The 71920-nt window shown below is 37.2% G+C and overlaps 6 protein-coding genes and 1 long non-coding RNA gene across 9 annotated transcripts; 5 read left to right on the forward strand and 2 right to left on the reverse strand.

The window, feature by feature from the left end:
* Window positions 1-12835: 12835 nt before the first annotated feature.
* Window positions 12836-16166, forward strand: LOC111902251 (serine--tRNA ligase). The gene is made up of 10 exons (XM_023898100.3): window positions 12836-13020; window positions 13920-14075; window positions 14167-14237; window positions 14330-14491; window positions 14577-14682; window positions 14782-14975; window positions 15039-15142; window positions 15244-15427; window positions 15504-15683; window positions 15759-16166. Exons 2-10 carry the CDS (start codon window positions 13943-13945, stop codon window positions 15969-15971), a joined length of 1347 nt encoding a protein of 448 aa, XP_023753868.1. The 5' UTR covers window positions 12836-13020; window positions 13920-13942; the 3' UTR covers window positions 15972-16166.
* Window positions 16167-17593: 1427 nt separating this feature from the next.
* LOC111902250 (uncharacterized) lies at window positions 17594-21725 on the reverse strand. Its single transcript, XM_023898099.3, has 7 exons — window positions 21478-21725; window positions 20584-20752; window positions 20119-20461; window positions 19947-20031; window positions 19777-19863; window positions 18557-18793; window positions 17594-17828 (listed from the first exon to the last, which is right to left on the reverse strand). Exons 2-7 carry the CDS (start codon window positions 20742-20744, stop codon window positions 17752-17754), a joined length of 990 nt encoding a protein of 329 aa, XP_023753867.1. The 5' UTR covers window positions 20745-20752; window positions 21478-21725; the 3' UTR covers window positions 17594-17751.
* Window positions 21726-32985: 11260 nt separating this feature from the next.
* LOC111902246 (uncharacterized) lies at window positions 32986-37490 on the forward strand. Of its 2 annotated transcripts, none has more exons than XM_023898096.3 (5): window positions 32986-34161; window positions 34547-34716; window positions 34781-35536; window positions 36425-36635; window positions 36733-37490. In XM_023898096.3, exons 1-5 carry the CDS (start codon window positions 33879-33881, stop codon window positions 37110-37112), a joined length of 1800 nt encoding a protein of 599 aa, XP_023753864.1. In that variant the 5' UTR covers window positions 32986-33878; the 3' UTR covers window positions 37113-37490. The 2 variants fall into 2 exon arrangements, with proteins under 2 accessions (XP_023753864.1, XP_023753863.1); XM_023898095.3 differs by having other exon boundaries at window positions 32990-34173.
* A 3403-nt stretch (window positions 37491-40893) lies between these two features.
* On the forward strand, window positions 40894-42202 carry LOC111902248 (serine acetyltransferase 1, chloroplastic). Its single transcript, XM_023898098.3, has one exon. It carries the CDS (start codon window positions 40989-40991, stop codon window positions 42060-42062), a length of 1074 nt encoding a protein of 357 aa, XP_023753866.1. The 5' UTR covers window positions 40894-40988; the 3' UTR covers window positions 42063-42202.
* A 153-nt stretch (window positions 42203-42355) lies between these two features.
* Window positions 42356-44312, forward strand: LOC111902247 (cytochrome P450 71D11). The gene is made up of 2 exons (XM_023898097.2): window positions 42356-43468; window positions 43572-44312. Exons 1-2 carry the CDS (start codon window positions 42509-42511, stop codon window positions 44193-44195), a joined length of 1584 nt encoding a protein of 527 aa, XP_023753865.1. The 5' UTR covers window positions 42356-42508; the 3' UTR covers window positions 44196-44312.
* Window positions 44313-44836: 524 nt separating this feature from the next.
* Window positions 44837-47815, reverse strand: LOC122198195 (uncharacterized). Of its 2 annotated transcripts, none has more exons than XR_006192096.2 (6): window positions 47475-47815; window positions 46905-47027; window positions 46463-46663; window positions 46325-46390; window positions 46048-46119; window positions 44837-45954 (listed from the first exon to the last, which is right to left on the reverse strand). It is a non-coding gene; the product is annotated as an uncharacterized LOC122198195 (long non-coding RNA). The 2 variants fall into 2 exon arrangements; XR_006192095.2 differs by having other exon boundaries at window positions 44837-45957.
* LOC111902257 (desmethyl-deoxy-podophyllotoxin synthase) lies at window positions 45114-46698 on the forward strand. The gene is made up of 2 exons (XM_023898108.3): window positions 45114-45983; window positions 46057-46698. Exons 1-2 carry the CDS (start codon window positions 45114-45116, stop codon window positions 46681-46683), a joined length of 1497 nt encoding a protein of 498 aa, XP_023753876.1. The 3' UTR covers window positions 46684-46698.
* Window positions 47816-71920: the final 24105 nt, after the last annotated feature.

The raw sequence follows: 71920 nt of genomic DNA on the forward strand, positions 1-71920 counted from the left end.
GAGGAAAGCAAACATGAAATGGGGAGTGTTCTTGAGGAAGGCGGACACGAAACGTCTCCATCATTCCTAATACATATAAATCATTCTACATGATTCAATTTCAGATACATACACACTATATTAATTTTGGCTTTTTCTATAATTATAATGGTTCCAAAGAGCTATTCCATGAGCCCCCAGGTGACATTCTTGCTCCTCATGAGAGTATAATTGCAACAGGTAAAACATTTGGCAAACTTAATATTTTTTGGTAAACAAGGTGAAACTTCTGTTGGATCATAGTAATTCTTGTTATTTGTGTTTCTTCTATTCTCTTCTTTTAGGTTTTCGAATTATGATGATGTAATCATGGAATTCACTTTTTTTAGGTGGACAAAGCTATTAAGATGGAACGCTTATTTAAGATCAAATAAACATAACCATGGAGTGAGTGATCTTAATACAAAATTCCAATAAAACACTATGGGACAGTACTACTTGCGTAATATCCTATTTTTTTATAGTGTGAGTTTTATAGGATCCTACTTGGAAATGGAGAAGTTGTTGTTTTGGTATAGATGATAAAGGTACAAAAACCTTTTTAAATCTATAGTGTCCTACATTTTTTTCATGAGTTTTATTCCACAGTTAAATTTCCATGATTTTTGGTCATCAGCAAGTATCTAATAGTGTAGTCAATAGATTTGAAAGCTGAACTAGAGGACCTATCTATTAAAAAAGGGAAAACAAGGACAACAAGATTTGAACATGGCAATAACCGATCCAGTTTCTATCAATCAACAATAAGCTCAAATAATGAAATTTGGGTTGATTCTAAGACCGCTAGAACTTCGGATCCAATGATGCTAACTTGAAACAGAACGAGAGAGATATCCAACATCAAGCCCACTCCCCCCCCCCCCCCCATACACACACACACACACACTTACTTCACTAGAAAAAATGTCGAAATCCGAAAATCTAAATAAAAATAAAATTATGACATTGTACTTTCAAAGTTTATGCTATACATCAGCTTATGATAAAAATTATTATAAATCATTTTATTCATAAATATGTGATAACATATACTTGTGGGTATTAAATGCATTATGGTTATTTGTGCAGGTGGGATTTAATCGATTCGGGTGGGTATGTTTATGGATATGGTTTGTCTTGTTGAACTGGAAACGAAACTGACAAATGTACCCAGCGGGGTAATTTACATGTGTCAATAAAAATAAAAATAAAATAGGGTGTAATTGTCTTAATAAGATCAAAAGAATGTGTGTAGTTTGTTTGCAGGAGATGGCGTGATGATAGGGTAAAGGGTAATTTGGTCCTTATACCATTAAAGTGAAGATAGAGAATGTCAGGGGTGAACAACATGGTCAGAGTATTAAGACTATTATCAAAAGCATTGTTCTTCTGTGATGTTGCAAGATTATAATGGAAAAATAAACGAATAGTATTTTTGGAATATTGTTTTAGGATTATATGATTCAGTGGAAAAGAAAGGGGAATTGAATGTTTTGTAAAATCTCTAAAAATTCTTCTTTTTTGCTTTTATCATTTTTTTTCGAGATGTGGATAAGTTGAAAATTGGTGAGTACACATAGCAAGATGTAATGCATTGGAGTTGTGTCTTTTGTTGTATTAATTTAATTGAGAATTGGAAATTCAGGAAAAAGGAATGGAAAGAAAAAGAAAGTGATTGGTGCCTTTTTTATACATGGTAAAGCTCTTCTAATTGTACTATATGCGTGTTTTCTACCACAAGATCTCAATTTTAAGAAACAAGTATTGGAAAACTGGAAAAGTTTACAGGGATCGTGTGCAAGTGAATTCTGTTGACTTTTAAGTAATTATAGGTCATTTCATTTGTTGATTTATGGTTTTCGTTTTAACATTGTTGCAATTAATATACATAAGCAAAAGAAATTGATCACAACAAAAGTTATTGGAATATAAATATTAATGATTAATAACAAAAAATAAACAAATTTATTTTTTTCAAAACTTAAACAATCTAATTTTCAATTCTAATAAGCATTAACAAAAAACTTAAAGTTATTTATACTTATTTTTATAATAAATAAATAATCGATAAATTTTATTAATCATAATTTTGTTTTAAACAAAAAAAAACAACACTTTTAAAAGAACAAACTATTTTTAACACAAAAATAGCAACATATTTTTACATTAAACCAAAAACATTGATGCAAAATTTTTTAACAAAAACGATTAGTTTACTATATTTTGAAACCATACGTAAATAGAGTTATGATGGTAACCCAAAACAACAATTTTGTTTTTGGGCCATTTACATTGGTTCATGACCCACTTTCATCCATATTTGCACGTGAATAAGTCCAATGCCACCTGGACAAGTCCGGATAAGGGAAGGTTTTCCTTCCAGGTCATCGGTGATGACTCTTGCCAGGTTATATGTTTATTAAACATGCATTAACCCTATGTCCTAAACCAAAACCATTATCCGTAAACCATAAGGGCCCGTACTTGTGCATACTAAGCATTTTTTTCCTTTGCATTGCAAGTGTTACAACTATTCGTTGCCACAATGACCGATAACAATATGTATCTACATTTTGTTTCTTGAAATATAAAATATTTCAGAATAAAACTAATTGTCAAAATAAACTATTTGTCGCCCGCCGCTTTGCGCGGGTACACCACTAGTATGTATGTATATATATATATATATATATATATATATATATATATATATATATATATATATAATTAAAAAAATGGTCCCTATGATATTCATTTTTTCTGAGGTTTAGTCTAAACCTCAACATTTTTGGTTTCATGGTCATTTTGGCCTAGTTTGTGATAGGTTTTAGGTAAAACTAATAAATTAGAAAACAATTCTGTAACACCCAAAAATTTACACCAAATTTAAGCTTTTAATACTAACAAAAGAGTCAAATAGTAATTGTTTTTACAAAACATTTCCAATCCGTTTATCATCAGAGTGTCCCAAAATAGATCATAAGGATGAGGAGCGGTACGGTCACGCCTTCGCCTTCCCTCGCTCTCCTGAAGTACCCGAAACAATAAACTGAAACTGTAAGCCCGAGGGCTTAGTGAGCTACCCCCAAAATACCAGTACCATACTGACTAAAGCTACAGCCAAAACGATCACTCAAACAACGTACATATTGGGCCATTGGCCGGACTGGTCCGCCCTACTGGACCTACAGTCTATCTGAATCTATCCCGAGTCTTCGACATGACTGGTCCGCCGTGTGGGCCTACAGTCTCCCCGGGCCGCTCAGAGGGTGTGTTGGCCTTCAGCACAAAGCAGGACCGCCTCAACCCAACCAACAAGCAACTAACCATGTACGTATACAATCATATACTGGCATATACACATAGCAACATATCTATCTCATCGACCATCAATCATAGAGTTTCACTCGTAACTAGAGTATCGACCTACAGGTCACTAACATACCGATCCTTACGGATCATAAAGCATACCCTACTATCTATCCTGATTCCGATCTAACAGATCTGAATCATATGTAGCATACCATAACAATCGATCTAACCGATCTCTAGTATAGCAACCATCCTAAACAGGATGAATTCTAACAAAGCAATAACATAACACCCATCCTAAACCAGGATGAAATCTAGCATGGCAATAACAAGCAATCATCCTAAACCAGGATGTAATCATAAAGGGTCGGCCTTGGTGCCGTAGACCCTATCAATATAGTGAGGATAACTCACCTCTCAGATGTCGATTGAAATGCAAACTCCAACTATCGGATCACTTGACACTGGCACCATCACTTATAACCATGGCACAATATACTCACAAGTTCTTATTCTTATGAGACATCCCAAAACCCCTTAGAAATCCCTGAATAAGATCAGAGTCCTCAGTCAAGGTCAACAGTCCATGTTGACCTCAACTCGCCGAGTGCACTCGGCCACTTGCCGAGTCCGTGGAGCACATTCCAACTCGCCGAGTTCCTTCGAATCCCGATAAATCCTTAAGGGCCACCCGTCGAGTTTCCTCCTTGCAACTCGACGGGTACACACACATGCCTATCCAAGGGAAAATCCATCCGACTCGCCGAGTTGTTCTTCAACTCGTCGAGTTTTATGGTGATCTTCATCGGACTCGCCGAGTTGTTCATCCAACTCGCCAAGTTCAATGACCATCTTCATGTGACTAGCCGAGTCCATCCAGTCCTCTATCCATACAGACTTGTTTTGAGCCATGCAGCGGCTCCAAATCACAGATCCAAGCTTCTAGAGCATACTTACCACGTAAAGTTGCAAACTTTACGTGCATGCATGGTTATTAGGGCTCCAAATGTCTATTTTAAGTTCTTAATGGAGCTTCTACTCCAAGAGGGACTCCAACCACAGCCAATACAACAACTTTATGACTCTAGCATCCAAGGAGGGTCCAGATCTGAAGTTACAACTTCATATCTAGCCCATAGCTCAACATCCCAACTTGAAGTCCATAAAAATCCCTATAATCAACCAAAGGGAAGAAAAGGGAAGTAAGAATGGTACTTTGATACCTTCAAACATTGCTAGCTGAGGCAAAACCCGTTTCCCACTCCTTTCTTGCTTCAATTTCCTTTGCACTCTTAGCTTCCTTCCTCCAAGATCCTCTTTTCCAAGCTTCAAACCCACACCAAGGCACACACACGAATTAGGGTTTCAAGGGTTCTCAAAGACTGTAAGGAGTCCCAAAGGAGGCTGAGGCTCCTTTAAATAGGGGTGCAAACCCCGGGATTTAGGGTTTCCACTGCCAGCTCCTACTCGCCAAGTCCCAATAGTGGACTCGTCGAGTAGGTCACTAACCACGCGTTCTCACCCCGTTGCTACTCGACGAGTAGGTCAACCAACTCGTCGAGTAGAACTTTATCCAGAAATTCTTAATTAATTAATACCTGAGGATCGGGGCGTTACAAATTCCTGCGTTCACATGCAACCTACTTTGGATCTATGTTTTAACTATTAAACATATAAATTTGAATTGCAAAATAAGAACCCTAAAGGAGGAGGCTAATTTTGAAAATTACAAATTGGGGTTTAGTATTAATACCTTTCAATTGTTATAGTAAACAATTGGTAATCCTTGAACTTGTTCTTCTTGGAAGCTTAACACCAAAAATGTAATGCCTCTAATGGAATCACACCCAAGAGCTAGCAAGAAGGAAACTTATGAGGAGAGAGGCTAGGGTATGTAATTTTCGGCCTAGGGTTTCTTTAAGAGTAGGATTGGCCGAATTTGAGAGCTAGAGGGCTCTTTACATAGCTGAGGTTGCTAGGGTTTAGGGAAAACCCTAATGTTCCTTTGCTTAGGGCCTAAGCTTATCCAAAAGCCTTATTCAAGGCCCTTGGACGAAATCATTAGGGTCTCCCCTATAGATTTCGTCCACCCACTTCTAAGGAGGTTCTGGAACCTTCCATTTTTCTATTTGATAATTGCAAACTAGTCTATATACTTTATAATTAATACAATTAACCTCAAAATCAATTCCAATTAATTTATGGCTAACTATTAATTAAACATTATGATTTCTAATTAATATATTACTTTAATAACATATTAATAAATCATTTATATTAATTTATTAATCTTAAAATAAATTAATCTCTCTCCTTTCATAATTTCCTTGTCCAGTTGCTAGGTTTGAGACAACCCAAAATGACTGTGCTGCTATCAATTCAAGTACATATCAATTATAGTTATGGGCTTAGACACCTAACCCAACAGTCTCCCACTTAGATAAGTCTATAACTATAATTGCTAGTATGACTTCTAAGTTGACAAACAAATTGTAGCTTCCAAAAGTTGTTGTCGAACTCTGACCCAGTCAGTTACATGTCCTAAGATAAGTGACCATATAATCCTTCATTCTACAAGATACCCCCAAACATAAGACATGGAATGCAATCAATCTTTTTGTCTAGAATCTATGTTTCCTGATTTCTGATTTGTGATGATAAAGGACTTCAATTGAACACATCACTTTAGCCCTGGCTGGGCCCAACACATATGTCAACACCAAATCATCGAAGGGACCACATATATCATTTTTCCCGTTAAGTCAAAAGGAACAAATAAACATTGACTCATATGCTTGTATCTTTTACTTATCAAATTATACATGACAATACGTTTTATAACACCAAGTTACTGATGCGTTTACGTATCACCAATGTGTGCTTGTAAATTACAACTCATATTTATCCGTTTTAAGATCATAACATATTATCGTCTCAGTATTACTCGTGATGAATTACATGAAGTAATACTCTGAGCGAGGGTTTATCCAACACTCAAATCTCCATTTCTAAGTACTCATGAACATTGCAACAATTCTATTGTTATGTCTAACTCTCTTAGACAATTTGCAATCCAATTCATGACAGTCTTAATTCACTACTTACTTCCAAAAGTACGAACGACTGTGGAGTTTGAATAATCATATTATTCGGTAAGTAAAAACATGTAAAATATGAAGCACACTAATAAACAACTCACAGAAGTCAATAGACAAAGTCATAAATAATACTTTATTATTTAATCACCAAAAATCAATTACATTTAATTTGTTATAAGTTTCAAAATAAAACTAATCTAACTGCTAAAACTAATATCATCTCTCAGTCCAATGCTCCGAGCCTGCTGAATATGCCTAACCCTACTCAGACCTTTTGTGAGGGGGTCTGTTGGGTTATCCTCAGATGAGACCCTCTTTACGACAAGATGGTCTTCTTCTACACTATGTCTGATGAAATGATACTTTCTGTCGATATGTTTGGTTTTACCATGAACTCTGGGTTCCTTTGTTAAGGCAACCGCTCCTTTATTATCACATAATTGTTCCATAGGCTTTCAACGTTCCTTATATCCCTGAAATCCTTGTTACGACTACCTCAACTTTCTTTAAAGATATTGGGTCTATCTATTATTTTATTTTTGACGCATATTTTTATTATTATTTTATTATATCATTATAAGCACATATAATGCACATAAATCACATAATACTCAAATAATTCTTCTTTATTACTTCAAAATAGGTTACAATTGTTAACTGAACAAAATAGTTCTGTAAAATGTCGTGTGTATTCATGAAGACTGAAAACACTATATATAGTACAATCTTTGGGACCTAGGAATGGAAAGAAATCATCTACACTAATTACTATACATATATACAACATCAGATCATTTCCAAAGATAAATCAATCAGCTAGGAATCAGGGAATTAATTAGCTGGAAATCAATTCTGTGATCTGGTATTCTGGTGAATTTATTGTTGTTCTGTCAACAGCTTGAGTTGTCAACACCCCCCCTCCCTTCAAGCTGTTGAATGGATGTTTTCCATTCCTAATTTGTTAGTGATGCCTTGAAACAAAGAATAAGGGAGTCCTTTTGTTAGAACGTCTGCCAGTTGTTGGTTGCTAGGAATGTAAGGAGTGCATATGAGTCCACTATCTATTTTTTCTTTGATGAAATGGCGATCAATCTCCACATGTTTGGTGCGATCATGTTGTACAGGATTGTGAGCAATGTTGATAGCAGATTTGTTGTCGCAATAGAGCTTCATAACACCTTCATACTTAATACCAAGGTCCCTTAGGATGATTCGTATCCAAAGAAGCTCACATATGCCTTAAGCCATTGCTCGGAACTCAGCTTCAGCACTTGATCTAGAGACGACCGATTGATTTTTACTTCTCCATGTGATCAGGTTACCTCCAAGAAAGGTGTAATATCCTGAGGTGGATCGGAAATCAAGAGGGGATCCAACCCAATCTGCGTCTGTATATGCTGCTAAGTCTAGTCTCCCATTTCTTCTAAATAGAATTCCTTTTCCTGGAGTACCCTTGAGATATTGAAGAACCTTGTATGCGGCTGTTAAGTGTACCTCTCGAGGAGTGTGCATGTATTAGCTGAGTACACTTACTGCATAGGCTATATCCGGTCATGTATGTGCTAAATAAATGAACTTCCCAATCAATCTTTGGTAGCGTCCCTTATCAACTTCCTGTCCATCCAGTCCTTTCCCAAGTTTGCACTGATAATCCATAGGAATTTCTAAAGGTTTGCAACCCATCATTCCTGTTTCTTTAAGAAGGTCCAGAATATATTTTTGTTGGGAAATAAAAATTCCAGCCTTAAAGTGTGCAACTTCAATTCCTAGGAAGTACTTGAGTCTTCCTAGGTCCTTGATCTCAAATTCCTTTGATAATTGCAATTTCAACATCTTTATCTCTTCCACGTCATCTCCTGTGACGATTATATCATCCACATAGACGATTAATGCAGTAGTCTTCCCGTCTTTTGATCTTTTGACAAATAAACTATGATCTCCCAGACTTTGTTCAAACTTCATTCTTTTCATGGCTTTGGTAAATCTCCCGAACCATGCCCTTGGTGATTGTTTGAGACCGTATAAAGCTTTCTTTAACCTGCAAACCTGGTTAGTACCAAACTTTTGATTGAATCCGGGTGGTGGCTCCATATATGCTTCTTCTTCCAAGTCTCCATGTAGAAATGCGTTTTTCACATCAAATTGTTGTAGACTCCAATTGAGATTTGCTGCCAATGACAATAAAAGTCTAACAGTGTTTAGTTAGCCACAGGAGTAAACGTTTCATGGTAATCTATCCCATGTTTGAGTGTAGCCTTTTGCAACAAGCCTAGCCTTATATCTCTCCAATGACCCATCCGCTTGATACTTAAGAGTATATACCCATTTACAACCAATCACCTTTTTTCCTTTCGGTAGTTCAACAATTTCCCATGTTTTATTTTTTTCAAGCGCCCTCATTTCTTCAATCATGGCCTTTTTCCACTCACTATCCCCAAGTGCTTCTTGATCATTTTTTGGAATTGAGATGGAATTTAACTCGGTAAGGAAGGCTCTATGTGATGGAGACAGGTTTGAATACGAGAGAAAATTGGCTATCGGATGTTCTGTGCACTTTCTAGTCCCTTTTCTGAATGCAATTGGAAGGTGATATTTAGGTGGTAAGGAATCAGTTTTTTTACCTGTATTTTGAGTGTGATCTTGTACCGGGTCTAATGATTAAGCTGCTAGCTCAGGATTTCGTCTTCTTCGCGAGTACACTTGTAGTGGTGGTTCAGAACAATCATTTTCTGTAAGAGGTGGAGTTGAAATAGACTCATCTTGGGTTGTTTTTTCTTGTTCAAAATTTGTTTCAGATGATTTTTCTTGTTCAGAATCAGTTTCGGTTGATTTGGTGGGATGATGATCAGGTGGACTTGAGATGGATTCAGGCTGGGATTGCGTTTCTTTTAAGTTTACTGGTTGGGTTTCGGGTGTTTGAGTTGGAGTTGGCTGATTTGGAGTAGATAAATCAAAAGAAAGAAATTCTAGAGCATTGTCATTTATGCTAGACTCTCTTGGAACACAAACTTGATCATAGAACCCTTGGTTTTCAAGAAATGTGACATCTTTGGAGACATAGGTTTTTCGAGAACTTGGATGATAACACTTGTACCCCTTTTGTGTAGAAGAATATCCAAGAAAAATGGTTTTTAAGGCTCTCGGATGAAGTTTACTCAATTGGTCTTTTCGTTGAATGTGAACATAAGAAACACACCCAAATGTTTTTAATGGAAGGGATGAGTGTTTAAGGTCTGGAAAATGTTCAGAAAGAACATCAATAGGGGATCGACCTTGAAGGACTCTACTGGGTAATCGATTGATCAAATACGCAGTTGTGCAAACTGCTTCTCCCCAATAAAATTTAGGAACCTTTTTCCGAATAGAAGGGCTCGAGTTATTTCTAAAAGATGACGATTTTTTCTCTCTGCAATCCCATTTTGTTGCGGGGTTGCAATACAAGAGGATTCATGAATGATACCCTTTGTAGTGAGGAATGGAGACATAACTTGATTAAAATATTCGGTACCGTTTTCGGATCGAATATGTTTAATGCATACGCCAAACTGAGTGAAAATCATCTGATGAAATTGGGGAAAATAATACTAACATCAGATTTATTTTTCATCAGATAAATCCAAGTAATTCTTGAATAATCGTCGATAAATGACACAAACCATCGGGTTCCATTGATATTAGGGATCTTCGAGGGGCCCCAAACATCTGTATGAACTAAGGAAAAAGGCTTAGAAGATCTTGAAGTGCTGATTGGAAAGGGGACTCTATGGTGTTTGGCCATATGACACACTTCACTATTGAATTCATTGACATTCAGATTTTTAAACAAGAAAGGAAACATTGTTTTTATTAATGCAAAAGATGGATGACCCATCTAAACATGGTGAAGCCAAATTTGAGCCTTATTGGCATAATGAGTTAAAGACAAATAAGCTTTAGAAAGGAAACTACTTCTAAGACCACCACTATTTGTGTCCAGGTAATAAACCCCATCCTCCTCCTTAGCATGCCCAATCATCTTCCCCGTTTTCAGATCCTGAAAATGACAGTAGGTTGGATAAAATGTCACTTTACAATTCAATTGAGATGTAACCTGCTTAATAGAAAGTAAACTGACTGATAATTTTGGGACATGTAAAACCGAATGAAGGGTCATGGTTGGAGTGGGTTTGACGGTTCCTTTTCCAGCAATAGAAATTAAAGTTCCGTCGGCAATTTTTATTTTTTTGTTTCCTGGACATGGGGTGTATGTTGAAAGATTATGAGAGGAGTTTGTCATATGATCAGTTGCACCCGAGTCTACCACCCAAATTCCATTCGATACAGTCGAAGAGCCATTTAAAGGACAGTTTGTAGAGTACTTACCTGACTGAGCCATAGAGCATGAACCTACTGGTTTATCAATTGTCGTGAGGAAGCTGCGAAGTTTCTCAATCTCTTCTCTATTTAACCTGCTGATTTCTTGAATCTCAACAGCAGTTGTGACATCCTTCTGTTGTCCTTGGACAACATTAACTTGATGATTTCCAGGTTGAGACTGCATTTGGTGGTTGTTCCTCGGTTGCCCCTTTCCTCGTAGCCTCCAACAATTTTCTTTTGTGTGTCCCAATTTCTTGCAATGGTTGCAATAGAGGCTTTCTTTGCTGCCCGAAGATCTAAAATTGGTATTGGTTAACCAATTTGGGTTTTTTTGTATCACTGGCTGGGCAATTCTGGTTGTAGCATTACTTGGAGCATGTTGGTTTGAGGCAAGTAAGGCAAAACCATTAGTTGATGGGTTCTCAAGCATGACGCCTCTTCTTCCTTCTTCTCCCCGGATGGTTGAGAAAACCTCATTTAGACTTGGCAAGGTGTCCTTGTCAAGGATTTGGATGCGGACTTGGTCATATTTGACATTAAGTCCTGCTAGATATTCATAGACTCGTTCTCCTTCAACAAACTTTAGCATCATTGCAACATCATCACTGCATTTCATCTTTATGTTATGGTGGTAGTCGAGCTCAAGCCACAAATTCTTCATTTTGTTGTAATAATCTGTAACAGAGAGAGTACCTTGTTTGGTTGAGTGAATTTTGGTTTTGATCTCATATACTAAGGCAGCATCATGAACTTTGGAATACATCTGTTTGATGGTATCCCAAATGTCTTTGGTTGTTGTCAGGAACATGCAAGTACCACTAATCTCAGGTTGCATTAAGTTCCACAACCACGACATGATTGATGAGTCTTCAACATCCCAAGCAGCAAATGAGGGGTCATCTTCCCTCGGTATAGGACCAGTCAGGTGGCTAAGTTTTCCTTTTCCTTTCAGAAAGGTTCGGACAATTTGAGACCAAACTATGTAGTTGCGGCCATTGAGTTTGAATGATGGCTGTAAATTCTGATACTCTCTGATTTGGGTTGGTGGGATAGGGTTTGAACTTGATTCATTAGACATGGTGGATTCGGAGATGATAGACATTTTAAGACACAATTTTCTGGAGAGGAATGTTTATAGAGTTGTTATGGCTCTGATACCATGAACAAAATAGTTCTGTAAAATGTCGTGTGTATTCATGAATACTGAAAAACACTATATATAGTACAATCTTTGGGACCTAGGAATGGAAAGAAATCATCTACACTAATTACTATACATATATACAACATCAGATCATTTCCAAAGATAACTCAATCAGCTAGGAATCAGGGAATTAATTAGCTGGAAATCAATTTTATGATCTGGTATTCTGGTGAATTTATTGATGTTCTGTCAACAGCTTGAGTTGTCAACATTAACCCTAAATATTACATCATTACATTAATGCTTAACAAAAAACATGAGCATTACAATATACACTTATGTCCTCGTCGTTCATAACAGAAAAAAAAAAAAACCTACGTGTGTTCTCGTTGTTTCAAAATCGACCATCTTCTCAACTATTTCCAAACTTGAAATCATTTCTATCGATCCTTCCTCTTATTTCAGACTTTCAAAAATCGACCCTTCCTATTGTCCCTAAGAATTCACGAATTCTTACTTTGTCTAGTTATAAAAAATTAGGCTCCAACTCAAGAACTCAAGTAATAAATTAATTCTCATTATGTTAATTTTCTATATAAATGCTACTCTTTCAATGTGCTATTATGTTATATTAGTCTTTGAATGTTTTACGTTGATGTATAAAAGTACATTATTATTCTATTATTTGGGTTATAGAATCATAATACGGTTTATTCGGTTATATTAGATCCTTAATCATATTGTCCATCTTATTCGGATAATAACTGAATCGAACCGATTAATATCCGAATCGAACCCGTATTAATTAATCGGTTCAAACAATTAGCAATTACCTTTATTCGCTTTCGGGTCGGACCGATCCAAATAACATCCCTCCATGGTTAACAGAGACAATTTAGGGTTCGGACTTCGGCGTTGACTTAGGTCAAAGAAAATACCGCCTACACGATTCACTCTCAATCGACCCTCAATTTCTTTACCTCTTCTGCATCCACTCACCTCTGGTGCTTCCTCCACGCCGTCGACCGCTGACCTCCGGCGTTCCATCACACCTTCCTCATCTGATTCTGAGTTAAAATCTCTGCTTCTAAGGTTTTTCCTTTTCGTTTTCAGATGCTCTTTACTCTATCTTTCTGATTTCTGCATTTCTAAGCTTCTATGATATGTATACATGTTTTATTGATCATGTTTCATGTAAATGCTTTCACTATTTCTCACTCTTATATTTATGATTATTATATTTTTCTAAGCTTCTCTGATTCACTCTTATATTTGATCAAACTGATCATTTGAACTCTTGAAGTACTTGCAAGTATGCCATTGTCACACATATTAACTTCCAATTGATTATTTAATGTTATTTTCAGTTTTTTTTCTAAATTTTTTCTTGTAATTTCCCTACTGAAAGTAACCGAAAATTGACTCAATTGAGCAAGTATGAGTTTCATTGATTGTATAAGTATGAATTGATTCAATTGATCATTGTAAGTTATAAGTTTTAACTGAAGTTCATTCCATTGATCATAGTTTGCATCAAAACATGTCCTTAAAACTAAAATGATCAAGTATTTTAGCTAGTATCATGGTTTGTTTGCTTATTTATTGATTATGATTTAAACTTAGTATTTATTATTATTATTTTTTTTATGCCCACCACTAAATACAAAATAGTGGGTGCTATTTCATCTCTATGTAGCGTATATATTCACCGCTATTCTCTATCTACAAATAAAAAACATTCCAGAACTATATGTTTGTTATGCAAGTGATAGAATTATATAGGTTGAATGTCATGTGCCTAATTTTACTTGTTGGCCTTATATTGGTTGATGCACTTTAGACTTTGGAGTACAAAAATATTCTTATATAGGTAATTCCTTCCATGGAAAGATGCAGTAAGCAACTAAGCATCATGCTAGAAGATTGTTCGATTATCTACCAAATTTCAGTTTATTTTTTTAACTCTTAAACCATGTGAACCTTTATAACAGAAAGCAAGAAAGAAGGAGAAAACATGTTGGACATAAATCTATTTAGGGAGGAAAAGGGCAACAACCCAGAAATTATACGTGAGTCTCAACGCCGCAGGTTTGCAAATGTAGAGATTGTTGATGAAATTATTCATCTTGACAAGGAGTGGCGACAACGTAAGCTTCATTTTGCATTTGATTGATTCATCTTTGTGTTTATATATTACATAACTCAGGAACCATTTGGTGTTTTCATTTTGATTTACAGGTCAGTTTGAGCTTGAACAGCTGCGCAAAGACTTTAACAGGATTAACAAAGAAGTGGCTAAACTTAGAATTGTAAGTCTTTCTATCTTTGAAAATCTTGCCTTTCATTAGCATATGCCATATGATGAACTTACAGTATTTATTAACACTAAATTCATCTGAAGGCTGGGGAAGATGCCAGTTCCATGATAAAAAATACAGAGGAAAACAAGGACTCAACTGCAAAAAAAGATGCAGAGGTTCAGGAAGCCCGTGCAGCATTATATTCAAAATTGGAGGTGGTTGGGAATCTTGTGCATGATTCTGTTCCTGTTAGCAATGATGAGGTGGATATTTTTTTTTCTTTTCTTGTTTCTTTAAATAATAAATATGTGTGTATCTCTTTTCCATAATGCATTTTGTACATGGTAGGCAAATAATGCTGTTGTCCGCACTTGGGGGGAGAAAAGAACGGAGCCAAAACTAAAAAATCATGTTGAGCTTGTGGAACTTCTTGGAATTGCAGATCTGAAAAGAGGTTTTATATTACAATTTATTTGATTCACTTGTGTTGGGTTCTTTCAACATGTCTTCTAGGCAAATTGAAATCTTTTTTTTTTTTTTTTGTTATATTCAGGTGCTAATGTAGCTGGTGGTAGAGGATTTTATTTGAAAGGAGATGGTGTGCGTCTAAATCAAGCTCTTATAAACTTTGGTCTTGATTTTCTGGAGAAAAGGGGCTTCACATCATTGCAAACTCCATTCTTTATGAGGAAAGATATAATGGGAAAGTGTGCTCAATTAGCCCAATTCGATGAAGAACTTTACAAGGTATAAATAACTAGATACTTGTGGAAAATATTCAAGATTAAAAGTCATGAATTTGTTTGATAGGTAACAGGTGAGGGAGATGACAAGTATCTGATTGCTACTGCTGAACAACCACTTTGTGCTTATCACATAGATGACTGGATTCATCCAACACAGCTACCACTAAGGTAATAATAATACCCTTTAATTTGCAGATTTTTTTTTTTTACTGTCTTAATTTTTTAAGTAAAGAAAAAGATATCCTCTTTTTGGTTGGAAAAATGATCAGATATGCTGGATATTCATCTTGCTTCCGGAAAGAAGCTGGATCACATGGTCGTGACACTCTTGGAATCTTCCGTGTTCATCAGTTTGAGAAAGTTGAACAGTTTTGTATCACCAGTCCAAATGGCAATGACTCATGGGACATGCATGAGGAGATGATAAAAAACTCTGAGGAGTTTTACCAAATGGTAATATTACTAATTATTATTTTTTTCACCATTAATTTTTTAAAAATATGTGATATATTTTAATTTTGAAGTGCAGTTGAAATTGCCGTATCATATAGTCTCTATAGTCTCTGGTGCATTAAACGATGCTGCAGCAAAGAAGTATGACTTGGAAGCATGGTTTCCTGCATCCAGCACTTACAGAGAACTTGTGTCTTGTTCAAATTGCACTGATTACCAGTCGAGAAAGTTGGAGATCAGATTTGGGCAGAAAAAGGTTTAGGGTTTATTTCTCTACAATCGTACTATTTGTTTTTATTTCATTATTAAGTGGTGATTCTGGGATGTGCAGAGCAATGAACAAACAAAACAATACTGCCATTTATTGAATTCCACACTCACAGCAACAGAGAGGACTATGTGTTGCATTCTTGAGAATTACCAGAGGGAAGATGGTGTTGAAGTCCCTCAAGTGCTACAGCCATTCATGGGTGGGAAGACGTTCATCCCTTTCCAAGCTCCTCCTGCTGCTAAAGAAACCAAAGGGAAAAAATCAAAACCATAGTTGCTGCTTCAACAAATACTTAAGTTATCAACAGCTTAATCAATTTTAACAGTGAAGACTTTGTTTTCTTTATTTATAGTTTCTTATTGTCTATTATAATTGATTTTTTTCATCTTGATTAACCTCATTTATTTTTCAATCATTATGGTACAATCAGGTGTTAATGTTCACCTTATACAAAAGACAGTTAAACAATTGGTGGTTCCCGTAAATAAGTTGATGAAAAAACTCTCATACGAATTGGTGGCTCCATAAATAAGCTGATATCATATACAGTAGTTTTCTTGGAGCTTTTTTAAATTGATGAGTTGGTGCTTATATGTATTGAAAAAGTTTAAGAAAACAAGCTCTACTAATACTATTATGGAGGATCTAATATGTTGGAGTTGAATTACACTTGCACTAAAAGTAATACTATTTTGGTGTAAAAATGGTATAATTGTTTGGTGAATGTTACTTAAATTACAGTAGTTCTCAAAAGCTTTGCTACCTGTTCTGACTTGACTTGATGCTATTAATTTTGAAAAACGTTTTCCTACATAAACGAAATGTTACATCAATATGCAAAGGCAGCTTTGTAACATATACTCAAATATGCATACCAATAGTTGCTTCAACAAAACTTCCGACTACCTTTCTTAAACTTTATCTTTACCTTTACATTTGAAGATCGTGGAGGCAGCCCAACACCCGAATCACTGTGGGCATGCATCCATCTTTTCATAAAATCAACATGTTCATAGTTCATACATAAAATATTTAGATATAATGGGTTGTTGGTTGTTTGTTTAACTATAATTAATTTAATATTTATGTGAATGTATTAGTTGTTCATTTGATCACAGCATGGTTGTATTGTATGGTTTGGATGGGAGTGGTTCCATTTTCTTTTTCAGGATCCTGGCCTAGGAGGATCAATCTCAGTGAATGTCAAATGTGACAGAGAGGATCTCTTAAAAAATCTTAAGGGGACCAAGCTATTTTGGTGCTGTCTTGCAACATCTCAAACGGATACACACATAATTAAAGTTTAAATATTTTTTATGAGTCGGTGGGATAAAAATCAAAACTCCTTAATCCAAACCAACGACACCAGATGTGGTGTCATGTATTGTTATTGTCAGTCCATGTTCAAAATCATGTGTTGTTATTGTCACTCCATATTCATTTTGAAGGTCGTATGAGCTATTTTAAATAATAATATTTAATAAGAATTTAAAAACATGTAACATGAAATTCATGGTTAACATCATTTAAGTAAAACAATTTGTAGAAAAAGTCATAAACTTAACATTTAAAATGTTTAAAGTGCCAATGCATACAAGAATACAACACAATAACCATGAGACAAAGCTAAATAGAAATTATCTCATACAACTTTATCCAAAATAGCATCTTATAAATGTCCACGTTAATTATTATAGAAAATGAGTTTAAAAAAAAAAAGGAACGTACCCTGTTTTTGACCATTGCCAAAAAAAAGTGAAGCAGGGATCCAAACAATAATAGTAAATCAAATTTTATCAGTTTGTAAGAAATTCAAAGAGCACATCTTATTTTGAAGGTCGCACCCCTTCTGGAAAAAAAAAATAAAATAAAATATATATTATTCGTTACAATGGTTGGTTGCTAATAGCAAATAGCAATGCTCACAAAGATACCGATACATCTCCCAATATTGTTTTACAAATAAAACCTTTGTTTTAAGATTCATTCATCCAAGTTCAACCTCTCTCAAAAGTAAAGCTTCAATCAGCTGTTGACAAAAAACAAATAGCGTCTAAACTTCCAACGGAGAACCGTTGCCTAAACAAAACGATACAATGATAGGCCCTGCCAAGTCCCCAATCAAACACCCTGTAAAACAAACAACGCAGCAATGTCACTCAACAACCCCAACTCCAAAAACAATTTTTTTTTTTTAAATTATGCATGACAATAGACAAGTGGTGTGTGTTGTAGTGGCTGAATGCAAGAAATAGCAATGTACTTTCATCAATTCTATATTTATTATAGGCAGCATCTTACTTTTGTTTCCTTTTGTCATGTTACAACATACTTTTTTTTTCCTTAGCAAGACACAATTTGAAACAAGTAACCTACCAAACTGTAAGGAAGTTATACTTTATAAAATCTATCCATTCCAACTATAACATTATACTTTTTTTTTCTTATAAGCACATTATACTTGACATAATCTTTTAAATTGTGAAAGATAGCGATGTACTTTACTCATTTTACCAATTTAGAGAATGATGTACCCATAATAGGCAATGTAGTTACGTTTCTTTACCGATGAATGATAGAGCATCATGCTTAGATTTTTTATTGATAGTAGCAATGTGTACCCATACTTGAATTCTTTACACATATTAGCAAGCGCGTACAATTCATTACCGATAATAGCAACCTACTTAACAAAAACATGTAGCACTAGCATAGAAAGTACATTTTACTCGTAGTGGTAGCAAAATGTACCTATGTTGTTATTATGGGTTGAAACATAAAGATAAAGTAAAAAAAAAAAAAAAAAAAAAGTAGTAGATTTTTGAGAATACAATGTTGTAATGAAGGTTGGTACTTACCAACTGATTGGCCGGTTGATGGGCGGAAAAGGGTGGCACCGATCCCAGCTCCTATGGATGCAAAAAGTAGCGACGCACCACATCGAACTGTCACACCATACACCTTCTTCCCAAGACCTTTCACTTGTTCTTCCCGCTCAACACCATCATCATCAGATTTTGAAATGTCACGCACAAACCGGTAACTTTCTATTCCAACTTGAACAACCCATGATGCTGCAACTCCTAGGAAATGACCTACTCACACTCGCACACATCAATCAATGTGTTATTATTGACTAGCTACCAAAAAATCAACCATCAAAAACTTAAAAACAAAGCCAATGGTGCACATAAATTCCTAAAATTTCAGCAACCAAGTTTTCTGATCATCATGTTATAGTTTTGTTGCAAACTAACCATTAAATTGCTAAAAATGTGTAAAAAGGGCTAAAGTATACCAAAAGGAGCAATACGAACCATCCTATCAATAGTTCATAGCACAATAAAACAATAAAAAAGTGCTTAATATCTCTTGCTTAAAGATAACTTGGTTTGTTTTTTGTGTGTCAAAGCAAGCATATAAGCATAATGGCAGTTTGCATCAAAATGATATCTATGATGGATAGAATAGTAATTTGATAAGCCCCAGACTTTATTGATTAATAGCTGGATGGCAAAATGGGTGACATTTTCCTGGTTGTGCTGGACAGAAAATGGTCCCAGGGGTATTTCAGTCTTTTATCTGTTTATTTTCCTATTAGTGGGAACAACACCTGATTATGTTGGCTGATTATTCCCTTTTGTCTTGTCTCTAGTGGTAGTAAATATAGTCCTTTTGTTTTAGAGAGTCGGTAGCTAAAAAATTAATTTGTAAGAGAACATTGTTCTTCTTTGGAGAGACTCTCACCTCTAGAATTGTGAGAAAAATATCTTTATGAATATTATCAAGTATTTCTGTTAGTTTGAGTGTTAGAATGTTTGAGATATATGATAGATTCAACAAAGGTCAATCATAATTTCATCTGATACTACTGATTTTTAAGTTGAATTAAGCTTTTCTACAGAAGCAATCTGTAGGTTACAAAGCACAAGAAGATTTAATAGAATCAACATAGAGCAGAAGTTAAAAACTACATGCTGAATTTTTTTTATGAAAACGTGCACAGACCATATCTATAGCAATATATACAATTATAATGTTATATAGCAAAAAAAAAATAACGAAGTTAAAAACTGACCTCTAAATGTGGTTCTACTTACACAAAAAAAGTAAGTATAAAATGGCATCCCCCTGTTAGCTTTGCGAACAGCAGACTTGGGAACATCTAAGCATGGAAAGAAAAACAATCAGCAACTGAATTGGATGAAAAGAGAAGAGTTATGGGGACATTGATTTGATTGATTGTACCTTTAAGAAGCTTCCATGCTGCTCGCTGTGAGAAACGATGAACAGCGAGTCGTTCCAGAACCCGTCTAGTAGTAACAACACTAGTCTGTGATGATGAAAATATAAAATATCAACTTATTTATTGTTTCTAAATATAAAAAATAGCGAAAATCATCAATTTTCATATGCTTACTTCACGAAGGATCTGCTTTACTGATTTCTTGAAGGGTACAACCAAGTCCACATGATGCTCGTCCGAAGAACCCGGTAAGAAATCATCATCATCTTCAACATTAGGCGCCAAAAGTGGCAAATAAAAAAGTAAGAAAGACCTCAATGATGTTAACGCGAGTGATCTCGCCTGAAAAGCGGACCACAATGGTTTTAGCTCGATGTAATACTCTTTGGTTCTGTAGTTTAAAGTATCGTGTCGAAAGATGGTTTCAGATGCTGTTCTTAAACTGGTAAGGTAATCTTCAGTCAGAAGAGGAGAAGTAGCACCAGCATCACAATAAGCAACTCTTCTTCCACCAAACCTGTTTCACTCACATCAACAATCATCATTAACAAACTAACTGAATCACTGGAATTACTAGTGAATTTCTTGAAATTCCATATATACACTACTGGAAAAACAGAACTAGATTAGGTCGTGTACCCGAATATAGCCCTAGATGCAAAGGGGGTGGTGGCGGCGGCATAAGCGGCGGCGGAGGAGGCAGCAAGCGTGGCTGAGTATAAACCGGTGGAATGTAGGGTTTGACCATTCACGTTTGGATTTTTCCTCACTAGATCCATAAGCAAAGCTATTCCCGCCATCCTTGTAACTGAAAAATCTTTATGTTATTGTTGGAATAATAATTTAAATGTTTAAAAGAGGGCAAAGCTCATTTAAAATGATAACTACTTTTTTAACTTATAGTCTATAGCTTATTAGCTTACAAAACGGAGTTTTTTAAAAACTATTTGGATTAGCTATCCGATGTCAAAAAGCTATAACTTGATAAGCACTTTTTAGTGTCTAAATTACATTCAAAGAAAGATATAATCATATCTTAACAGCAGCATTCGAAAACACCTAACAGAAAACATGCATCTATTGTTCCTTCCCAAGTTACCAACATCAAAATTCAAAAGTTAAACATTAAAACATGTATATTACAACTGATAAGTTAAAACACGCATATTAAGAAAGTATTATCCCTCTCAGGCATTTGATCAAACAGCTTGCCTCCAAATACATTCCCTTTTTTATAGAACACTGGACACATCAGATTTCATGATCATATATGAACAACAAACAAGTAGCAAATCAGTAACAGAAAACAAGTGGCAAATCAATAATGAACCAATGTAAGAAATCACCTAACAGAATTCCAAAGAAAAACTTGAACTTGCCGATTGATATTAAAAAATAAATACTACAGAAATTTCGTATTAAGTGAAGAAGGAAATCACAGTAAAAGAAAACCTTTTGGATAAAAAGAAATCAACCAACATCAATTGGCGATTTCAAAAAGACGCAGAAAAAAAAAGGAAAAAAAAATGAAACCTGGGGTTGGGTGCGACGGTGTAGCTGTGGCTATTGAAGGTCTCAGGCCGATGGTTTCACAGGGGAGGCAACCACGAGCAGGGGAGAGTCGTCGTGAGGAGCAGATAACGTGAGGGATGTGGGTCGGGAGTAAACGGATCGACGGAGTTAGAGAAGAAAACTGTTTCGCTTCGCTTTCCGGGTCCTGAATCCGGTTGAGAAGGGCATCTCCGATCGATGTACAATGTTAACCTTTAAAAGAAAAAAGAAACTGTTACGTCATATTTTTTAAAATTATAGTATAACATATTAATTGTGGTCACGTCTTAGAAGATCGGTATGGGTTTGAGATTGCTTGTTATCGTTGTGGACATGTCATAACGGCGTTGTAACGGGAAACGCGGCCGTCTTGCCCTTTCTTCTGGTTTGTTTTCATTAAGAGCATACGGTACAGACAACGGGAAATGTTATTATATGTTATTATTGCTGATGTGGCACCTCATAACCTAGTCATAACAAGATGAACATCGCCCATCCTTGTTAAGAGGGTGTTATGACATATCTCGTTGTGATGAAGACAAGTTGCAACGGAAAGTTTAATTGGTTGTTATATTTATCAACCAATCAAATCATTTTCTTTCTTTCTCTCTACCTCTTAACATGTTATAACATGTGCAACACCATTTATTTCTTTATGTTATGGTGGTGTTATGGTTGAGATGTCATATGAATTTGGTGTTATAACGTGACCCATACCTAATGCTCTAAGGCAATTCTCGTGCCCGTTACAACGTATTGAAACGCGAAAAAGTATATGTTGGAGTAATGACAGTTGCAAACGGTTTTATTTAAATTTTTTTAAAAAATTATCCTTTTAACTTTATATAAATACTCATTTTAATTCAATTTTTTTTTACCTTTCTCTCATTCTCTCTATATTTTATACTTCCTTAATAAAAAAAATAGAGCAAAACTCAAACACCACCCCTCCATCATCAAACCCAAACATACAACCAAACACAACATCACCTCTCGGATTTGCGGGTTACGAAAATTATTTCAACATTTTATCGTCTCAAAGATCACCACAAATCTCATACAAAGTCGCCGCTTTCAATCCCGCTTCACCACAACTGCAATTTCCGAACTCACCTTACCTTCAACAAAATCTATTTGGTCAAAACTCAAATTTACAACAAAATATTTTCCCTACTTTTGCTTCGATGCAACAAACAGCCACCCAACCACCACCTCCAACACAACCATCGGTTGAAGTGGAAGCGAGATGTAGTAGGAGAGGGAAAGAGAAAGGAAAAAACGAACGGGAATCGATAGCGGTTGAAACGGAAAATACAGACGTTGCACAATGGTGGACACCAGAGGAGGAATATGTTTTGACGACGGCATGGTGTACTACTTCAAAAGACGAACTCCGCATAAATGGAATGAAGAAAGGTGCTTATTGGGGGCGGTGCACGAAAAATTCCATGCTATGTTGAAGAAAAACATGTATCGCAATAATGACATGTTAAGCAGCAAATGGAGTTAAATAACTAAGCGGCGCAACAAATTCAACGACATTTACAATCGACCTTAGGCGCAACAACAAAGTGGAACCAACGACTCCGATTTGTTCAAATCTGCAAAAGAACAATATCTAGTCGAAATGAGACATGTTTTCGAGTTTGAGAAATCATGGGAGCTGTTGAGAGCGGATCCAAAGTGGAATAAAACTCCTACATCGTTAGAGGTTCAATCCAAAAGGTCTCGCAATTCGAGCTCGGTCGACGTATCGGACGCACTGACTCGCATCGACCTAAACGCCGACACCGATGACATCCCAGATGATATCAATGAGATATCTCCACCACGACAACCGCCCGGACGCGACAAAGCGAGGCGCTCTGCAAGGCATGCAGAGGAGGTTAAGGCGAAAGCAAAAGATGCGACGGAAATGAGAGCGAAATTCGATGAGCACAATTTATTAATAAAAGAAAAATGACTTGAAACGTCGTCACTTGAAGTTTCTAGAAAGGCAAACACGGGAAAAGCAGGAGCAGAGAGAGAGAGAGAGAGAGAGAGAGAGAGAGAGAGAGAGAGAAAGAAAGAGAAAGAGAAAGAAAGAAAGAACTAATGACACATCGGTTGTCATTTATTTGTACTAGCGAGGAAAGTTTGGGGCCTAAAGATCTAGCGGTGCTACAAGCAATGAATGATCAAATTAGGAAGAAGTATTTTGGTTAATTAAGATTAGTAGTAAAATGTTATGGTTTTAGGTTTAATTTAAATGTTATTGGGTTAGTTATGACTTGGAAAAAATGTGATCATTTGAAATTATGTCTTTTTTTATTGTAATCTTAATTTTAGTTTTTAAATATTATGTCTTTTTTTGTTTTTTAAATATTATATTTTATAAAAATGTATTTCTTTTATTAATTTAAAAAAAAGGCAAACAAAAAAAAACAAACTTGAAAAAAAAAAATACAAATATATATATATATATATGTATGTATGTATATGTATGTATGACATCCCCAATTTCACGACCAGAAAAGACCGATTTGTTTATGCTTGTTTTTAAAATCAGAGTGATCGTTTAAAGAAAATTGTTGCGGAATTTGTTTCCAAAACAAAATATGATAAGAATTTATCAAAACGTTTCTCAAAGAGAATGTATTTTCATTATATAACAAAATCTCGAGATGTCATGTTTCGATACAGATACATAAGCATAAACAGAACTTACATTTATTTACACTAATGATTTACATTTTCTTTAATCTCTCAGTGAAATATGTCTTCGTATTGATACATGTGATACAAAGAAAACTGTGTGGGTCAGGCTTGGGAGTCTGGTGAGCATATAGGGTTTTCAACCCACAATAATACATTTATTATATTCAATCATCAAACAATCAACCCAAATACCCATCCTCATTATCTCCTTTATTTCTTAAGGTTTTACCCTAAGAACCAATTATCCTTCATTCATTCGTTCATTCGTTCCTAAGGATTTACCTAAGGAATTGACACGAAGTCCATTGCTGCCAAAAATTTATCCATCAGATACTAAATCCATAGCTATCCGGCGCTAACTCCATAGTCACCAAGGTTTACTCAGCAGGCACGAAATCACATCGTCACCAAGGTTCATCAAATAGGCACGAAGTCACATCGTCACCAAGGTTTTACTCAATAGGCACGAAATCGCATCGTCGCCAAGGCTTACTCAATAGGCACGAAGTCGCATCGTCACCAAGGCTTTACTCAATAGGCACAAAGTCGCATCGTCACCAACTATTCCATCTACCCATGTTCTACCCAACATTTTTGTAGATATAAATACAAACACAGTTTAAATCATTTAACACCCGTATAAAAACATCAACTCCAATCTCATCTCAAATAGACAAATAATATATAACACATAGCATGTATTTCATAGCTAATACTTTATATTTATGTGTTAGAAGAAAGTAATTATACACTCATTTGATCAGAAGATGATCAGACAGCACTACGACTTGTAGAAATAGTATTATTCGGTGAAACCGGGAGATCTTCACAAAAATCGGGCTTCTCGCAGGTAGAGCTTCGGAATGGAAATTTCACTTCTCGGAATCTTCAGGGCTTCGGGATTTGATTCAGGGATCGGGAATGATACCGGGGATTCGGGATATTTCTTGCACGAAAATCGAGGCAAAACGGGAGAGAGAGAAAAGAGAAAATGAGCAAATGTATCGGCTGCCCTCGCATTCTATTTATAGGGTGTTGAATCTGGGATTACACTGGGCATAAATCTAGGTACGTTGGGCGTATGCGACGTCATTGCATGTGTATGTACTCGAGTGACGTCATTGCATGCATAGCTGAGGCAGTTCCGGGTACGCTGGGCGTACTCTAAAATTACGCTAGGCGTACTCGATTAAGCAGACTTCAAACTTGCGTAGCCTGGCAGCAGCAACGGCTGCAGTGGCCGCAACAACAACAACATCAGTAAGAGCGGTGTACCGCTCGTCAAAAGTCTCAATCAAAGTGGTCTTGATAGACCCAAACATCTTCGGTATCTCAGCTCGGATGGCCGCAACCACCTCCTCATGAATCAACCTGCGGATCTCCTCATCGCTGACAATGCTGCTCTCAGGCGTGTGGCGTGTCCCAACCATGATGTCTCTGAAATGCAACATAAAAATTTCAGAAACTCTCCCGAGCATACTCGCACTCGATAACTCAACCATACTTGCTCTTCAGTACCCTAAGGATTATTAATTGGACTGCGCACTGATCTGGTGTTTCCAATAGTACGGGCCATTATACTACCGTCCACACCGCATCAGTATTCACCTAAGCCCTCCTCCTAGGATCCCAGATCACAAGTACTCCAACCTCGCCACGCATAGGCTACTCTCCAGCAGACCTCTCATACGCTCCTCGCTGCTACCTATTCACTGTCAAGCATCTCATAGCAGCAGTAATCTCCTAGGCTAAGGCATCACAAATCAGGCCACTATAGTCCCAATATGAATACATATCCTACTCTAACATGCATAACATATCATATCACGTCACATAACACCTAATGTAAGGGTATTTTGGGAAATCATCGTTCGGGCGTTGGCTGATCGTACACACTGCTTCTTTCCGCTTTTCTCAAATTCTTTTACTTTTAGAAAAATTATTTCTTTTGTGAAAAACTTCCTCAAATCCTCAGTTTAAGTTCAGATACTCCCAAAGGTACATCTGAATCCCTCTAACCAAGGCTTTGATACCAACTTGTAACAGCGTAAATTTTCAAAACAATTTTTATTTTACTTCCATTCATAAAATATCACAAAAATCCATTGTATCACATGGTGTCAAAATAAAACAAATCCCAAGATCTCAAATACATAAAATCTCCCAGTGTGTACGGATCATGTCGGCGCCTTCCCACGGTCCTCGCTAGTACCTGAATCACATAACACACAACACTATAAGCATAAATGCTTAGTGAGTTCACCAAAATACCACATACAACACATATTAGTCACCCGAGGCTATAACTCTGTATGACCCTCTGGTCAAAGTGTCTCAGTGGGACCCTCCAATCCCATAACTCTGTGGACCCTCTGGCCCTAACTTTGTGGACCTTCCGGTCCTAACTCTGTAAACTCTGAATCACACAGAGTACAAAATCACATAGATATCACATCATATAATAGCATACAACATACTCTGTCATATAACTCTAATTACCACTCTAGGTAAAGTATAGTGAGAAGACTCACCTCGAGTAACTCGGTAAATCTCGAACTCGGAAATACTGATCTAGCCTCCGCCTAATCACATAAAATAATTACTCTAATCAATACGACTTTCAAAGGCTAGGCTATTCCCTCTCTAAGTTCTTTTAGAAGTGTAAAAGACAATTTTACCCCTCCAATAGCTCAAAAGTCCAAACATTGACTAGACCCTAAAAGTCAACAAAAGTCAACTCTAGTCAATGGTCAAACTTTGACCAGACTCGTCGAGTGCGCATGGGCGACTCGGCGAGTCCACGCGGGTCCTCTGAGTCCTTTTAAGCCTCACTTGGCACATCGGGTCACCTTCCACTCGACAGGTTACTTCTGTCACGAATCGCAGGCAACCCCGACTCGACTCGTCGAGTCCTCTTATGAACTCGACGAGTTGCTTCCATGGCAACACTCAAATGACCTTTGGAGGTCATATCTGCTTCTCTATCCTATAGATCTAACCTTCCCATACCCAATAATCACGTAAAGGTCCGACCTTTACGCTCATGCAACACATAAAGGGCTCCTTTTGATGAATTCACTTCTAAAATGGCAACCTAAGTTCATTTCTTCCATGGAACAACATAAAGCAGGAAAGATAAGGCTCTTTGGACCTCTAAAGGTCCAGATCCATAGTCTAACACTCAAAGGGACAACATACTCATCAATTCAAGCAAAAAAAGGGTATAGAAAACCCTAGATTCAAGGATCTTAAGCTAAATAGAAGAAGGGGGTCGAATTACTACCTCAACAATGGAAATCCAAGCTTGAAAACCACGTAATAACAACCCCCTTGACCTTTTCTTGCTAGAAACACCTTCTTCTTGCAAAACAATACCAACAATGGATCAAAATAGCTTTCTCTGTCTCACACAACTCGCTCAAGCTCTCTAGGGTTTCTCTCTCTAGACTTGTAGCCGCAAATAAGGGCCATAAGGACCCTTAAATAAGGCACAAGCCCGAAGATGTAGGGTTTCTGCCTCTAGCACAGACTCGTCGAGTCCATTCATTAATCCAGTCAGCGAATCGCGATCCTACTCGACGAGTCTAGGCGTCAACTCGTCGAGTCCCTCTCTTTAACTCAAAATAAATGATTAAAATAAAATACTTGGGAATCCGGATGTTACAAGTGGGTTGAGTGGGTTCAAAAAAGATAGGATTTCCAAGTGTTGTGGGTTGGGAAAGATGAAGAAAAAGAAGAAACAAAAATTGATGTGGCAGTGGGTTGGGAGGGAACGACTCCCTCCTCGCTAATGGGGTTTCAATTCATTGACCTTAAAATTGCTTTATGTGTTAACAATCAATTCGTTTTGAACTTTTTTTCACAATTGCAACCACAAATTAAGCGATAACAGCATTGTATATGCTAAGGGAAAACATAAACATATTCAAATTGGTTGATGTTTATATGACAGATGTAGCACATGGTTCCTGGTACGTAAATCTTATTTGAGTATTTCTCTTCTTTTAGCCTTGGACTCGGTGAGTCACAGGTCCGACTCGCCGAGTAGATGCGGGACCCGGGACACGTTTAAGTTGGCGACTCGGCGAGTCCATATTCTGGACTCGACGAGTCACCACTGTTGGATGAAACCTTAAGTTTCAGGGGTTTGCACCCTATTTAAGCAGCACATCCGCTCCAGGCCAACCCCCATTCACCCTCCCAGAGCTCCCAACCCTCGTTTAAGCTTGTTCCTTGAAGAGTTGAAGCATTTGTTGGGTGCTCTTGAAGGTTTTGAAGAAGAAGGGAAGTAGATCCAGAAGAAGGGAAGCCATCCAAGCATCATTGTGTTCTTTCAGCAGTTCCATTGAGGTATATCCCATTTTCCCCTGTTTCTATGCTTAAGGCTTTATTTAAGACATTCTTGAGCCATTTCCCAAGCTTGTAGGTGCATAATGTTTCGTAATAAGTTGATTGGCCTCTAGATCTAGGCATGATTGAGCTCCAGGAGCTCAAATCTGTTAGCTTTATGAACCCATGTTGCTTGTTTACCCTAGATCTACCCTTTTGAGGCATTTTGAACCCCAAAATCCATATTGGTGAATATCTACACGTAAAGTTGGAAACTTTACGTGTGATTCGTGTCCTAGAAGCCCAGATCTGTGAATGACATGGACTGGAATTGAGCAGATCTGTGTATTTAGTGGGTGCATGGCAACGAATCGGCGAGTCGTTCATGTGACTCGACGAGTCTGTTCACGAGTCTCCGAGTTTGTCCCCTTTTCGTAGTGTCGAGTGAGTAATGAGTCACGGGGTGTGACTCAGTGAGTCGGAAGCTGAACTCATCTATGGAGGTACTCGGCGAGTCAATGCCCTGACTCGGTGAGTTCAAGGCAATCTCCTTAGATCAAGAACAGACTCGGCGAGTTGTTCATACAACCCGGCGAGTCTTAGCATAAGTGTTCATCGGATGAAGATGAACTCGACGAGTTGTTCATACAACTCGACGAGTAGGATGAAGGACTTGAGTATCTGTTAAGAAGGAGAACTCGTCGAGTCGTCGCCTAACTCGACGAGTAGGAATGGGTTTCAGGGCAAACGTTTGGGTAGGGACTCGGCGAGTTGGAAAGCCAACTCGGCAAGTCGGGTCAACTGAAAGTTGACTCTGATTTTGACTTAGGTCATGATCAGGGGTAAAATGGTCATTTTACCCAAAGGACAGTTAGCAGTGTTTGATTGAGTACGTTGTGGGAATTGCAGCCGGAGGATTTCCGGAGCAGCAACTACTTCGAGGTGAGTTACCTTCCAGTAGCGGTGGGTCTTCGGCCACAATGCCGGCCCACCAGTAGGAGTCGTATGTTAGATGATTGTCTTTGTGATATCATCTAGGTTGCTACTATCTGATATGTTATATGCTAGCATGATATGTTATATGTGATAATAATAGAGTTCGGTTGTTAGGACCGGAGGGTAGTCAGACACCCCATAAATGTCTGACAGTACGTGATGATATGTTTGCATGCTGGCCTGTTATGTTATATGCGATAGTGGTAGTAGGAGGGGACTAGTCCCCGAGGATAGGTTGTTAGGACCGATGGGTAGTCAGCACCCCAGAATGGCTTGACATGGGTAGTCAGCACCCCAGAATGGCTTGACACGGGTAGTCGGCACCCCAGAATGGCCGTACCGGGTAGTCAGGCACCCCAGAATAGCCTAACAGTATGCATATTATTTGTTTGTATGGTATGTGGTACGATGGGGGAACTCACTAAGCTTTGTGCTTACAGTTTACAGTTTTGGTTTCAGGTACCTCTTCGTCTAAGGGGAAAGAGCCGGCGCGGTAGCGGCACATCATACACACACACTGGTTTCCGCACTTACGAGATTCTCTGGGATTTATACTCTAATATTTTGATGATTGTATGATTTGGCTTTTAGACATGGTTTACGTTTTGTTATGGTTGATCAAACAATGTTTTTAACTATTGATGTTTTCTAAAGTAATATTTTTAAAACGAAATTTTTGGTCGTTACAACAGACATGCATGGTTTCAACCTTCTAGAACTCGTTGGTCTCAATTATCAACAATTTTCCAACTATATTAATAATTTCACTTTCATATGAACAATTTTGTTATTATAAAACAATTTCACAATATTAATTTTGATATTCAATTTTTTTGTTTTCGTAATGAAATTTTCACTTTCAATTTTGTGGTTTTTTTTTTTTTTTTTTTTTTTTTGGTGGGGACGACCTTCCAGAAACCAATTTTACATTTGTGATGAAACAAATTGGTGATCATTTTGTGCTATTGTGCAAAAAGATAATCATATTGTTAAATATAATAAAATGTTTTTTTTTTCAGCAAAGGTATTCTCATAAATGTGAAGTTTTTCAAAATGTTTTTTCAGTGTTATCAGAAAACAGTGACCCAGATCCTATAATGAAACGGATTACTCATGGTGCTTATGATTATTTAGCGAAGCCTATTCACGTTGAGGAGTTAAGGAACATAATGCAACATGTGATTAGGCGATTCAAAATCAAAATCAAAGTCAAAGTAAAAGTCAAACAACGATCATGATAAATCAGATCAAGGAATTGAAAATGGATTGTTAATTTGAAACTTGAAAGTGATGATCCATAGGCTCAAAAGAACCCTCATGTTGCTTGGTAGATTGATCTTCATAGAAAGTTTGTTGCCGCTTTTAATGATATTGGTGATTGAGAGTGAGTCTATTATTTTATACGTCGGGTGTGTATAAAAAATGACTAAAAATTGATTTTTTGGTGGAAGTTATGCAGAAAATGTACCCAAAAGGATTCTTAATATGACAAATATGGGTGGAATTACTAGGGAAAATGTTGCAAGTCATATCAAGGTATGTGAAAATTTTCTTTATAGTGCATTATTTGCTGAGTGGATAAAGAAATTTTTTCTAAAACAAGTGTTTTATGCATTAAGTTTGCTTTTTGGACTAGATGAACTTTTTGAATATGAGTAAAAGGTTGTTTTACCTTTGTGTTTACTAGGGCATTTATAAGTAACCTATGAAAAAACATGTTCATTCCTAGTGAGTAAATAGGGAAAATAGGTTTCGCTTCATAATCATATGTTTTTACACTTAATAGTATATTTCTTTTTACGACCGAATGAATAATTATGAGTTTGAGTAAATGCTATTTTACCCTTCTAAGTACAAGGGCGTTTATACGTAACTATGAAAGAAAAACTTCATTCTTGATGACTAAATGGGGAAAAAAAATAAGGTTTTCTTATATGTCCAAAATTCCGTTTCTTTTTTTATGGAGCGATTGAACTATCTAAGTGTGGAAAATTGAAAATTTTACTCTTTTTGTTTATTAGGTCATTTACAATTAACTTCGAAACAGTTCGTTTATTCTTGATGACTACAATGGAAAAAGGCACTTTCTTTTAGCGGGTATAAATTCAAACATGTTCTTTTCTGGATGGACCGAATGAACCATCTTACTGTAACTGCCTATTTTACCCTTTTGTTTACAAGGGCATTTATTACATTTGAAATAAAATCTTCTTCATTGTGCCAAACTGAAAATAAATGTTGAAATGATGTGGTTTCTTATGACATTTTGGAAGGAATAATTTCGGTTACCCGGTATGGATACAACCAATACTAACTTCATAAATAAAGATTTTGTGTTGTGGGGTTGTTTTGGATAGTTGCAGGGAACCATATTGGCCATTTGTTATGGTTTTGATCCTACCGGGTGCCAATTTCGTCAACTTTTTTGATATTCAGTGAATAGAAAATTCTCGAGCGGGATTTTTATATGCCTCTTTGGAATGAAATAAACAAGCACATTAACAAGTGTTGGTTATATCTTTTTGTTGCATTTATATATTTTTTTGAACAAAATAAATAACGTTCTTATCATGTCTTGATATGTTTTTAGTTGCATTTATTGTTTTCTGATGAAATAAATGAGCTCATTAAAGAACTCAAAAACAATTTTCTCAATTTTGTTTGGTTTGTTTAGGTCTACAAACAAATCAATTTATGAAATATAGGTTTTCATCAAAGATACACTGAATATGGTTGACATTCTTTATTTATTTTCTTCCTTTAGGCCGTAAGGACAGAATCATGGATTAATCGCTTGACGTTCTCCAACTGTTGAGGATTAGGACATTAATCGGAAATTTATGATTAATCGAGTTTGACAGGATTAATCGGCCAACAAAAGTCAAAAAAATTCAAAAAAGTCGAAAAAAAAAAATTTAAAAAATTCAAAAAACCAGCTTTCTTTTTTTACTCAAAAAATTTCAAATTTTCAAATATTATACCAAAATGTTTATATTTTCGTATTTTCAAATTTCCAAATTCCAAATTTTCTTATTTTTTAATTTTGAAGTACTTGTTTTTCTTAAGATATATTAATATTTAATTAATTTTAATTTTTTATTAATAATCTATGGTCCACGATTAATCCTCGATTAATTCCCGCCAAAACCGATTAATCCCTTAACACCAGTCGACCGTCGAACTACCGTCAAATAATTTTTACAACCTTGATATATATATATATATATATATATATATATATATATATATATATATATATATATATATATATATATATATATATAACAAGCCACTTTATTGAGAAATGTATTCTCACGTATTCACAAACTGATCGTAACCAACTTAATATTTATTTCATAATAAAATAATAGTTATACATATATATCTCACCTCCAAATATTATTTTCGAGTGAATTACTCTAAAATACTGAAGTATGCCTTGGGGTTTGGGGGATGAGGTCGAATGCAGGGGACTTGCTGGGCGTCATTTTGTGGGGCCCACAGGGTTACACAATAAACTTGCCTCTTACCATTCACACCATACATAAAACCCTCCTCCGTTAGAATATGATTTCTTGATGGTTTTGCCCCCTTTTCCCTACCGGCCGGCCACCACTCTCTCATCCTACCTTTCTCTTCTACATTCATTCACCGCCATCACCACCATCAGCTAACCCTCTAAACCACCTGACAGTTTTTCAATTTAACATTCTGACTACATCCCCAAAGTTCTCATCTCTCTCTCTCATCCTCTTCTTCTACCTATAGGTACATATGTATATCTATCTTGCTAAGAAGAATATCACCTTTCTCGACTGTTTCCCGAACCTGCATCAACCACCGCCATCATCTGCCGTCTCCAACCACCACAAAAGAGGCGCCCTTTAGCCTTATCAGATACTTTTGGCATAGTTCTCAAGGGTTTCCATAGTCTCGAACTTTTTGTATACTGGTTGAGATTTTTTCGTGTATTACAGTCAGATCTTCAAGAAATTAGCTAGTACCTTGGTTATCTATTAGTTTCACGGGATACCCGTTTTGTATTTCTCAAGTTTTGGGGTTTCAATCAAGACTTTTGGTATGTATTTGTTGAGGATTTGGTGTTATTTCCTTCCAAAATTGTTGGGTTTCTTGGCAGCTGAATAGGGTTCCTTTGGCTTACGGAACCCTTTGCCAAAATTTCTCATATACACCTCTAGTCATTTGTTTCTGGCAACTAGGGTTTGTAAGAACTGTAGGATAGTGTTTTCTTGTTAAAAATTCATGGTGGGTAGGGTCTAGGTTACATTGTTACTTTTGTAAATTAGGGTTCTGACATGCGTTATTAGTGAATTCAGCATATACTGATTCTTGTTCCAAACATGGCTGCAAATAGTCAATGCTTTGTGGAGTGGAAAGAGCTATTCGTTTCAAAGGAAAGGGGTAAGAGGGTAGTGCACTATTTTCTGAAAGATATATCGGGGGAATCGGTGCTTGCAGTTGTGGGAACCGAGAGGAGCATTAGGCATATGTTTTATGTGGTCGCGGAGGAGTTCTTAAAGGTCAACGAGGCCCAGAATTCAGTCAATGCTGGGTATAGATGGAGATCAAGGAGAGAGGTGGTGAACTGGCTTACTTCCATGCTATCAAAGCAGCACCGCCAAGGTGAACATTCCAGTAAGTTTCCTGTATTTCCTTGACCCGTTCTTTCATCTTTCAGCTTGTTTCGTCAAATTTTCTTTAATTCTAGATGTAAATTTTGCTAGCGATCGAACAAAACCTGCACAATCCAGTGCTTACCTTACCTCTCATGATGAAATCGTTCCATCTTCTAGGTCAAAAAGTTTGTTGTCTTCGAGTAAAAGAAAAATAGTCTTGTAGTTGTAGTTTGATTCATATGCTTAAAAAGTTCTCATTTTGTCACCTAAAGTAAGTTTGATGCTATATCATTTTCTCTCGTTAAAGAGACAATCTTTCATGAAATATGATAAAACCCTAGCTTTAGTAGAGTAACATTCATTCATTCATTCATTTTTTTTTGAAAATTCAGAATCCCCTAAAAGTGATGATATTTCGGGAGTTAGTGCTCCGTATCAAAATCGTCTTCCAAGAAATATAAAGTTGCGTACACCTGACATAGTGTGGTCAGGTGTAGCGTGGACCTGCGGTAAACAACTGAAGCATTTTCCAGCCTTTTGCAGGAATGGGATTACAATAGCAGTAAGTTGGTTAAATTATTTGAGATTTACTTAGTAAAATTTGTAACATACATGATGATTTTCAGGTACAATCGTTTGTATTTGTGATGGCCGAAGAGGAAAAACGTCATCTTGCATATCTAGAAGATATGTATGAAGATCGAAAGGGCCAAAAGAAGGTAAAAGTGAGATGGTTTCACCACAATCAAGAAGTCCAAGCTGTTGTCACTCTTCGAAATCCTCACCCAAAAGAGGTTTTCATTACACCTTATGCACAAGTTATCAGTGTCGAGTGTGTGGATGGGCCCGCCATTGTCATGACACATGAGCATTATGAGAAATGCATGTCCATCCTTCCGGAAGATCTATTAACCCGAGTGCATCATTGCTCAAGACAGTTCAAGAACAACCGTGTGAAGCCGTTTAAATTGAGTAAATTGTGTGGGTATTTTGATCAGCCGATTTTTTCGATTTTGGATACTGATTATCTTGAAGATGATGAGAATAATAATAGCTTGGGGGATAAAGATAATGTTAAGTTGGGAGTGAAAAGGCCAAGGAGTTCGAGAGGGCGGCAGGTGATGCCGAGTGAACCTCAGTCGGTGAGTATGAATGTCAAGTATGAGATGTTGAGAAGGAGGCTAATCCCAAAGTATGTCAAGAATCGGGAATTCGCTTCAGATAATTCGGTTTTTAAGGTTGGTGAAAAGATAGAGTTGTTGTGCCAAGATAGTGGGATTCGTGGATGCTGGTTTAGGTGTACTGTGTTGCAAGTTTCTAGGAGACAATTGAAAGTTCAATATGATGATTTGAATGACGAAGATGGAGGTGGTAATCTTGAGGTATGAAGTCCTATTTGTATTTGCTTTAAGACTTTCTATTTCATATATGATAAAATTTTAGTTTGGGTTCGTAAATAATTAAGGGCTACATGCAAGAAATAGCAACCCACCTTTGTTTGTCTGTGAATTCAATTGCAACTTTGTACGTTCAGTTTATTTTCTTATTAAGGCATTTGACTTATAAAAAACACTAGTCAATTATAGCATTGCACTTTTAGTTTTTTTGCTTGTTAGGACATTATATTTTGAAATATCTAGCCAGTTAAATTTGCTTTGTAATAGGAAAAAACAGAAGTAGGATGCTATAACAAAGAAATTAATGGAAGTACATTGCTAGTTGGTGCATTTAACCCAATGATTAATATATTGCAACAAGCCAAGAACTTTTATTGAAGATACGGTTCAGTTGTTTCGAATTAAATAGTTAGGTGGTTTTAAACACTCAGAGCATACATTAGGCAATTTTGAACCTGATTCATATAAATAATATATATTGCAAAACTACTATAAAAACGGGTTTGGTTGATCTGGTAATACTTGTTCTGCCTGTTAAATATATGAGGGCTAACGCCAGATATAGCTGTGAGAATTGCTTTGTATATAGATAACACATTGCTATAATTGGATAGATTTTTGAAAATACAATGTTGCAATAGGAAATGACACAAGTAGGATGCTATAACAAACAAATCAATGGAATTACATGGCTATTTCTTGCATTTAACCTCATAACTTATATATTATTATTAAAATAATTACTAAATATATTGGAAGTACAGTATACTTTACAAGGACAGTTTCATTTGAAATGGTCTTGTGTCCTACAAAATGCAGAAAAGTGAATCAAGTAAGTGATTGTTGACTTGTTGTTTTTGGTTTGGTTTTAAGGAATGGGTTTCAGCTTTGAGATCGGCCATGCCTGACAAACTCGGAATGAGATGCTCGGGTCGGCCAACTATAAGGCCAGCAGTAGCACGAACGGAAACGGAAACGATTGCTTTTGAGGTCGGTTCCCCGGTGGACGCGTGGTGGAGTGATGGCTGGTGGGAAGGAGTAGTAGTTGGAATCGGTGATTCCGACGTACAAGTTTATGTTCCCAGTAAGCAATAAATTGTAAATTCTAACAATTATTTATTTATTGATTCTTGTCTTGTCTCTCACACCATCTTTTTCTTCTTCTGTTTTGCGAACAACAGCCGAAACATTGTTTCTTGAACTACACAGAAAAGACATTAGAGTTTCAAGAGATTGGGTGGGAGACCGTTGGGTTGATCTTGAAACAAAACCTAACATCCTCTCATCCATGCCTGCAAATCTTAAGGAAATCAAACAAGAAAGCTCTCCTGAAGCCATTGAAACCATCAACGACAACAGACCACTTGAAGAGGGTGACACTGATTGTAAGCCCGAGTTACATGAGAAAGAGAATGGCCCAACTCCAGTCCATGATGACAACAACAATGTCGAAATTGGTGAAAAAGGAGAGCATACCAGTGATAATGGAGAAGCAGTAGCAATGGAGTGTGAAACTTTAAAGGAGAATCTTGAAGCAAATCCAGTTCAAGTGTTGGCATGAGTTACTGAAAAAACAAAACCCAAGTTTGTGTATAGGAGGGGGAGGGGAGGGACCAAGTGAGGTTAGAGTTTGTACCTTTTTACTGATTGTTTTAGGGAACACCTAACCAGGGGCACCCACCCTATCCCTATGCTGGGTGCCTCCAATTTGTAACCACCTTTTTAGTGAAAAGGAAGACCTTTTTTTTTCCAAAGCTTGGAGATGACTTGTACATTGTACATTGGAAGATGTACACTGGTTGAATTTGGCTCTGGAAAAAGGGTCTGGCCTTTTGGTACGTTTCTGTATCAGTTGATGTTGTGGTACTGATTGTAACACTGGACTAGGTTATGATTGTCGTTTACTGTGTTATTATAGTCATTAAAATCGTTTCGTGAATCTTAGTATATCATTATAAATATAACTACCAAAAGATTTCACACATGCTGTCCAATTCTGAAAACAAAATGCTCAAAGAACGTTGTGCTTTTCAGTTTGCGCTATTTGTGTATACACGCCAAATTTTTATCTAATTGCAATTGGGAAATTAGTAGTCATTGGGTTTGAGATTTGGCCGTATGTTTTCGTAGAAAAATAAATTATAAAAATTATCCCAGTAGTTTTATAAAAATTATCCATGTAGTTTACATAAAAGTATGTGTAGATTTTTTTCAGGAACAATCCATGTATTTAAAAATTTACAAAAGTACTCTCCGCCTAATAGAAAAGCTACAGATTACGACACCACAAAATGGAGTTTAGAATATAAAAAAGCTCTAGTTGTTTAAAGATAAAAGCCAATATTTGAATATTAGGTGTAATACCCATGTATTACATGGGTTCATTTAAAAAAATTTAAATATGAAAATTCTAAACATATGAAAAAGTTTGAATTTATAAGAAAAATACTGAATTATTAAACAAATAATTTAGATAAAAAAACCAAAAAAAAAAAAAAAATAAAGTTTTAATTTAAAAATTTGAAATTAAAAGGAAAGTCAATTATTGAAATTGATGTGCATTTATTATTACATTTATTACAATTATTATATTTGAATATTATGTGTTTAATAAAATGGAAAAAACCACAAAATGCCATGTAGAAAAAATTTAATTGAAAATAACCACAAAATGACATGTGACCAAATCAATAAATCAATAAGAGTTACATTTGACAAAAAAAAATTTCATTTATTAAAGTAGATACACAATCTGGATTTGTTCTTCTAACTTTTAAGTTCTATCATAAATTTGATTTGAAGTTTTTCAGATTCAAATTCTATCATCAATTGAATAAAAAAAGGTTATAAACTATTAAGATTTAAAAAAACCAAAAACCAAAAACCAAATTGAGCTTGAGACTGACGTTAAAAATGTTCGGGTTTTATGTTAAGTGTGGTGGTCATGTCCAAGTTTTGTTTTTTGTTTCACTAAAGCCGTACTAACTTTTTGGGTAAACATGGAAAATTTTATACATGATCCGTTTAAGGTATTTTGCTCGGATAAATGTAATGCGTATATCAATTTAAAGAAAATAAGAAAAATCACGAGGCTTTTAGTGGAAATTGAACAAATCATTGTTTAAGGAATAAATCCAGGAAGGTTTTGTAAGTTAAAATGTGTCCATGATGGAAGTGGTGTTTAGATTTTGTAAGGTTTTTTATTAAAAAAATGGGCTTCTTCTAAAGTCTAACTATGTATTTAATGAAAATTGTGTGAATTTGATATGACTGTGTAGATAATCATGTTAGAATTATATCCAATAAGATTTTATTAGTGAGGTAAGATTATTAACAAGTTTTGATTGAAACATATTTTCCAAATTGGAATGAATACATCAACAAAAAAATCGACCCTGCAGTGAAATTTTCGACAGTTTTCATGGAATTTTATTAAATAACATATTTAAGAGTTTTTACAGGTGTTAGAGAAAGCTAATGAACATGTTCCAACAATATGGATATATAAAAAAAATGTATTTGGAAAAACAAATTTGTACAAAAAGTTTTAGAGTGGAACATGTGATGAGAAAGCAAACATTTATGTTTCAACTTCGAAAAGATAAGACCCAAACCTTTCACCATTATACTATTGTTACTTGACTTAATATCATTATCCCAAGTCCATATGACTTTTCCACTATTGTCCATGCTAAGGCTATTCTGACCAACTTGCACAATTACAGTCCCATAACTCTTTATGGTGGTCCACAGTAATAAATATGAAATATCAAAAGATGATATTTATGTCATATGAATTTCACAATATTATAATAAATATGATGATAGTTAAAATATAATCAACTTGATTAATAAATGTAGAAACAAAGTAAAACACATAAACATTTAATAAACTTAGCTAGTAACTGATAGCTGAAAGTTGTAGTTTTTTATTTGTTATATACATGCAAAAATAGATGAAAATTTTATAATATTTAAAATTATATAAAAGGACAATTGTCTAAAAAAGATAAATACAGAAATATTCTGGAAATTAATTAAAAAAGTCCAATAGTTTGTTCTTAAACACTACATGAAATAATTTTAACTTTTGAGATTTTTGTTTAAATTAAAAGTTAAATACTGACTCTAATAATTTTAACTTTTAAGATTTTTGAGATTTTAACTAATGGTAAGAATAAGAATTTAATCGTATCATTTGGATTAATAGAAAACATAAAAAAAGTAAGAAACCAAAATAACTATACAATTTTGTTTAAAAATTAAAATTAATATATTAAAATGGAAAACATCAAGAGAAAAAATAAGGACCAGTTGATATCGAACCAAGACATTTATCCTAAAAGTCTATGCACTCACAACGACTCATCTAGATACAATTTGTACAATAGACGCTCCTATTAATTTATAGAGCATATTTTTGGCATAAAAAAAACATGGATGCACATCCGGAAGGATCAAACAACGGTGTTTAGATAACTAGTGGTGTGCCCTTAACCAAATGCACCGAAACAATTTTGAGACCACACAAAACACGCTATATATAATACTAACATTATTAGTTATTAAGTTAATCATATGCTTTTCGGGCCTATTTTTTCCGAGGCCCTAACACCCCTAGGGCCGGCCCTTAGTAAACACAAGCAGTTAGTTTAATTAATATCCTATGTTTAAATCATGATCGATTCGTGGATTAATAAGGATATTGTTTCATTATAATTTATAAAATACTGATGTTAAAAATACATATCTTAAAATAAAAATAGAGTACAAGCATATTTATTTTGTACTAGGTGTGTAACCCGTATATTACATGAGTTTATTAAAAGGTCCAAAAGTAAAAAAATGTGAACAAAAAAGACCATTCATGTAAGTTTTGATAACCACAAAAACCATGTTCATAATAAAATAAGTAACAATTGAGTTGACATTTGGTAAATCACATTGACCATTTGTGTAATTTAATCTTAATTAATCTATACAAATAAAATTAATTAATATGAATTCACAAATGGAATGTATTATCTACATTAATATACTTATACAATAATTAATATATTAATAGAAAGATGAATTCACAAATAGAAAGTTATTATGTATATTAATTAATATACTAATAAAATTAATTAATATGAAATGATATTTAATAGGTGGAATTTGATTAAAAATGAAAAAATATATAAAAATGATAAATAGATATTAAATAATTCAAAAAATCTAGAAAATGACAAATGTCAAATAAACGAGAAAAAAACATTTGACAAAATCATTTTTATTTATCAGAGAGTATTACATAAATTGCGTAATTGCCTTTTTAGGGGTATAAAATCGTTAAACCTATGCCGACAGTCCGACATCACCCACTAAGCCAAAATCACCCTCAAAATCCTTTTATTTTTTGGTCAAATTCTTTATTTTCTCTTTTCCCTGTTTCTCCATGAAGACTAAGGTCTCACTTCTGACCTCAGTTCTTCATCATCGTCTCCACTCTAAGTCACTTAATTTTGTTGGATCCTTACCCCATTTTTATCCCTTATCACACCCACAAATACCTTTCACCGATTCACCCAAACAACAAGATGATCAATTGGCTGTTTGTGTTCATGATTCAAGAGCACAAGTTCTTGATCAGTTTTTCTGCATACCCATTTCAACGATTCACACAGAATCCAGCTCTAAACATGGAACCGATAAGCAAGATGACGATGATATATGGCTGATAATGAAAGATGAAGCAAGATCTGATGTTGACCAAGAACCCATACTGTCAGACTACTATTCTAGATCAATCTTATCTCATCATACCATGGAGAGTGCTCTATCTCATCATCTCTCCACAAAGCTCGGAAGTTCTAGTCTCCCTAGTAGAACCCTCCATGACCTTTTCATGGATGTACTCACAGGCGATCAAGATATTGTTGGAGCTGTAAAAGATGATCTAAAGGCCGTAAAGGAAAGGGACCCAGCTTGTTTGAGCTATGTTCACTGTTTCCTTCATTTTAAGGGGTTTCTTGGTTGTCAAGCTCATAGAGTAGCACACAAGCTATGGTCACAAAACAGAAAAATCTTGGCGGTTTTGATCCAGAATCGGGTTTCTGAGGTTTTAGCTTTGGACATTCATCCCGGAGCTAAGATCGGAAGCGGGATATTGTTTGATCATGCCACCGGAGTTGTTGTTGGAGAGACGGCAGTGATCGGAGACAATGTATCGATTTTGCATAATGTGACATTGGGTGGGACCGGGAAGAGTTGTGGGGACAGACATCCGAAGATTGGAGATGGGGTTTTGATAGGGGCAGGGACTTGTGTTTTGGGTAATGTTAGGATTGGTGAAGGGGCAAAAATTGGGGCAGGGTCAGTGGTGTTGAAGGATCTGCCCGCTCGAACTACTGCTGTTGGGAATCCTGCTAAGTTGATTGGAGGGAAGGATAATCCGGTCAAGCTTGATAAAATTCCTAGCCATACTATGGATCATACTTCACATATTGAGTTTTATGATTATGTTATTTAGAAATTAAGAATTGAAATTGTTTATCATCATAACTTACTCATGCTACTGTTAAAAGTATCATGTATCTAATCAAGTGAAAAGTCGTCTTCTGCTTCACTATATTATACTCTAAAGTCAAATCTATCTTTTGATTTTGTTTCCCTTGTTTGTTGTTGTGTGGGTTAGATACCTTTGTTGTAATTATGATGGACTGCCGGTTTGTTTATTCTGATAAAATGAAACAGATTGCTCCGAAGGAATCGGTTTTATGGAAAACGACACAATTCAAACCGTCTTCTTTAATTTTCTCTTTCATGTGAGATTTGAATTTGAACCCTTCAAATTTGTGGGATTGAATCAAGATACCGAATTTCACTATGATAACTTTTGTCTTCTTACACTTGTCCTTCTCTATAATTTGACCGACTCAATGCAAGCATAATTGATTAACTACTGTATTCCTATATATGTTTCTTAAAATTTGGGAGGTAAAATACAGGATTACCTTGAAAACCAGTCTAACTTGCCTCATGGAGCCTGTATTTTTTTCATCCCAAATGATAATCTTTTCTTTTTTCATCTTAATGTTCATGTTGTTGAGGAGGCTGTCCAAAAGAAAATGTTCAAATCCATGTCTACCCCCAGGGCCATGGAAACTTCCTATCATAGGAAATATCCATCATCTTGGGAGCTGTCTTCCACATCAGCGACTGAGAGAATTGGCGGAGACATATGGACCTCTGATGCACCTGCAGCTTGGAGAACTTTCTGTAATGGTTGTTTCTTCACCTGAAACAGCAAAGGAGGTTATGAAAACTCATGATGTGAACTTTGCTGATAGGCCTTACCTTTTTGCTTCATCTGTGATATGTAATGGTGCTACAAACCTTACTTTTGCTCCATATGGAGATTACTGGAGACGGCTTCGCAAGATTTGCTCCATGGAGCTTTTGAGCCCAATGCGGGTCCAGTCATTTACGTCTACAAGGGAAGAAGAGGTCTCAAAGTTGATCAAGTCTATCAGTGAACATGTAGGATCTCCGATTGATCTTAGCCAAAGAATATTCTCATTAACGTATGGGATCACTGCCAGGGTGGCGTTTGGTAAGAAATGCAAACATCAAGAATCTTTCATCGCACTTGTCAAGGAAGCTTCAGCTGCAGCTTCAGGATTCAATGTTTCAGACCTTTACCCTTCTTCTACCATGCTTCCTTTGCTCACTGGATTTAAGGCAAAACTTGAGAAAATTCGTGGGAGGTTTGAGGAGATAACCGGTAACATCATTGAAGAACACCAGGCTAAAAAGGGGGAAACTATTGTGGGTGATGTAGATGAAGATCTTGTGGACGTTCTTTTGAGATATCAGGAGCATGGTGATGTTCAAACATTTCCTTTGTCTATTGCTAACATCAAAGCAGTCATCTTGGTTAGTAATTCAATCGTATGCTATAATAAGACTATAATCAAGTTTCAATACTTTAATCAAAAACACCGATAACACACGACTGAAAGGGTATTGGCTTTTGCAGGACATCTTTAGTGGTGGGAGTGAAACATCTTCTACAGCTGTAGAGTGGGCGATGTCCGAAATGCTCAAACACCCAAGAATCTTGGAAAAGGCACAAACTGAGATAAGGGAAATTGTCACCAGAAGAGGGAGAGTTGATGGGACGTGTATTCAAGAACTTGTGTTCCTAAAACTGGTTATTAAAGAAACTCTAAGACTACACCCTCCAGCCCCTCTGTTGCTTCCCAGAGAAAGCAGGGAGAGATGCGAGATCAATGGTTATGAGATACCAGCCAAAACCAAAGTTATTGTGAATGCATGGGCCATTGGTAGAGACCCTATTTGGTGGAAAGATCCTGAGAGGTTTCATCCAGAGAGATTCCTCAGCAGCTCAATAGATTATTACAAAGGAATTAATTTCGAGTACATACCGTTTGGTGGTGGAAGGAGAGTGTGCCCTGGAATGTCATTTGGATTGGCAAATGTGGAGCTTCCACTCATCAAATTGCTCTACCATTTTGACTGGAAACTTCCTGATGGAATGACAAGTGAAGACCTTGATATGAATGAAACGTATGGTGTCACAGTTAGAAGAAAAGCAAACTTGAATCTGATACCAACTGCCTACCATCCTGCGCCTGCATAAAGCTCTCGGGTTGATCCTTGGAAGAAAAGACGTACACCACAAATACTTGTTAGACAGCATAATGTCACATTGTAAACTACAACTTTGATTGTAATGAGCTTCTGCATTTTTTTTTTCCGATCTCGTGTTATATGTTCATATCCATGTGTTTTACTTCAGAAATCATATCAAGGGTGTACCTCCAACTCCAAACAAAGGTAGACCTTCGGCATATGAAGCGTGAGAAAACAAATCCACAATGGTGAATAACACACACACACACACAGAGTAAAGTCATGATTATTAAGCTTGCACATCCTTTTATATGAGGCCCTGTCCTCAGTAAAAGTCAACTCCTTCAAGTCTAACCTCATGTTATCTTCCTACTTCATTGTGATCTTCACCACCCTCCTCACCGCAACTGTCACTTGCCTCCTAGTGACACTTTTAACCACCACCATATTCTTTACCTCAATTTATTGGTTATTGATGTCACTCCCATCGAATTCATGTTATCCGGATTTACTTGTGACACTTTTAACCACCACCATATTCTTTACCTCATGTTATCCGGATGGTTGTAAAAAAATAAAAAAACTATTTTTTAATATGTTAATATATTTATAATGTAAGAACTTAATGTAATAAGTAAATACAAATCATGTAATAATAAGGCCCACACATGGTGTTGTTCTTGTTATTAATATATTGCAGTTTACTACATCAAACATCGTTTTTTATTGACAAATTATTGCAGTCACAATCTCAATATAGCAGGTTAAAATCTATGAAACAGCATCTTCTGAATTGACTTAAAGCATCTACAGAGTCAAGAAGGAAGATAACAATATAAACATAAATCATTCTTCAGTCTTCACCTATGAGATCTTGTTAGTTTCGTATTCCTTATTTTCTTTTCAAAATCCCATAACTACCCTGATGGAGCTGAGCTTCGGCTTGTTTCCAATCCTTTCTGCGTTCACACTCTTGGTATTGATGATTCTGAAACTATTGAAGCAATCTAAACCAAAGTTACCTCCAGGGCCATGGAAGCTTCCTGTTATAGGAAGCGTTCATCATCTTGCTGGATCACTTCCACACCATCGCCTAAGAGACTTGGCAGATAAACACGGAGCTCTGATGCATCTCCAGCTTGGAGAGCTTTCTGTTTTTGTCGCCTCATCACCCGAAACAGCAAAACAAGTGATGAAAACACATGATGCCATTTTTGCAAATAGGCCTTTCCATCTTTCTGCGTATGTGATGGGATATAATGGTGCAGGCATCATGTTTTCTTCATACGGGGAATACTGGAGGCAGCTCCGTAAGATTTGCACTTTGGAGCTTTTGAGTAGTAAGCAAGTCCAGTCACTTAGATGGGTAAGAGAAGAAGAGGTGTCAAAATTCATCAACTCCATTAGTGAAGGATCATCCATTAATCTTGGAAAGAGTCTCTCATCCCTAATCTATGGGATCACTGCAAGAGCGGCTTTTGGTAAAAAATGTAAAGAGCAAGACGCATTCATCTCGCTTGTTAATGAAAGCGTAGCTCTTGGAGCAGGATTTGGCATTACGGATCTCTTCCCTTCATGGAAACTACTTGCCTTCTTTAGTAAAACCCGACCAAAACTCGACAAGATTCATCAACAGTTTGATCAAATTCTGAGCAATGTTATTGAAGAACACAAGATTTCAGCAGATGGTGAAGATGAAGCGGATAAAGACCTAGTAGATGTTTTGTTGAAAGTTCAGAAGCGTGGTGACCTTGGAATTCCCTTATCTACTGATGACATCAAAGCAGTTATCTTGGTTAGTAATTAACCATCTTCATGCATCTTGTTATAATAGCTTATTAATTTGTTCATTGTTATACCATTCACAGGATATCTTCAGTGCTGGAAGTGAATCATCTTCTATAATAGTTGAGTGGGCAATGTCTGAACTACTAAAGAATCCACAAATAATGAACAAGGCACAAGCTGAGGTTAGACAGGTGTTTGACAAACGAGGAACATTTGATGAGAAGGGTATTCAAGAATTAGAATTCCTAGAATTAGTGATAAAAGAAACTTTGAGGTTGCACCCTCCAGGCCCTTTGGGACTGCCTAGAGAAAACAGTGAGAGGTGTGAGATGAAAGGATTCGAAATACCTGTGAAGAGCAGAGTGATAGTGAATACATGGGCAATTAACAGAGATCCCAAGTATTGGGATGAACCTGAAAGTTTTCATCCAGAGAGATTCAGAAACAGCAGTTTGGATTACAGAGGACTTGACTTCAAATATATACCTTTTGGAGCTGGAAGGAGAATATGTCCTGGGATTTCATACGGATTAGCAAATGTTGAGCTTCCATTGGCATCTTTACTCTACCATTTTGACTGGAAACTGGCAGATGGAACAGACAACAAGGATCTTGATATGACTGAAGCCTTTGGTGTAACCGTTGGAAGAAAAAACGACCTTATCCTGATTCCAACAGCTTATAAGCCTGTTTACAAAAGTATGTAACATAGATCAGCTTGTATAATTAAAGTATGTAACCTAGATCAGCTTGTATAATTGTTTTCCATCCCAGTCGATTTGGTCTTTGGATTTTGTTTAGGATTTCTGTTATTAAGGATCTGTTTAGGTTGAGCTGGACATTATAAATAATGCCCCATAGGAACGTATATTTCTTATGGCATGAAATAAAAAGTAAAAAAGTCTTTCACTATTCTTTGGAAAATTACCTGTTTCTCGAAACACAGGTGGGGCGAACTGAGACTCCAACCTCCGGGAAGGGTCTCGTTCTTATTATGTGATTGATCAAGGAGACAATAATCATAAATAACCACCAAACCAATTGAATTATCCTGTAAAAAATATTGTGGATGCTTAGGGCACTACATTGACACTTGAAACATCTTAACTGTAACACGGTTATAGAACAAGTACAAGGCCATATTACCATATAGAGGATAAGCAACAAAATAGTCACTTGGATTCAATACAAGAAGTTTATACTATACATTCATAGTGTTGGTTCCTGATGAATTAATTGAGTTGTAGATAATACAAACTAATAATGGAACAATAATCAATTAAAACCCTAAAACAACATAATCAATGGAATGTAAAATTTCATTTCATCAATGGAAAATTACAGTACAGATTCTAAAGCGGGTGAAGAACACATTTACAATTCTTACCAATCTAATTCAAATTGAAAACTTAGATTTGATACGAATTCTCACGCGGTTACACAAAACTCACACAAAAATTGCTCTCAAAATATCATCCTTAAAGACAAAGATTGTTACCCCTTATGAGAGAGAGAGGGTTTTATTTTATATATGTTGTTGTAGATGAATTTTGTAAATATATGCTGTTGAAGATTCCATGACATGCGAGCATCAGTGTCTTCCCAAACCCAAAGTGAGGCTGACTGCAACAGCTTGAAGTACTTCTCAGACCGCCTAAGAAGCCTTGCTAAGTTGTCAGTTTGAAGATAAAGTCTCAACAGAGTAACCATCATCATTCAGCTTGATCGACATTTTTAGTCGGTTTCTATTAGACTTGTAATGTAATCATAAAATTTATCTCAATAGAGAGCCCCAAGGCCGATAAAGGTTTAAAAGTCCATATCAGCAGTTATAGTCTTATAGAGTTTGAATAACCGACTTACACACCCCAAGAGTATGAGAAGATACACAATCAGTCTAGAAAAAAATTGACTGGTTTACACCGAACTAATTATCATGGCGTTATCATTTATTTTCATTCAGCAATTCCATTGGATTGAGGTGAAGGTTAATGTGAATTCATGACAAATTTCATTTTTTGCACAAAATTCAGCATAAGAAGAGATATATTCTCCATCCCTATCATTTCTAACTACTTTATTTCTCTTGTTGAGTTGATTCTCAACTTCATTTTTGTACAAGACAAACTTGTCTATTGCTTCATCTTTACTTTTGAGTAAATATATATAACAATATTTCGTGCTATCATCGATGAATGTAATGAAGTATTTGTTTCCACCTTGAGTAGGAATTGACTTTAAATCACACAAATGAGTGTGAATTAAATCAAGAGGTTCGATGTTTCTTTTGATTGTTTGAAAAAATAATCTAGTTTGTTTGGTTTCAACACATGTGGGGCATTTGTGATTTAAGTCAATATTAAGTTTTGGTATGTAGTCTCGTTTAATTAGTCCCTTAATAGAATTATAATTTACATGTCTTAAGCGACCATGCCAAACATTTGAACACCAAGCAAATAAGCAGAACTAGAACTTGCATTATTCATTTTGTTTGTCACAATTACATTCAATTTGAACATGCCATTCAAGGCATATCCTTTCCCCACAAACATACAATTTTTGAACAAAACAAATTTGTACGGCTCAAACACAAGCTCAAAACCAAATTGATCCAACAAACCACCCGACAATAGATTCTTACGAAGTTCACGAACATACGAAACATCCCTAAGTTTCACATCTTTCCCCGAAGTCATTTTTAGAATGACATCACCAACACCTTTGATATCCGCGGTAGCTGCATTTCCCATGCAGAGCTTTTCACCATCTTCGACTTCTTTGTAGGTGTTGAAAACACTCTTATCATGACACGCATGACGAGTAGCTCCCGTGTCAATCCACCACTCCTTTGAATTTGTATTCATGAGGTTCACTTCAGAAACCATAGCCGTGAGATCGGTTATCATGGCCACCAACTCCATGTTATCATTCGCCATGTTTGCTTGCCGGTTTTCCCGCTTAGGTTGCGGGCACTCCGAAGCCGTATGACCCGGTTGGCCACAGTTGTAGCACTTGAACTTCTTCTTGAAAGTTCCTACCTTGGGGCTTAAGTTTTTGATGGGTTTGAGCCATAAGAACTTTCCTATGTGCACATGCAAACCCTAATTGCTTGGATCTAGGTTTCTCTAATTGAACATGCATTGTATCCAAGACTTACAATACTAGATCTAATGTAAACAATTGTATCTAATCATATGAATTAGGATCTAGAATAATACCTTGGATTACTTGTTTGATACTTCTTCTTCTTGGAGCTTAGAGTCACAATTGTCACTCCTCTAATGGCTTACAAACACCAACTAGCAAGAGAATAATCTTGAGAGAGAGGGAGGAGGGTGAGAAATCGGCTCTAGGGTTCCTTGCCTTGCATGAGTGTCGATTTCCCTCATCCTAGGGATCTATTTATACTATGAGCTACTAGGGTTTCACCTTTAACCCTAATTGAATAACTTAGGCCCTAAGCAATCCAAGATCCTCCTAGATACTAGGCTTGGACGATTTTATGGTCCTCTAACCCTAAAATCCGTCCACCCTTTATCCATAAGGATACATAGCCCAAAACACAACTATCACACATTTGACAGTTTATGCCCCTTTATTCAATTAAACTCTTTAAGTCACCAAATTAATTCTCAATTAATATATGACTTATATTAATCAAATAACATTATTATTCCTTTAATATATTATTCTCATAATATATTAACAATAATATCTCTACTCTCTTAACAAATCATCCTGTCAAGTTGCTATGGTGAAGGCAACCCAAAAGGACCATGCACAACCGGGTCAAATACTTACCAAATATAGTTATAGCCTTAGACACTAATCCAACAGTCTCCCACTTTGATAAGTCTAGTAACTATATATGCAAACACAATCCGATTAGCAATCGTAGCTCTCAAAGACGCTGTCAAACTCTGATCTTATCAGTATCCTGTCCTTTAGATAAGGGATCGTATAGTCCTCTGTTCAGATATTATGCGGACAATCTTATGGAACTTATCGTCCAGCAGTTGGTTTCTCGATTTCAGATTCATTTGACATAGAACTTAATTGAACACATCAATTCAGTCCTGACCGGGCCCGGCACATAAGTCAAATCAAATCATCGAGGGGCCCTGATATCGCTTTTACCCTCTTAGGATAAAAGTAACATATAAACTTTGACTTATATGCACAACCAATTAATAAACAATAAACCATATATCTTGGTTTTAAGACCATATGATATTATCGTCTTGCGATCACTTGTATCTTATTCCATAAAGTGATTCCAGCAAGCACGGGTTTATTCCAATGCTCAAAACTTAAGCACTCATGAACGTTGTAGCAAACCTTTGTTATGTCTAATACCTTTATAGATAATCTACACACCAATTCATGACAATCTTCATTCATACCTACTTCCAACATATGAACGATTGTGGGCCATTCGAATAATTCGATTATTCTTAATAACTCAATTATTCAGGAAGTCAAAACATGCAAAGTGAAACAATAGTTAAACAATTAACATAAGACAGTAGCTTTACTTATAAATAATACTCCTTTATTTAATCATCGAATGTCAATTACATTTATTTATTACATGTTTCCAAAACTATCTAATCTAAACTAATATCGTCTTTCAGCCCAATGCTCCTAGCGTGCTGCAAATGCTTAACCCTGCTCAGTCCCTTTGTAAGCGGATCTGTTGGGTTATCCTCCGACGATACCCTCTTCACTTTGTACAAATACAAACTCTTTAACTTTCTCATCGAAGCAAAGATTCCATCTGCGAGATACTTGCTTAAGTCCATAAATGGACTTCTCAAGCTTGCACACTCTATTGGGATGCTTCGGATCGACAAAACCCTCTGGCTGAGCCATGTAAACATCCTCAGCCAACTTCCCATTAAGGAAAGCGGTCTTGACATCCATCTGCCATATCTCATAATCATGAAATGCAGCAATGGCTAGCGTCACCCTAATAGATTTTATCTTAGCAACTGGTGAGAAGGTCTCATCATAGTCAACTTCGGGAGTTTGAGTAAAGCCCTTCGCAACCAATCGTGCCTTATACATGTGCACATTCCCATCCACGCCGGTCTTCTTCTTGAAGATCCATTTGCACCCAAGCGTCTTACGTCCGGGCACATTGTCAACCAAATTCCAAACTTGGTTTTCATACATGGACTGAATCTCGCTGTCCATCGCCTCTTTCCATTTTACAGACTCTGGGCCTGCCATGGCTTTCTTATAGCTATTAGGTTCATCAAGATTTATTAGTGTACCATCACTAATATACGTATCCCCTTCGGTAGTAATATGAAAACCATAAAACTGGGGTTGAACTCTAACTCTTTCAGAACGTCTAAGAGGTAAGGACTCATCAATCGGTTCAACCGGAGTTTCCTCCTTGGGTTGAGTGAATTTCTCGTTTTACAAAAACTTCACAACCCCAAACCTTGATATGTGCCAATGAGGGAGCTTTCCCTGTCCACATCTCGTGAGGTGTTTTGACAACCTTCTTTGTAGGGAGTTGGTTAAGGATATGGGTGACAGTCTCTAAGGCATACCCCCAGAATGAGATAGGTAGTGAAGCACGACTCATCATAGAACGAACCATGTCTAACATGGTTCGATTACGCCTTTTTGCCACACCATTCAACTGCGGTGTCCTAGGTGGCGTCAATTGCGAAACTATTCCGCATTCCTTGAGATAGTCGTGGAATTCAAGACTTAGGTGCTCTCCTCCTCGATCGGATCGAAGCATCTTGATTTTCTTGCCCAATTGATTCTCCACTTCATGCTTGAACTCTTTGAACTTTTCAAACGTTTCTGAATTATGCTTGATTAAGTAAACATACCCATATCTACTATAATCATCGGTGAAAGTCACGTAGAAGCGGTTCCCATCCTTTGTGGTGGATCTAAAGGGCCCACACACGTCGGTACGTATGAGATCCAATAAACCCTCACCCCTCTCACAAGTGCCAGTGAAGGGTGACTTGGTCATCTTTCCAGGTAAACAGGATTCGCATGTGTCATCTTCCCTAAAGTCGAATGACTCCAACACTCCATCCTTTTGGAGTTGGGCTATGCGCTTCTTATTGACATGTCCAAGACGACAATGCCACAAGGATGCTTTATCCATACTATTGGAAGAATCCATACACAACACATCATTTCCTAGGTTATCTACAACCATAACAGTTTCATAAATTCCATTACAAGGCATTGCTTCAAAATATAAAACACCATTTAGATAAGCATAAATCGAACCATTCTCATTATTAAACGAATATCTAAATCCTTGTTTAAATAAACCATGAAAAGAAATGATGTTTCTTGCCATATCTGGCGAGTAGCAACAATTATTTAAATCTAAATTCAATCCATTTCTAAGCACTAAAGAATACACTCCAATCTTGGTAACAGACGACGATCTTCTGTTCTTCATGATTAGATTTATTCTTCCAAGCTCCACATCCCTATTTCTTCCTAGTCCCTGCAAATCAGAACAAATGTGGTAACCACACCATGTATCAAGAACCCAAGAAATAGCATGAGATGAATCATTAGATTTAATTGTGTAAATACCTGCGAAAGATGGCTTGATCTTCCCATTCTTGATGGCTTGTAGATATTCCAGGAAACTTCTCTTCTAATGCCCAATTTTGTGGCAATGATGGCACTTTGCCTCCTTTGGGTTTGGGTTGGGCTTAGCATGATCAACCTTGGTCCCACTAGAAGAGGAACCATCTTGGGACTTTCCCTTGCGGTGGTTCTTCGAAGAAGCCTTCCTCTTCTTGCCCCTTCCCTGCCCAATAGCCAAAACAGGAGCAGCGGATGGATTGGTAGTTGGTGCAACATACTTGTCCTTTAGGTTGCTCTCAGCAGTCCTTAGGAGCCCTTGGAGTTTGCTTAGGGTGACCTCTTCCTTGTTCATGTGGTAGGTCATCCTAAATTGGTTGTAGCACGAGGGCAAGGAGTGAAGAACAATGTCGATAGCCAAATCTTCCCCAAAGTTGACATTCAACTTGCGAAGACGATCGACATACCTTTGCATCTTTTGCAAGTGTATGGTTAGAGACTCTCCACTTCCCATTTTAGCAGTGATCATATTCGTTATGATCTCATAGCGCTCTTGCCTCGCACTTTGGTGATATCTCTCCATCAAGTCTAGATGCATCTCATAAGGATACATGTCCTCATAGGACTTTTGGAATTCGGAGTTCATTGTGGCTATCATGATGCAATGGACTTTTGTTGCATCACGTTCATGTGTCTCAAACACATCCATTTCTTTGAGAGTAGCAGTTTCTGGATTGATCTTCTCGAGCTTCTCATCGAGAACATACTCCTTGTCCTCGTAACACGCGATTGTGCGAATGTATCTTATCCATTCGCTAAACTTCGATCCATCGAAAGTCACTTTTTGACAAAGGCTCATTAGCGTGAATGAGATAGCAGCAACGTTGTTTGCGTTAGACATCTACAAATAGAAAGGAACAAAGTTGATTAGAATTAAGTCCCTAATTAACACCCAAAATGAAAATTTAGGGCTAGGACCCAACAACATTACTTACACATTAGAAAAGGGATGTCGTGATCCAACATGAAAATAATTTGGAGGTAAGTGAATGACGATTCACTAATTCTTCACCATGAAAAACATAAGCTTTAAGTTTTAAATGTATTGAGAATTCCTAGATTTCTTTGAGATTCATTGAACCTTTCAATGTCATGTTTAAATCTCGATATGCCCCTATAGTTTGTGACTGGGATACCGAGGATCACAAGCGGGTGTGAATAACCATGAAAATCTACATGGTGCCTTCATTGTTACAATCACATATTTGATGTGCCGGTAAACCACACACGCTCCATCGAACCATGACAAACAATGAATCATCCTTTGCCACCTTTGCTTAGAACTAATTAGTGTGTCGGTTAACCACACACGCTCCACTAACTTCTCAACAAGGGTGCAAAGTGTAATTTCATGGGATTGCATCAATTCACTTTTCCTAAAGTAACTAAGATTGGGAATTTTATGAAACATGTTTAGTTACTTTATATAAATTCATTATACTTATTAATGAGGAGAGGTTTTCCCTATCCTACCCGTTCGGCTAACGACCCTCCACCAGTCAAGCAAGCGGTGGGTGTGAGTGTACACCCATTAAGCGTCATTTTATAGGAAGCAACCTTATACCCACCTTATAGATTGGCTTCGTGAATGAGGCCTACTAACGGTAAGACTAGCATTTTTTTAATTATATATATATATATATATATATATATATATATATATATATATATATTTTAAGCTTGTAATAATATATTAGTATAGTGTTGAATTTTAAACTTGTAAAATTCTAGGGTTTGAAATTTAAATTATTCAAATTAAACTTTTAATCACAAGACTTAAATTTCAAAACTTGAGGACAAGTTTTAAACTTTTCAAAACATAAGGATCAAATAGCTAATAATATAAATCAACTAATTAGATTATCTCAATTTGATCTTATTCAATATTATTTGCAAGACAATCTACCAATTCAATTCAAATAATCAATTATTATCATATAAGGAAATTATTATTCAATTAATTGGTAATTATCTTTTGTTTGGTCAAGAATATACTCATATATTTGATGAAAATCGGATTTTAATGACCCAAAACAGTTAAGGCAAGTATCCTCAAGTAAAACAGCAAGAAATCTCGAAACTACCTCCTTCTGACGCTCGAACTCGCCGAGTTCCCACTATGGACTCGCCGAGTCTACAGTGGAACTCGTCGAGTTCATCAGGCAGAATCACAAAAATCGAATTTTTTAAGCAACAAGCAATAAACCAATGCATCAATTCAATAGAAATCAATCAAAGCTCTGATAACACTGATGGGTTACTTTCCTATGTGCACATGCAAACCCTAATTGCTTGGATCTAGGTTTCTCTAATTGAACATGCATTGTATTTGAGACTTACAATACTAGATCTAATGCAAACAATTGTATCTAATCATATATATTAGGATCTAGAATAATACCTTGGATTACTTGCTTGATACTTCTTCTTCTTGGAGCTTAGAGTCACAATTGTCACTCCTCTAATGGCTTACAAACACCAACTAGCAAGAGAATGATCTTGAAAGAGAGGGAGGAGGGTGAGAAATCGACTCTAGGGTTCCTTGCCTTGCATGAGTGTCGATTTCCCTCACCCTAGGGATCTATTTATACTATGAGCTACTAGGGTTTCACCTTTAAACCTAATTGAATAACTTAGGCCCTAAGCAATCCAAGATCCTCCTAGATACTAGGCTTGGACGATTTTATGGTCCTCTAACCCTAAAATCCGTCCACCCTTATATCCATAAGGATACATAGCCCAAAACACAACTATCACACATTTGACAGTTTATGCCCCTTTATTCAATTAAACTCTTTAAGTAACCAAATTAATTATCAATTTATATATGACTTATATTAATCAAATAACATTATTATTCCTTTAATATATTATTCTCATAATATATTAACAATAATATCTCTTCTCTCTTAACAAATCATCCTGTCAAGTTGCTATGGTGAAGGCAACCCAAAAGGACCATGCACAACCGGGTCAAATACTTACCAAATATAGTTATAGCCTTAGACACTAATCCAACAGTTTTTCCCTTTGCTTTCCCTTTGTGAGGTCCCTTGCTTTTGCTCTTGGAAGTTTTACAAGATTCAACCATATGAACCTTAGAAGATTCAACTTCACTGCCTTTCTTCAAGGCCATTCGATTGTCTTCTTCAATGTGAAGACACATCACCAGTTCCTCCACAGACATCTCCTTTCGCTTATGCCTAAGGTAGTTTTTGAAGTCTATCCAACCAGGAGGAAGCTTTTCTGAAACATCCCAAAAATCGTAACCAAAAATTTTGTTTTTAAATCATTAACCAAGCCATAATTATAAAATCAATCATCCATAAACATTAGTCATTATATCAAATCAGAGTTTCATTTCAAAACACTTGTTCATTTTATCAGGGTAAACATCCCAGGCTAAAACTCCTTTGGTGTGTGTCATGCGATCAACCCGAGCTCTTCCCTCCGCTGCTGGGAATACCTGAAACCAAAACTGAAAACTGTAATCACGAAGCTTAGTGAGTCTCCCCATACTACCACATACCATACACATAATCACATAACTTGGGCCTAGCCCATTGCATCGGGACCTGCCCAACATCAGACCGTAATCCAGTACACATATAAACATATCGACAATACATATAACATAAACACATAACATAAATATAACTATAGGACTACTCCTAACTACACCGGGACGAATCCCGACATTAGACTCCTGTCCGGCATCAGGCTCACCCCGGCATCCGACCGCATCGGGCATTAGACTCACCCCGACATCGGGCTTGCCCCGGCATCGAGCTTACCCATGACACATTCACAACATAACATATATCATAAACACATTACATAATCACATAATCTGCATTGGGCTTGCCCCGACATCAGACCGAAGCTCGGAACATATAACATATATCATATAAACTAGCATACATCGGGCTTGCCCTGGAACACATAATAAATGGAATAATAGCTAACATACATCGGGCTTGCCTCGACAACGGACTTACCCCAAAACACATAACGCATAACATGTAAACTAACATACATCGGGCTTGCCCCGACATCAGACCGAAGTCCAGAACACATAGCACATATCATATAACCTGCATGAATCACAAAGACATCACACATACTTAAATACTTCTCGGGACCGCCCTGGCATCGGACCAAAGTCCGGAAACATATAAACTGCATCGGGCTGACCCCGACATACTACAACTACATACACGGGCCGAAATTGGTGCCTTAGACCCGTCCTTACTAGAGGAAAACTCACCTTGCACTGCTGAAAATCTGCTGATGTTCCACTGGCTGCTAGCTGGAAATTCCTGAACTGCTGATCCTCCGGCTCCCTGAGCTACCAAAACCAAAATATCATTTTAGCCCATTCCAATAATTATCTTTATGGTAAAATGACCATTTTACCCTCTTAGTCCAACCTAGTCCAAAACTAAGGCCCAACACTCACTAATGGCCCAATTTGCTAAATTAGGCCCCAATCCTTCTATTAGGCCTTTCTCTAAGCCCAAATATATTCTTGGCCCAACTTATCTGACTTCTAATGGCCCACCAAGGCCCAAAGACCCAAAGCATGGCCCAAACCGTGGCCCAGAAGCACAAGGTCCAACTGACAGAGTACGCTGGGTGTACATCCACGTACGTTAAGCGTAATGACTAAGTTGTGCGTACGCTAGGAGTAGCTCCACGTACGCGCAATGTAACCCCCGTGCTAAGTCCATTTCTCATTATGTGCTTAATACTCCACTTTAAAAGCTATAATCACAGATCCTGGTCCTTTTCCATGTCTTAATCCATAAAGTCACTGACTTGGTGACTTTACTTGGCCCAAACAAACCCAAACTCCAAAAATGATATTCTACTTCCATACAAGGACTAGATCTCATGCATGATCACAAATGGGCCATCAAGATGGCAACTTTCTGCATTAGGGACTCATTTAGAACTGGAAATAGCAACTCTAAGACTAGGAGCCGAATTTGCATCATAAAGCTATAATCTTGGGACCAAAAAGACTCCAAAACCAAACAACACTAGATCTAAGAATGCTTAAGGAAAGTTTATAGCTTTATACCTCCAGGAAGTCTGAAATGAAGCAATAACGCCATATCTATATCTTCTCCTTTAGTCCACCACCTTCCTTGTTCTTCACTTGCTTGAGAAAATGGATTTACAACACTAAAATACTCTCCAAAAGCCTCCAAAGCTCCAAAAACACTCAAAGGAAGGTTAGGGTCTCGTGGTGGTTGTTCAAGGGTGAAATGGAGGTTGACTCTTGAGGCATAGCATTCCTTATATAGTGCTTGACCCTGAATTAGGGTAATCTGGACTCTGGGCGTACTTCCTATACGTTGGGCGTACACCTAAGGCACCCACAACCATTTCCCTTTATACGTGGGGCGTAACCCAGATTATGTTGGGTGTACGCTCACGCCTTCCTATTTTCATGCAAGGTCCTTCCTTATCACTCTTTTTCCATTAGGGACCATTTATGCCAATAACTTCAAAGTGTCATATCTTCCTTATCCGAGGTCCTTTTCCGATGAACTTTATATCCACGAAAAGGTGGCGAGAAGTACTACGCTTCTAGTGACACACCCTGACCCAAAACCTTCTCGAATAACAACTCAAAAACCATAAAAGACCAAAATGCCCTTAACCTTGGCCTCTGAAATCCATAAATGAATACTTTCAGAACAGGGTGTTACATTTTCATTCATTGATGTAACTTGGAATGACTCATTAAGATCCATCCCTTCTGCATTGTTATCATGTATGATGACCTGAAGGTCTTGGACTTGACTCATAACGGATTTTGAGTCAACCATTTTGTATTCCAAGAATTTAGCAACAACATGCTTCTTGGTAACAATATCTTCTGTCTTATAACTCATTTCCAAAGACTCCCATAGTTCCTTAGCAGTTGCAACTTTACAATAGACATTATAAAGTGCATCTGTTAGCCCATTCAATGCATAGTTGCGACATATATATTCTGAATGCTTCCATGCATCCACTGCATTCACAAATTGAGCATAAGCCTGCCCCTCAATAGTTACAGGAGCAGTTTCTGTTAGGAACTGAGCCAGGTTCAAAGTGGTCAAGTAGAATAGTATCTTCCGCTGCCACCTCTTGAAGTTCAGACCATAAAATTTTTCAGGTCTCCCGGCGTGATTAGCCATGATGTTGGAGTCAATGCATTTAGGTGCACAATAGGGGTAGCAGCAGCAGGAGGAGTTCCAGTCATTCTGAAAGAATGCCAATCATAGTTAAACTGATTACAGGAAAAATTTGACAGAAGATCGATTTAGAAAATAAAAAGAATAAAAAAACGAAAGATTTAGAACAAAGAACAAAGAACAAAGAAAGTCTGTTTAATACTGTTAGTGTATGGACTTCGTTTTCTTCTTGAAATCTTCCTGTAAGAAAAAGATTAGTAGTAAAACATGGTAGCTGAGGCTTGAGTTGGACTCGATTCCCTTAAACAGATTCACCGTCTGTTCCCATGGTACAACAACCTTAACAGTATGTGTATTGTCGGATATTTTCACTGCTGGATATTTCCATTTGCCTGAAAGATTCGTCAAAAACAGGTGTACAAAGAAGGAGGAGGAAGACGAGTATTTTCATTCGTGTGTAGTGTGAGATGGTAGAGGTCTCCTTTTATAGTTGAATACATAATGGAAACAAATCAATTCGATATTAAGGAATTGATTTAGCATTGAATGCCAATAAATGTCATGTCATTAATTTCATAATTAATGCTTCCATTACGAAATTCAAAATAGAGACGAAAACTGTCAAGTTTAGCAAAATCGAGGGTAACACGAGCCTGAGTTTTCAGAGTTGCATTCGTGTCCGCAGGTCGCTCCCATGCACAAGTTCGGTGTTTTTGGTCTACGAAATCCAAGATTTGTACCCCCTGCGCGCGGGTAGTAATTGTAGTAAAACCATAGATACAAGCTTGTAAGCCTTTCATGCATTCAAGCTTATAAACTTTGTTGAGTTTGGTCTTTCTACCAATGTGGGACTCATTCCCACATTCATCGATTTTGCTAAATTTATTCTCAAATACCCATCTTTGAGTATCAATATCTCATTCACATATACTCCATTTTGGACATATAATATATCATTTCAAACTTCTCATGGAGGAGAACACAAACCCACTTAGAGTTAATTATATATACAACATATGTATATATTTATATATGTCAAAATTTAGTAAAAATATAAATATTTATACTAAATTTTCCAACAAAAGGTGGCCTAGAAGAGAATAACCCCTATTAAACAATATGGATAGTAGACAAGCACAATTCCATAAACATACAACGGACCCAAGCATATATAACTAGTAATATATTCCCCAAATTAGCAGGATTCATCTAATCCAGGAAACAAAAAGAGAAATAAATGAAATGAACATAATATCAAATGTAACGCACTTTATAGAAAGCTCATTGGTATCGATACAAGGGATCACATCAAAGAAATTATTCCAAATTTCTCCAGTAAGGGGCGGTTTGGTAGCATCTTGAAGATTCATATCTAGATGATGCATATGTCTGGATGATGTAAAGGCTCTTTATGAATCTGTATGTAACGACGTGAATTTCAGAACAATTTTTTTTTCATTTTTAAAACATAATATAATTCATAAAATAATCTCAAAACTCAATGTATTACGTGTTATCTCGATAAACAAATCCCAGAATCTCAAAACACATAAATCTCCATTAGTGTGTACAGATCATGCCGGCGCCTTCCCGCGATCCTCGCTGGTACCTGAAACACATATCACATAACAAGGTAAGCATAAATGCTTAGTGAGTTCCCAAAAATACCACATACAACACATACGCCACTCGAGGCTATAACTCGGTAGGACCCTCCGGTCGATGTGTCTCAGCGGGACGCTCCAGTCCCGTAACTCGTTGGACCCTCCAGTCCGGTCTATATATCTCATATCATACATATATCACAATGCACATAATCTCAAACATACACAAACACATATGTAGCACCTGGTTCCTGGTGCGTATGACCTATCTAAGTAATTTACATTTTTAGCCCTGGACTCGGGGAGTTGTAGGCCCGACTCTCCGAGTAGAGCTGGGACATTTGAACACGTTTAAGTTGGCGACTCGGCGAGTCCATATTCTGGACTCGGCGAGTCCCCGCTCTCTGGATGAAACCCTAATTTCAAGGGTTTGCACCCTATTTAAACCAACCTTATGCGCCCCAAGCCCGACCCATTCCCCCTCAGAGCTCTTTATATCGTCCCAACCCCGTTTCTTGTGAGATTGAAGCGTTTTGGTGTGATTTCTTGAAGATTTTGAGAGAAGAAGGAGGGTAGATTAAGAGGAGAAGGAGGAGGCCAGATATCTTGGTGTTATTTCATAGATTCTTTGAGGTATAACTCAGTTTCCTTCTGTTTTTATGCTAAGAGTCCCTTAAAGCACCATTAAAGTCCTTTTTGAGCCATTTCCAAGCTTGTTTATGGATTAGGGATGGTAATGAGTTGATTAACCTCTAGATCTAGGCATGTTTGAGCTCCAGAAGCTCAGATCCATGGCCTTTATGGAAGTAAATTGCTTGAATGTCCTAGATCTACCATTTTAGCCTTTATTAAGCCTTAAATCCCCATCCTATGCATGTATACACGTAAAGTTGGAAACTTTACGTGTAAAACCTACCCTAAGAGCCCAGATCTATGTATGGAATGAGCTGTCAAGCAAAATCGAGTATGTAGTAATTGCATGTGAACGACTTGGCGAGTCGTTCATCGGACTCGGCGAGTCAAGTCGCGAGTCCCCGAGTTTTCCCCTTTTCGTGTTTGCTGGGTAAAGTTGTGAGTCATGGGTGGACTCAGTGAGTCGGAAGTCCAAGGCAATCTTCTTACCTCAAGCATAGACTCGACGAGTTGTTCATACAACTCGGCGAGTCTCAGCATAGAGTGGTCATCGGGTGAAGATAAACTTGACGAGTTGTTCATACAACTCGTCGAGTAGGATGAAGGACTTTTGGTCATCAGTTTAGAAGGAGAACTCGTCGAGCCAATGCCTAACTCGACGAGTAGAGTCGGGATTAAGGACAATCGAATGGGATGGGAATCGACGAGTTGGCAAGCCAACTCGGCGAGTCAGGTCAACTGGAAGTTGAGTTTGACTTGGACTTTGACCTGGTCAAGGGTAAAATGGTCATTTTACCCTAATTACATCTAGCAGTGTTTGACTGAATGTTTTGTGGGAATTATATTCGGAGGACTTCCGAAACAGCAGCAACAATAGTAGACAGGCAATTCCCGCTCAAATCAGCAGCTACTCCGAGGTGAGTTACCTTCCAGTAGCGGTGGGTCTACGGCCACAATGCCGACCCACCAGTAGGAGTTATATGTTAGATGATTGTCTCTGTGATATTCATTTAGGGTTTTTACTACCTGTGATATGTTTATGTGCTAGTATGATATGATGCCATGTGCTAGTGACAGTAGGGGGAGATAGTCCCCAGATTACCGGTCGATAGGGCCGAAGGGGCGGTCATGCCCATCCATGCTAGATAGATAATGTGATATGTGTTATGTGGTAGTAGTAGGGGTGAAATAGTCCCCAACATCCGGTCGAGAGGACCGAAGGGGAGACCAGCACCCAGATATGCTAGTCAGTATCCGGTAGAGAGGACCGAAGGGGAGACCAGCACCCATATATGCTAGTCAGTACCCGGTCAAGAGGACCGAAGGGGTAGGTCGGGCACCTAGATATGCTTGACAATATATGTATGTTATGTGGTTATATGGTATGCGGTACAGTGGGGGAACTCACTAAGCTTCGTGCTTACGGTTTTCAATTGTTGTTTCAGGTACCTCTTCAGTCAAGGGGAAGGAGCAGGCGTGGTAGCGGCCCATCACACACACGCTCTTTGTTTTCAGCACTATGAGTCATTCTGGGATTTGTACTCTGACATTATCATGTTTTACGTTTTGGTTTACGGCCACAGGACATGTTTTATCAAATGTTATGACCGTATGATATTTTGTTACAAACGTTTTTACAAATCACTTGACCAAAAATGAAAATTTTGGCCCGTATTTTTGGGATGTTACAACATAATACCCTCCGGTCTGCACATAGATACCACTCTAGGTAATGCATAGTGAGAAGACTCACCTCATATGATGTCGGATAAACTCTTGTGCTCGATATCTCGACCTAGCCTCCTCCTATCAAAATGATAACATCTCTAATCAATACCCTCTCATGTTCTCATCTCTAAATAATGGGTAGAAGACCATTCTACCCCTCCCTGAATTCTCTTGAATCAGGTTGACCAAAACCCTAAGGTCAACTGAAATCAACTCCAGTCAATGGTCCAACTCTGACCAGACTCGTCGAGTGCACTAAGGTGACTCAGTGAGTCCGTGCGTGTCCTCTGAATCCTTCTAAGGCCTCACTCGACTCGTCGAGTTAACCTTTCACTCGATGGGTTACCAATGGTCACGAATCGTGGGGCAACCCGACTCGACTCGTCGAGTCCTCTTATGGACTCAGCGAGTTTCCTCCATACCAACACTCAAATGACCTTCTAAGGTCAGATCTGTATCTCTAGCTTATAGATCTAACCTTCTAACACCCAATAATCGCGTAAAGGTCCAATCTTTATGCTCATGCAACACTCATATGGATCTATTTACTGAAATAGCTCCTAAAATAGCAACCTAGGTTCACAACTCCAATGGAACAGTATAAAGCTGGAAGATTGGGACTCTCTGGACCTCTTAAGGTCCATATTTAAAGCCTATTCCACATTGGGACTTCATATGCTCCATATTCCATTAAAGAAAAGGGTCAAGAAACCCTAGATTGATATAATCTACACCATACAGAAGGAAAGGGTCGATTTGTTACCTCAAAGTGAAGCTTTTTTGCTTCAATGCCTCAGAAGATCAACCTCCTCTGGTCCCTCTTGCTGGAACTCCCTTCTTCTTTGCAAAAATCACACCAACAAGGCTCAAGATGGCTCCTTCTGTAACACCAATTTTTTTTCGAAACTAAAATTTTCATTTAAAATCGCTTAATCTTAAAACACTTTTCGTAAAAATCCCATTTTGTTTAAATTACAAACAAAACTCCATATTCAATTAAATAATAATCTAGGATCCTCAAAAACATAATTCTTCCTCTGGTGTGTACAATCGAGCCGGTGACGGCCCGTGATCCTGAGAGAAACCTGAAACACATAACACATAACACGGTAAGCACGAAGCTTAGTGAGTCCCCAAAATACTACACATAACACATATTAGCCACTCGAGGCTATAACTCTGTGGGCCCTCTGGCCCTAACTCTGCGGACCCTCTGGTCCTAACTCTGTGGACCTTCTGGTCCTAACTCTGTAAACTCTGGAATACACACAACATTACTCACATAGCAATATTGCAGTGCAACACATCACATAAATAGCATACATGATACTCTATCACATAACTCTAATTACCACTCAAGGTAAAGTATAGCGAGAAGACTCACTTGGAAAGCAGAAAGCAATTATCTTTACACTTGAATATCGGGCTCGCCACCGCCTAACACATAAGGCAAATATCTCTACTTAACACTCGAATTCTCAACTCTAATTAAACCGGCGATTACTCTTTCTCTCTCTAATAGGGTAATGGGTAAAAGACCATTTTACCCCTCCACGGTCTTTATTACTTATGTTGACCAAACCCCAAAGTCAACAGAAGTCAACTCAAGTCAACGGTCAACTCTGACCAGACTCGTCGAGTACACATGGGTGACTCGGCGAGTCCATGCATGTCTTCTGACTCCTCCAAGGCCTCACTCGACTCGTCGAGTGAACCTTCCACTCGACGGGTTTCCACTAGATTTGAATCGCGGGGCAACTCGAATCGACTCGTCGAGTCTTCCCATGGACTCGACGAGTTGCATCCATGACAACACTCATCTGACCTTTTGAGGTCAGATCTGTTCCTTTAATCCATAGATCTGGCTTCCCTACGATCAATAACCACGTAAAGGTTGAGGCTTGACATACATGCAAAGCTGACAAGGCTTTCCTTGGATAAATGGCTCCTAAAATGGCATCAAAGTCTCATTCTCTCAATGAACCAACATAAAGCATACAGAATAAGGCTCCATGTACCTCTATGGGTCCAGATCTGGGACCTCTCACATAAAGGGACCCTATACTACTCACTACAAGCCATAGAAAGGTGTAGAAAACCCTAAAATCACCAATCTCAACCAAAACAGAAAAGAGAAATCGATTTGATACCTCTACAGTGAAGATACGAGCTCAGGAACTTTGAATCAACAACTCCCTTGACCTCCCTTTGCTGGAAATGACTTCTCCCTTGCAAAATCACACCAAGAATGCTCAAAATGGCTTGATCTCTCTCATTCATCGCTCAAGCTCTCTAGGGTATCTCTCTCTGGATTGATAGCCGCACATGAGGGCTATAAGGTCCTTTAAATAGGGCTCAGGCCCGAGGATTTAGGGTTTTCCTTAACAGCGCTGACTCGGCGAGTCCAGATACCCGACTCGTCGAGTCCCTTCATTAAACAGGTCACCAAGTCGCGATCCTACTCGACGAGTTGAGGCATCAACTCGCCGAGTCTCTTCATATCCCAAAACAAAATACTCAAATTTCCAAGCCTGGATATCCGGATGTTACACCTCCTCTCACACTATACGCTCAATCTCACTAAGGTTCTTTTCTCTGGAATGGTAGACGCAATTGAGGGATATAAGGACCCTTAAATAGGTCACATGCCCAAAGATTTAGGGTTTCTGTTCACAACACAGACTCGTCGAGTCCATTCATTAAATCCAGTCAGCAGTCGCGATCCTACTCGACGAGTTTAAACGTCAACTCGTTGAGTTCCTCTTTTAAAGTCAAAATAGATAATTGAAATATAATACCTGGAAATCCGGATGTTACACTGTATCTGAACAATAAAATGATGTTTGGTTAAACAACTGAATGTCTGCCTCTTAAAAAAGAAAATGACTCTTTTAACCCTCTAAACTATTTTTTTGCATATATAATAAACACATCATCCATCATCCAAATATGTCTTATATACATCTTGAGAGCACATTATTTTCTCTATAACAACATTTATGTAAAAGTTTATGTATGTCAAGAACACTTGCACTCAATTTAACTATGTCAATGCTAGAAACCTACAATCAATTTATCTATGTCAATGCCAGACACCTGCTGTAACACTCTAAAATTTTCAAACAAAATTTTCATTTTTAAAACCACAATATACATAATTTCACATTTCTTAAAACCAAAAGTATAAGTTGTTCAAAACACAAGACAACAAAATGTTTGACAATATCCCAGAATCCTCAAAACATAATCTCAAAATGGTGTGTACAATCAAGCCGGCGCCTTCCTGCGATCCTGAGAGGTACCAGAAACACATCACACACAACACTGTAAGCATGGAGCTTAGTGAGTTCCCCAAAATACCACACACGTATATTTAGCCACTCATGGCTACAACTCGGTGAAGACCCTCCGGTCATGTGTCTCAGTGAAGACCCTTCGGTCCCACAACTCGGGCTGGACCCTCTGGTCCTAACTCAATAAAGCACATAATAATATATATAGCATAAATCACAAAGACAAAATGCATAATATCACATAACTCAATATAAGTACATAAGACCCCCTGGTCAATAACTCCATTAAGACCCTCCGGTCTCACAGTATTACCACTCAGGTAAGTATAGTGAGAAGACTCACCTCGTAGGTAGAACAAGAAAGTCTTGTACTCAACGGTAGGTCTAGACTCCACTTACATATACATAATCACCTCTAATTTATAATTATAATCACAAACTGAAGATTTTAAGTTAACTCCTTTTCTTGGAGAGGGTGAAAGACCATTTTACCCCTCCATGGTCTCCATAATCCATGACTTGGACAAACCCTAAAAGTCAATGGAAGTCAACACTTGAGTCAACAGACCATGTTGACCCAACTCGTCGAGTTTCTTTGTTTCTCTGAAATATCGAAAAAATCCAACTCAACTCACCGAGTTGTCTCGCCAACTCGTCGAGTTTGCATCACGCCTAGACTTTCAAGGAAAACCCTAACCAACTCGTTGAGTCCCTTCAGTCCATTCTCTTATGCAAATGTTTTTAAGCAAAACTAAGGTCCCATACTCCAGATCTAGCCTTCCAAGGCTGAAATACCACGTAAAGCTACAAGATTTACGTTCATGCGTGGCAACCAGGGCTAGGTTCACCAACCTAAAGCTCAATAAACGGTTTAATACATGAAAGTTGGCCAATAGCTTGAAAAAGATTGAATCTTTAGGCCCAAGGGACCTCATATTGTCCAGATCTGAAGTCTCATTTTCAAAGCATGCTCAAACAACTAAGGGACTCAAAGAGATGATGGAAATGGCCATAAAATCCCTATAGAAGAGATTTAACAAACAAATGGTCAATGTATTAGCTTTTTACCTCCAAATGGCAGCTAACACTAAAAGAATACTGGATCCAAGGGCTCCTTCTCGTTCCAAGCCTTTTGCTCCTCAAACTCCTTCAAATAATGCACCAAATCACACACTTTTAGCCTCTCTCTCTCTCTCTCTCTCACACACACAGATGATACCAACTCGTTTAGGGTTTCTCTCAGGGTGCTAAAATGATCAAGGAGGCGGAATGAAGGGCTTAAGGCTCTTTAAATAGGGTGTAAACCCTGAAAATTAGGGTTTCCACACTTGGATCCTACTCGTCGAGTTGGGGTCCTCCAACTCGTCGAGTAGACTCTAAAAATCATGAGGCTATCTCCATCTATACTCGACGAATTGGGGCCTCCAACTCGTCGAGTTGCCCTGCCAAAATGAAGATAATAAATTAAATATTATACCTAGGAGTCGGGACGTTACAATTCCTCCCCACTAGAATCAGACTTCGCCCTCAAAGTCGTTTCCTAGAAACGATTATGGGTACTGCTCACGCATCTCAGACTCTAGCTCCCAAGTCCACTCGGATCCCTTCCGATGCTGCCACTGAACCTTAACCAAATACACCTCTTTATTCCTCAAGACCTTCACCTTCTTATCCAAAATCGTCACTGGCTTCTTAATGTAGTTCAGGAGATCATCCACTTGAATGTCCTCTAAAGTGACTACTACCGTCTCGTCGGCTATACACTTCCTTAGCTGGGACACGTGGAAGGTGTTATGAATCTGGCTCAACTCTGTAGGCAGCTCTAACCGATAAGCTACCTTACCCACTCGAGCAATCACCCAGAAAGGACCGATATATCTAGGGCCCAACTTGCCCCGATTCCTGAATTGGATCACCCCTTCCATTGGGATACCTTCAGGAGGACAAAATCACCGACCTGAAACTCTAGCTCGGATCGTCTCCGGTCTGCATAACTCTTCGGATGACTATGGGCCGTCAGCAACCTCTGTCTAATCTGCTGGATCTGCTCTGTCATCTTAAGCACTATCTCAGTGCTTCCCATCACTCTTATCCCTACCTCTCCCAACAAATATGAGTTTGGCACCTCCTCCCATACAAAACCTCAAAGGGAGGCATCCCAATACTAGAGTGATGGCTGTTGTTGTATGAAAACTCAGCCAAGGGCAAGTTAGTGTCCCAACTTTCACTGAATTCCATAACACTGTTGGGTTACCTACGCATCAAATACACTCTAAAACTAGGCAGCAGAAATAATCGAAACAATGATATACCTAAGTGTACATGCAACCTATGGATCTATGGCTTCATGCTAATTACATCAACCCTAGAAAACAAAATCAGAAGTAAGAAAACATACCTCTTATGATGCCCTTGATCTCCATGCTTGAGATCTTGAACCTCCATAAAGTTGCTTGGATGAAAGGACCCAAACCAGAATCACTCTAATGGTATCACACCCAATGACACAAAAGAGTAGAATAAAAATAACTAGGAGAAGGGTCAATTTCACAAACCCAAAGGGGTTAGAAATCGTCCCTATAGGAATAGGAAGAAGGGTTGGCGAATACTTCAAGCCAAGGTGTAAGGAGGAATGAAATCCCTAAGGCCCTATTTATAGCCTTGGATGCCTCCTAGGGTTTAGTGCTCCTTCAAATGTGGGATGGAGGCCCAACCACAAAATTTCACTCCTTTAACATGGGGGATGGAGTGATTTTCATCCAACCCTAATTCCATAAGGGTTCTGGAACATTCCTGATTAACCAACTATCAATTAATGAACATTCAACCCTGTAATTAATTAAACTATTAATTAATTCCCATAATATATTTCCAAAATATATTTCCAATTAGTTTCTAATTAATTATTAACCATAATAATTAATAAACCAATTTCTCCTTTATTTATTCTACTTAATTTGGGTCTTGAGGCAACCCAAAAGGACCCTGCTATTATTAGAAATATTCCAAATAGTTAATGACATTGGACACTATTCCAATAGTCTCCCACTTGGACAAGTCATCAACTATATGAGGACAAATACTTCTCCAATCAACAGAGAGTTAGTCATCCAATGCAACTACCGAACTCTTGATCTAATCAATATTAAACCCTTAGATAGGTGATCTGCTATCCCTTCGTTCTATGATATCAGTATGAGTTCGAGACATGGATAATGGTCAATCTCAATAACTCAAGATTATGTTTCCCGATATAGATTTTTGACGACTGCATATGACTACTAAATTGAACATATCAATTCCAGTCAGGGCTCGGCGAAGCACTTTAGATGTCAACACCAAATCATCGAGGGGCCCATAGATATCGCTTCGTCTATTAAGGCAAAAGGAACGAATAAACTTCGACTGCATAGTTTCTGTCTATTTCATCATGTCACACATGGACATACCCTTTATAACTACCAGTTACGGTTCGTGTTGGATTAGACCAATGCATAACAGAATCATAGAGCAAAACCCACATGTATCTAGGTTTGAAGAATAGAAGATATTATCGTCTTAGAATTACTCGTGACTAGATCCATGAAGTAATCTCTAAGCGTAGGTTGGTCTAATACTTAAATCTCTATTAAGTACTCACAAGTGTTAGCGCAATCACTATGCTATGTCCAATCAATATGGACAATCCACTAATACTCATGATAGTCTTGAATCACGACTTACTTCCAAAAGTATGACTGACTGTGGACGTTTGAGTAAATTAATACTCGGGAAGTGGGTTCCAAACATGAAAAAGTGAGAACGTAGTGATAGGTTAATTGAAATGACCGAAATCCATCTTATATTAAGATCACCACTTAATAATCGCCAAATCAAATTAAAACTTATACCGCTTAAAGTTCTTAGGTTTTAAAACAAACCAAGCTAATAGCGCTTAAGCCAATTCATTTGCAAATCTAATGCCTCTCGACTTTGTCTGACTATCAGACTTGGTTTGTGACATTGGCTTAAGGAATGGATCGACAAGATTATCTTTCGATATAAATCAATGACTATGATGTCTTTACATTTGACTCACTATCAAATGTGTTGGTACTTACTGAGTATGTTTCATGTGAGCTTGTGTGGCTTGGGATCCATACTCGAGGTAAGTTCACCCAAAGTCACAAGAAACTTCATAAGGACCATCAATGATTGAATTTCAACAAAGATGTCACTAATGAATCTCTTTTAGTCACATTTTCTTCTTTTCAATTTAACCAACTGCAATATACTCCAAGTATGTTAAATCCACTATGGTGTATTACATGGTACTCTTTCAAGCTAATATATCACCATTTAGTAAAAGCACAAATTCCAACTGTGAACAAAATTGCCTTTATTAGTATGGAACTATTACAATGATCTCTTCCATACTATTAAGATGATATTTTCTGTCCGCCAAGGATACTCAAGAATGTTCTTGATCTCGATTCATTGATTCTTGCCTAATTGATCTAATCTCACTTGTCATGCTCAAGGCATACGAGTCGTTAGATTTGGTACATGCCATGGCATATATGATCGATCCTATAGCAGAAGCATGTGGGACACAACTCATAACCTCTAGTAGAACTAGGAAATTAGCATCGCTCAATGTCATGCCATATTTCACTAAGAACGAACCTTTCCAAGTTCTGCATGTCGAGTTTCCTCAGGATTTCATATACTTTGGCTTAATCAAACAAATCACTTTGATCTATCTCCATGGATACTTATTATGTACGTGTGTTGTATCTCTCATGTATATCCTAGCGAAACAATTCCCATACAAAGCCAAGCTTTTTACACTTGCTAAGTTAGAATATAGTTTCCTATGAATCGTAAATAATCTATGTACAATACAAGAGTGACTACAGTGCTCCCACTAGCACTGACATATATATGGCTTATCTATGTTTCTTGAAATTCAAACTCCTTAAAATTTCTCATTGAAACAAGGATTCTAATTACTTCCACTAGCTTTGACATATATATGGCTTATCTTTATTTCTCGAAATTCAAACCCTTTGAACTTTCTCATTGACACTACTAGAAAAACAGCCTTTTACGATGCTCATTGCGCGTCGTAAAAGGCCCAGAGGACGCGCAAATGCGCGTCAAGGAAGGCCCTGTCATAAAGAGAGACGACACGCAATTACGACGTGTATTTACGACACACAATGCGTATCAAGGAAGGCCCTGTCATAAAGGAAGACGACACACATTCACGTGTCGTAACCTTACGACGCGCGTGTTAATGACACGCAATGCGTATCAAGAAAGCCCTTGTCAAGAAAGGCCATGTCATAAATGAAGATGACACACATTTTTGCGTATCATAATTTGAAATGTTTAAAAAAATATTATTTATAGATTTACTTATTTTCAAATTAAATTTGTATTTAATGTTTCATAATAGAAAATAAAATATCATATACAAAAAATAGAATCCATTGCATAAATTTAATGTCATACAATTCTATTTCTTATAATATATAAATTTGCATCTAATCTACTATGTACATCAAATTCCAACTAAGTAAAGTTGCATCTTTCCTTTCATAATTCTTTAAGACTAATGCTCCAAACAACTGATTTTATGGATAAGCAGTTGTACGTTGGCCCATCTCACTCAATAATGACTTAGCCAAATTCAACTCCAAGTCTTTACTGCATCTTGCTGATAATGCTGCAAGATTTAAATCAAGTGGCTTCATATTCATTTCTTCCATCAACTTTACCTGATGCACAAAATACACATAAACAAAAAAAAAACACACAAACATGATTAATGACTAATACAATGTATGCACAAATCCTAACTAAATTGACTTTATT

This window comes from Lactuca sativa, chromosome 5 (genome assembly GCF_002870075.4).
Source record: "Lactuca sativa cultivar Salinas chromosome 5, Lsat_Salinas_v11, whole genome shotgun sequence".
NCBI classification, from domain to species: Eukaryota; Viridiplantae; Streptophyta; class Magnoliopsida; order Asterales; family Asteraceae; genus Lactuca; species Lactuca sativa.

Excerpts from the sequence above, each read along its gene's own strand:
- LOC111902251 (XM_023898100.3), top strand. The coding sequence starts at position 13,943 with ATGTTGGACATAAATCTATTTAGGGAGGAAAAGGGCAACAACCCAGAA. Across the intron at positions 14,492-14,576 it reads TTCCTGTTAGCAATGATGAG|GCAAATAATGCTGTTGTCCG; the intron begins GTGGATATTTTT and ends TGTACATGGTAG. Across the intron at positions 15,428-15,503 it reads CTGAGGAGTTTTACCAAATG|TTGAAATTGCCGTATCATAT; the intron begins GTAATATTACTA and ends TTTGAAGTGCAG.
- LOC111902250 (XM_023898099.3), bottom strand. The coding sequence starts at position 20,744 with ATGGCGGGAATAGCTTTGCTTATGGATCTAGTGAGGAAAAATCCAAAC. Across the intron at positions 20,462-20,583 it reads GCATCTAGGGCTATATTCGG|GTTTGGTGGAAGAAGAGTTG; the intron begins GTACACGACCTA and ends TGAGTGAAACAG. Across the intron at positions 18,794-19,776 it reads AAGTAGAACCACATTTAGAG|GTCATTTCCTAGGAGTTGCA; the intron begins GTCAGTTTTTAA and ends GAGTGTGAGTAG.
- LOC111902246 (XM_023898095.3), top strand. The coding sequence starts at position 33,879 with ATGGCTGCAAATAGTCAATGCTTTGTGGAGTGGAAAGAGCTATTCGTT. Across the intron at positions 34,717-34,780 it reads GGAATGGGATTACAATAGCA|GTACAATCGTTTGTATTTGT; the intron begins GTAAGTTGGTTA and ends GATGATTTTCAG. Across the intron at positions 36,636-36,732 it reads CGTACAAGTTTATGTTCCCA|CCGAAACATTGTTTCTTGAA; the intron begins GTAAGCAATAAA and ends TGCGAACAACAG.
- LOC111902248 (XM_023898098.3), top strand. The coding sequence starts at position 40,989 with ATGAAGACTAAGGTCTCACTTCTGACCTCAGTTCTTCATCATCGTCTC.
- LOC111902247 (XM_023898097.2), top strand. The coding sequence starts at position 42,509 with ATGTTTCTTAAAATTTGGGAGGTAAAATACAGGATTACCTTGAAAACC. Across the intron at positions 43,469-43,571 it reads ACATCAAAGCAGTCATCTTG|GACATCTTTAGTGGTGGGAG; the intron begins GTTAGTAATTCA and ends TGGCTTTTGCAG.
- LOC111902257 (XM_023898108.3), top strand. The coding sequence starts at position 45,114 with ATGGAGCTGAGCTTCGGCTTGTTTCCAATCCTTTCTGCGTTCACACTC. Across the intron at positions 45,984-46,056 it reads ACATCAAAGCAGTTATCTTG|GATATCTTCAGTGCTGGAAG; the intron begins GTTAGTAATTAA and ends TACCATTCACAG.